The sequence below is a fragment of the Hylobates moloch genome, unplaced genomic scaffold, assembly GCF_009828535.3.
Source record: "Hylobates moloch isolate HMO894 unplaced genomic scaffold, HMol_V3 SCAFFOLD_19, whole genome shotgun sequence".
NCBI classification, from domain to species: domain Eukaryota; kingdom Metazoa; phylum Chordata; class Mammalia; order Primates; family Hylobatidae; genus Hylobates; species Hylobates moloch.
This window is the reverse complement of record NW_026652294.1, coordinates 72,340,931-72,409,358: the sequence shown is the minus strand read 5'-3', so window position 1 is coordinate 72,409,358 and position 68,428 is coordinate 72,340,931. Positions and strand designations below refer to the sequence as shown.

General features: G+C 38.3%; 1 protein-coding gene across 1 annotated transcript; it reads left to right on the top strand.

The window, feature by feature from the left end:
- Positions 1-8,294: 8,294 nt before the first annotated feature.
- On the top strand, positions 8,295-49,105 carry IL33 (interleukin 33). Its single transcript, XM_032138809.2, has 8 exons — positions 8,295-8,355; positions 32,491-32,592; positions 41,272-41,397; positions 41,939-42,064; positions 43,961-44,086; positions 44,647-44,697; positions 45,555-45,646; positions 47,086-49,105. Exons 2-8 carry the CDS (start codon positions 32,502-32,504, stop codon positions 47,284-47,286), a joined length of 813 nt encoding a protein of 270 aa, XP_031994700.1. The 5' UTR covers positions 8,295-8,355; positions 32,491-32,501; the 3' UTR covers positions 47,287-49,105.
- Positions 49,106-68,428: the final 19,323 nt, after the last annotated feature.

The following is a 68,428-nucleotide window of genomic DNA, read 5'->3' as shown; positions in this document are numbered from 1 at the left end:
GAACTAGAAATACCATTTGACCCAGCCATCCCATTACTGGGTATATACCCAAAGGACTATAAATCATGCTGCTATAAAGACACATGCACACGTATGTTTATTGAGGCACTATTCACAATAGCGAAGAGTTGGAACCAACCCAAATGTCCAACAACGATAGACTGGATTAAGAAAATGTGGCACATATACACCATGGAATACTATGCAGCCATAAAAAATGATGAGTTCGTGTCCTTTGTAGGGACATGGATGAAACTGGAAAACATCATTCTCAGTAAACTATCACAAGGACAAAAAACCAAACACCGCATGTTCTCACTCATAGGTGGGAATTGAACAATGAGAACTCATGGACACAGGAAGGGGAACATTACACTCCGGGGACTGTTGTGGGGTGGGGGGAGGGGGGAGGGACAGCATTAGGAGATACACCTAATGCTAAATGACGAGTTAATGGGTGCAGGAAATCAACATGGCACATGGATACATATGTAACAAACCTGCACATTGTGCACATGTACCCTAAAACCCTGAAGTATAATAAAAAAAAAAAAATTATGGAAAAAAAAAATGTCAGGAAACAACAGGTGCTGGAGAGGATGTGGAGAAATAGGAACACTTTTACACTGTTGGTGGGAGTGTAAATTAGTTCAACCATTGTGGTAGACAGTGTGGTGATTCCTCAAGAATCTGGAACTAGAAATATCATTTGACCCAGCAATCCCATTATTGGGTATATACCCAAAGGATTATACATCACTCTACTATAAAGGCACATGCACACATATGTTTACTGCAGCACTATTCACAATAGCAAAGACTTGGAACCAACCCAAATGCCCATCAATGATAGACTGGATAAAGAAAATGTGACACATATACACCATGGAATACTATGCAGCCGTAAAAAAGGATGAGTTCATATCCTTTGCAGGGACATGGATGAAGCTAGGAACCATCATTCTCAGCAAACTAACACAAGAACAGAAAATCACAGAAAATCAAACACCCCATGTTCTCACTCATAAGTGGGAGTTGAGCAATAAGAACACATGGACACAAGGAGGGGAACATCACACACAAGGGCCTGTCAGAGGGTGGGGGGCTAGGGGAGGGATAGCATTAGGAGAAATACCTAATGTAGATGACAAGTTGATGGGTGCAGCAAACCACCATGGCACATACATACCTATGAAACAAAACTGCACATTCTGCACATGTACCCCAGAACTTAAAAGTATACAAAAAATTTAACAAAATAAAACACTGGGCTAAAAACAAACAGACAAAAAACAAACCAAAAAAAGAAAATGGGCACTCTTGTCTAGTTTCTCATCTTAGGAGGAAAGCTTTCAGTCTTTTATCATTGAGAATAATGTCACTGTGAATTTTTCATAAATGTCCTTTATCAATTGAGAAAGTTCCCTTCTTTTTCTAGTTCATTGTTTTTATCATTAAAGGGTGACAGATTTTGTCAAAAGTTTTTTCTGCATCTATTGAGATAATTATATGGGTGGGTTTTTTTTTCTTCATTCTATGGGTGTGATTTATTACATTGATTGGTTTTTATATGTTGAGCCACTCTTGCATTTTTGGTATAAACCTCAGTTAGTTATGACATAGAACCTTCTTAGAATGTTGCTGGATTTATGCAGCAGTTCTTATAGGGCAGGCCTACTAGTGATGAACTCCCTATTTTGCCCTGTTTTTCTTTATCTGATAACATCTTAATTTCTTAATGTCTTACTTTCTCTCTCATTTTTAAAGAATAGTTTTTCCAAATATAGAATTGTTGGTTAACAATGTTTTTCTTTCAGCCTTTTAAATATGTTGTCCCACTGTCTTCTGGCCTCCATGGTTTCTGAAGAGAAACTGGCTGGTAATCTTATACATGAGTATCCCTTACACATGGTGAAAAACATCTCAGTTGCTGCTTTCAAGATTTTCTTTTTGTCTTTGGTTTTTAACCATTTGGTTATAGTGTATCTCAGTGTGAATCTTTTGAGTTATCCTGCTTGGAGTTCATTGAGTATTTTGAATGTTTAGAATCTTGGTTACTAATCAAATCTGGGATATTTTTACCATCATTTTGCCAAATATTCTCTCTGTTCCATTCTCTCTCCTTTCCCTATAGGACTCTCATTATCCACATGTTGGTATGCTTGATGATGTCCTACATGCCTTTTAGACTCTGCTCATTTTTTTCCCATTTTTTTGCTTTCTGTTCCTCAGACTGGACCATTTCAATTGACCTATCACTGGTTCTTGCTTCTGACTGCTCAAATCTGCTACTGAACCCCTCTCATGAATTTTTTATTTCAGTTATTCTACTTTTCAACTTCAGAATTTCTATTTGGTTCCTTTTTATAATTTATATCTATTATTTCTATCTATTATTGATATTCTCTATTTGCAAAGACATAATTTTCATGGTTTCCTTTAGCTCTTTAAATATATTTAAGACAGTTGATTTAAAGGCTTTGCCTAGTAAGTCATATATCTGGTCTTTCTCAAGAATGATTACTGTCACTTTTTAAAGTCCATACTTCATTGTTTCTTTGAGTGTCTCATAATTTTGTGTTGAAAAGTGGACATTTTGCACATTATAATACAGTAACTCAGGAAATTCAATTCTCCACATCCCCATGGTTTGTTATTGCTGCTTGTAGTGTGTTGTTGTTATCTGTCTGTTTAGTGACTTTTCTAAAGCATTTTTTTACAGTCTGTATTCTTTGTTATGTGTGGTCACTGAAGTCAGTGTTCCATTAGCTTAGTGGTCAGCTAGTGTTATGACAATGATTTCCTTAAACAACTGGAGCCAAAAATAGAAGCTGAAGAAAGAAAAAGAAAAATTACTCTCCTAGTGTTTTCAGATTGGCTCTGTGTTGGGACACGCCTTCAATGCATAGCAAATCCATTTACAACTCTGCTTTGGCCTTCACTTCCTGCTTGCATGGAGCCTGAAAGTCAGCCAGAGGTGAAAGCCTGGGGTCTTCTCAGGACTTTTCTGAACATGTGTACCTTCCTAGCAATGAGTGTTGTCTTCTTGATTCCCCAGTATATGTGGGAACTTTTTAAAGTCCTTATTCCCCTCATGTATCGCCTTTTCTAACCGCTTCCTTCCCTGGCTTTTTTGATACGTCTATTGCTTGTTCTGACTGTTATCCCTTGCCCCAGGCTGCTGCAGCCAATACTTTTACCTTTTAATGCTTTTGGCAAATGCCACCTGAGAAGCCATGCCAGCCCTCGAAACACTTTGAATCAGATGAAGCAAAGGCAACTCGTCACACTAGTCCTTAAGGGAGCCCCCAGATGGGCTGAAACACACAATCACAATTATTTGAGAAAAAGGTCCATTTAGTCCCTCTGGCACTAGCAGCATGCACCTGGAATATGGGCTACCATCTTGATAACTGCCATTGATCTGGCGGATGGCAGATGAGAGATAGCAAGTAGGCAATTTAAAATGCCACAGCACTCTCTTCTGCAATGTGTCAACTTCTTCTTTCTTCATTAACTTTTCCATGGCTGTCATAAGCTTTCGACTATATGCAGAGTTCTGTGAAAGTTGATTTTGACAGTTTTTGCCAGCTTATTAGTTGCTTTTGTGGAGAGATAGACCTTGAAGTTCCTTATTCTGCCATTTTTGGTGACATCAATTGAAATAATTCTACAACTGACTTGATAGATAAGAATGTTTAATTTTGCAAAAGTTCCATGTGTGCTTGAAAGGAGTATTTAAAATATTCTCCACCTGTTGTATTAAGTGTTATTTTTATATCCATGTGTCCCAGCTCATTGTGTCAACCACAATTTCTATATTTTTCCTAATGCTTTTCCTGCTTGACAACATTGCTAAGACACAACAAATTTCCCACTAGGATAATAGATATTTGTATCTCTCTCTGTAATTACTTTTATTTTCATTTTATGCAGTTAAGACTGTGTTAACAGGTGTTTGTGGGTGGGGATTTATTTCTTCTCAATGAATTTAATTTTATCATTATTCAGTAGCCTCTGTTTTGTTTTGTTTTGTTTTGTTTTTGAGATAGTGTTTCACTCTTGGTCTATGCCTAGGCTAGAGTGCAGTGGTATGTTCAAAGCTCATTGTAGCCTTAAACTCCTGGTCTGAAGCACTCCTCCTGCCTCAGCCTCCCAAGTAGCTGGGACTACATGCATGTGCCACCATGCCTAGCTAATTTTTAATTTTCTTTTGTAGAGATAAAGACTTACTATATTGCCCAGGCTGGTCTCAAACTCCTGGGCTCAAGCAATCTGTCCACCCCAGCACCCAAAACACTGGGATTACAGGAAGGAACCACCATGCCCGATATATTGGTCAGGGTTCTCTAGAGAGACAGAACTAATAGAATAGATATATAAAGGAGTTTATTAGGTATTAACTTACACAATCACAAGGTCCCACAAGAGGCTGTTTGCAAGCTTGAGGAGCAGGAGAGCCAGTCTGGATCTCGAAACTGAAGAACTTGGAGTCTGATTTTTGAGGGCAGGAAGCATCCAGGACAGGAGAAAGATGTAGGCTGGAAAGTTAGGCTAGGCTGGGAGGTTAGGTTAGTTTGCTGGAAGCTGATTAGATTGTGCCCACCATAATTAAGGGTGGCTCTGCCTTCCCCAGTCCACTGACTCAAATGTTCATCCCTTTTGGTAACACCCACACAGACACACCCAGGACTGATACTTTGCATCCTTCAATCCAATCAAGTTGACACTCAGTATTAACCATCACACCTGACCAGTAACTTCTTTGTGTCTTTAGTATATGTCTCTTTAAAACAGCATTACATGGATCTTTTCTTTTCAAGTGTATTAGCTTCTTCGACTGGTACCTTTAGTCCATGTAATGAGATTATTTATATATTTGTGTTAAATCTATCATGCTTTGTTTTTTCTCTTGGTATTACCTTTACTATGCTTTGTTGTCTCTTCTTTCTTGATTTCTGCTGGATAGACTGCTATTTTTTTCTCATTCTGTTTTTCTCCTCTAATCATTTGGAAGTTAGTTATATGTCCAATTTCTATTATCCTGAATTTTTTCTAGAAATTTAAAAATGAATACAGAGCCCAAAATTCAGCAATATTTTTACCCTCTTCCTGAGCAATACAATATACTTGAGAACTCTCATTCCTATCATCATCTCTCCAGACATATAGGCTATTTTTGTAATGTATTTAGTTCTAGTTTGTTTTTCTTAACCTTACAAGATATTATTATCAGTATTTACCATTAATATTAGTTAGAATTACCTCAATATCTATCATACTTTTCATTCTTCAATTCTGCTTATATCTCAGAACTATGATTTGGGTTTACCTTCCTCCATGTGAAGTATATCCTTTAAATTTTCATTTTTTAAGGTCTATTTTTGGCAAAACATCAATTTGAACTTTCTTCCTTTGGGAATAAAACTGTGCAACCAGATCAAGTATATGTCTATGAGTCAGCAAAATTTTAGACAGTCACCCATATACCTTGCATCTACCCTGAAAGGAGGAAGTTAATAAGGCAGATTTGGGATTTGGGAAGTAGTGCGGTAGGGGATGAAGAACTATAAAAGTCATAAAACCTGGGGTGACCATATCTCAGTGTTTTCCTATTATTCTGGTCAAATGATTAATAACATTCTTTTCATTCTCAAAAATTTATGACTCAGATGACAAATTATATGGTTACTAGAATAAAGTCTGTATGACTTAACCCTTAGTCGTCCTGCCTTCTAGAGCCATGCTATCATCTTCATTCAGCTAGCTACTTGAATAGCATGGAGTAACTTGTGGCAGTCCAATGTTACTATTGAGAATAACCAGAAAGGCAGATCAGGAGAGAGCTGCTGAAGCACGAAGGATGAGGGGCTAAGATTCCATGGAGAGATTAGCTAACAGTAGTTAGCTACTTTTCATAATAGTTACAAGAGCATTGGCCAAGGCAGGGAATCTGTATTTTACCAAGGTAGGAGGTCACTGCCAGAAGTCAGAGAAATCACTGTTGATTGGTGTTGTGGGAACGAAGAGACAAAGTTGGAAATTGGAAGGGCCAAGCCCCCAGCAAGAAGAGAGGGCTGGAGAACTGAACCTACATATAATGAGTTTCCTCTTCAAAACACTTGCCGAATTATGCAGCTGCATGGGGGTAAAGGCAAAAAAAAAAAAAAAATCAGAAAGCCTCTTAAAAGCAGAGCTGTGGTTTTAGCAGCCTTTTTGTTTTTGTTCTTGTTTCATAAAGACATAAGAATTATAGTTCTTGACTGCTGGGAGAAAATTGAATAATTTTTTAAAAATTGTTTCATCCAGGCCAGACACAGTGGCTGATGCCTGTAATCCCAGCACTTTGGGAGGCCAAGGCGGGCAGATCAGAGGTCAGGAGATTGAGACCATCCTGGCTAACACGGTGAAACCCCGCCTCTACTAAAAAATACAAAAAACTAGCCGGGCATGGTGGCGGGCGCCTGTATTCCCAGCTACTCGGGAGGCTGAGGCAGGAGAATGGCGTGAACCCGGGAGGCGGAGCTTGCAGTGAGCCGAGATCACACCACTGCACTCCAGCCTAGGTGACAGAGCAAGACTCCATCTCAAAAAAAAAAAAATTGTTTTATCCAAAAAAGGGCATAAGCCAGGGGGACAAAATAGCAGAGGAAAAAAGCAAGATAGTAGAAGCAAATTCAGGTATATCAATAATTACAATAGATGTTCCAGTTCAAAGACAAATGATTGTCAAACTGGTAAAAAAAAAAAAACAAAAAACTGTATACTATTTATATGTGACACTTCTTTAATATAAGGACACAGAAAGTTTGAAAGAAAAAAGATGAAAAGAGATACATTATGTGAATACTAACCAAAAGAATGTTTGCAGAGCTCTGCTAATGGAGAAAGCAGACAAATGGACAAAGCAGACTTTAAGGCATGAAGCATAATTAGAGATAAAAAGAGAAATTTTTGAAATAATGAAGGAGGGTTCAATATACGTCATAAAGAGACATTATTCAGCCTTTGTAATTTCCTCAGTATTTGCAAGAATTCCCAGAGTAGAGTATGCTAATATTCCCTTGGCTGTTCCTTGTCGCCCTTCCCTCCTATTTATTGCACACAGCTCAATTCCTGATTCATTCTTGTCATGCTGGCATCCTGTCTGCTTGCTTCACTGCTTTATCCAAAGGGCAGACAGCCCTCTTTCTTCATTACTCACAAACACAACACTATGGCTTGTAGCAGATGATTGCTCAGGTTTGGGGATGATTAAACGGGATTACTGCACAGAAAATGAAACAACTTTAAACAAGATAAAAGAGTTCCTTAGTTGTTTTTTCCAAAGGGGACTCCATCACGGTCACATTTTCCCAAGCCTGGTCAGCCATCTATTGCTGTCTCATTTTCTCTTTCCCCTGGATTCCAGAACCCTAACATTCTATCCCTCAATATGCCATGAGAAAAACTAAAAAATTCCTATTTCATTTTACAGTAAACTTTTTTCTGCTGCCCCTCTGTTTCAAGTTCACCCTTCTAATCTTGTAGATTGAATGGCTGTAGGGGCTTGCTAGGGTAACAGTCCATCACAGTATCCTTCTAAGTACAGCAGCAGTCTTCCTTCCAATGTGTGATCTTAGGATGTGGAATCAGTCCAAGTCTTAAAAGAGCATCACTTCACCCCTTTATTTTCTGCTACAGATGCCAAACGAGATAGAGAAAGGGCGAGTAGGAGCAAAATTTCTCATGAGGTGAGAAGAACAACGTCTCATGGGATCTACAGTACAGGATTTGCTTTTGTAAAAAGTATTATCTTCTGTGAGATTTTTGAGATAAATAGAAAAGATGAACAGTGGGGAGCAGGAAAGCACGTCAGATATGTTGGAATACAGAGTATCTGAGAGCTTGTATTTGCAGACGAGCTGCTTATTACTGATATGACAAAGGCGGTCGCAAATTTCTATTATAAAGGAATTTGGAAGAATAAACTGATCTCTTAATGAAGTTTGTAAGTTAAGAAGCCAACGGCCAAAAGTGAATATATAAATGGCAAAAGAATTTCAAAATGAACAGTGCTGAAGTTGAAGTTTAGGAGTTCAACTCCAAAGAGAGCCAAAACGTAAAGTTTAGGGGCAGAAGAAGAATCATAATTGCTGGGAGGACACAGAAAGTAAAGAGCCTTAGGCGTTGACAGAATTGTAACTCTGTTGGCTCTTTACATGAGATTTCACGCCTGCTAAAATCTCACCCGCCCAGATCTCCCTTCTAAGGCAATTTGGGTCTCTGCCAAACTTTGGTTAATAAAGAGTCTACAAACTCCTGCGAACACAGAGCTGGAGCTCTTCAGGGAAGAAATCAAAACAAGATCACAAGGTAAGACTGAATATTCTGGGAGATTTTTAGTCAGATTTTGCAAAGTAAAACTTTGGGAACCATGGAGAACTGTGTTTTTTTTTTTTTCCTGAAAAATAATTCATAAGGCCAATTTGTTATTATTGCTAATAGCAGTAAAAGTCAATGACAATAACTGTTATTAATTTATAACTCCATTTGCTTTCCTTTGGGTGATTTGTAAAGTTAATAAATTGCTAAAACAGATTGTAATAGTTTTTATAGTAAATTCTGCCCCCTCCATGAAACTTTATTTTATTTTATTTTATTTTATTTTATTTTATTTTATTTTATTTTATTTTATGTTTTTTAAGAGATGGGATCTTGCTCTGTAGCACAGGCTGGAGCACAGTGACGTGATCCTAGCTCACTGCAGCCTCCAACTCCTGAGCTCAAGCAATCATCCCATCTCGGCTTCCCAAGTAGCTGGAACTACAGGCACATGCCACTATGCCTAGGTAATTTTTTTAGTTTATGTAGAGATAGGGTCTTTGCTTTGTTGCCAGGCTGGAAACTATAAAGCAAGTTGATAATTCTACTTCTAACTCCTAATGCTTACTCAAGACAAACATGCTTGCAATTGTTTACAAGTGGTTTTCAGTAAAAGGGGGACATTGCTAAGCGTGGTGTTTCAAGCCTGTAATCCCAACACTTTGGGAGGCCGAGGTGGGTGGATCGCCTGAGGTCAGGAGTTCGCAGCCAGCCTGGCCAAGAGGGTGAAACCCTGTCTCTACTAAAAATACAAAAACAAACAAAAACAATACAAAAAAAACCCACGAGGTGGGCGTGGTGGTGGGCACCTGTAATCTCAGCTACTCGGGAGGCTAAGGCAGGAGAATCGCTTGAACCCAGGAGGTGGAGGTAGCAGTGAGCCAAGATCATGCCATTACACTCCAGCCTGGGTAACAAGAGCTAAATTTCGTCTCCGAAAAAAAAAAAAAAAAAAAAAGTTAAAGGGGAACAAACATGTAATTGTCCAATGGGCTTTTCCTGCCCACTGCACAGACAAAACCAATTAACTGAAACCATGGCATGGCAGTGAAGAGTTTAATTGACACAGGGCCAGCCAGCCATGCCACAGAGGATTCAAAGTTATTATTCAAATCTCCCCAAAAATTTGGAGGCTAGGGTTTTTCAAGGTTAGTTTGACGGGCAAAGGGCTTAGGGGAATAGGTGCTGCTGATTGGTTGGGAATAAAATCACAGGCATGTGAAAAATGGTCCTCGTGTATGCACTGAGTCTATTTCTGGGTGGGAGCCACAGAGGAGTCACTGGTCATCAGAAATGCAAAAGCCTGAACAGACATCTCTAAAGGTCAATCTTAGCTTATACAATAGTGATGTTATTTACAGTAGTCACTGGGGAAGTTGCAAATCTTGTGACCTCCAGAGTAATGGCTAGTAATCATTTTACGATGCCTACATCTTAGCAGAATTCAGTCCCCTCTCAAACTCCTAATTTGGTGGTCTTTCATTATTTTTACCAGGGTGGTTTACTTTTGGTGAAGGGTTCTTATCATTTAAACCATACAGTAAATTTCTCCCAAAGTTAGCTTGGCCCAAGCCCAGGAATGACGAAGGGCAATATGAAGGTTAAAAGCATGATGGGGGTTGGTTATGTCAGATCTCTTTCACTGTCATAATTTTCTCACTGTTATTTCTCACTGTCAGTTTCAAATACAAGAATTGAGAGGTACCATCCCCTCAAAAATAAACTTTTGTGGAAAAACAAGGAATGGATACCCTAAGTGAAGAAATTCAAAAGCTCATCAGTTTTGCTACTATTCTTCATTTACAGACTTTCCTTTGAAGGTTGTTTTCTTTTCTTTATTCCTTGCTTTCTGCCTCCTCACAATTTTCTCTGCCTTTTCTTTCCACACATGAATATATGCCTCCAGACTATTTTAATTAAGAAAATAGCACAAATCCAAAAGTATGTCCTGTGGCTGCATACAAGTCAGAGACTTGAGAGTGAAGTGTCTAGGGCGAAGACCCGTACTTCCTCCTCTGCACTGTGCTTCTCCCGCCTGAAGCATCCTTCTGTGACACATTGGGGTCCTATACTGTTTCCAACATTCTTACTTATTACTTCTCAAATTTGCCTTTTGAATACTTAATGCTCCTCTTTTGATTTCTACCCAGAAAATGTACCTCTCTGAGTTCAGAAAACTTCAGAATCCTCTATTTCCCAAAGTTTAGGGTGGTTGAACTGAATCACACAGCTCGGTAGTGTCTGAAACAGTTAAGAACTTCTAGCACAAGCATCACACTTTCCTGAGCTCAAATTTCACATTTTCTCCATTCTTCTCTGAAAGGATCCTGGACCTTCTACCAATCTTTTATTGGTTACTTCATAATTGATTTCCTAAGCAACCTAGATGTTTATCTATTTCCCATCATTGTTTAGCTTACAGTATCTACAGCCAGAAAGCACCACTTTCCCTTTCCCATTTGTAGACAGAAAAGAATCCTGAGGCAAACTTTCACTTAGGGGTTCAAATAGCCAGAACTGAAAATAAGGGAAGAGATTGAGAAACAGGAAATGTCAGTCTTGGCCAGGGTTTCCCAGTGATTAAGGAAACAGAGCTTACGACTAACTTCGGGGAAATAGACATGAAATTCAATTGTGAAAAGTTAAGCTCCATCAGGGAATTAAATCAATACAGGGAAATACTGAAGAGGGGTCAGCATTGAGAGAATATATATATTCTCCCTATATATATATATTTTCTCCCTTATGTATATGTCCCCATATATATATATATATATATATATATGTCCCCATATATATATGTCCCCATATATATACTCCATTTATATATATATACTCCATTTATATATATACTCCATTTATATATATATATATATATATATATATATATATATATGTCTACATCAGAAAATATATATGTCAGTAAATCTGATACCATAAGAGTTTTTCTGGAGATGTGAGTCAGACTGTGCCAAAATCAATGTACCTTTCATTCAAGTTGAAATTTTGGCAAACATGGTGGAAATCAAGAGGGTCACTGGAATTCACCTTCTTTGTATCTCAGTTCGTAGCAGAACATTTAGAAACATTAAGACCAAATATAAACTTCTCGAACAGCAGAAAGAAATGGACCTTAATTCTATCAACAACAAAATGATTGGGTTGGGTTCAAGAACTTCCGGAAATCATGGTAGAACCTCTAATCTCTTCGGTTTCCTGTAGGTTCTCTGGTGCTGATGTCTGCAAGCAAAAGTAACTTTTAAGGGGACACAACCTTAGTGGGCCTCAAAAAGTTCAGGCAAAGTTCAGTATGCAGGGAGTGGTAAGAGGGAGTGAGGAATTGGGGGCACTTCCTCCCTATAGCGGACTCCTGGAACATGCTGCTCATGTTATTATTGGTAGATTACAGTATACCTATGAAGGTATTTATTTTTGTCTTGTATTTTTTAAGTGAAGAGTGCAATATAGCATAATAGTAAAAACACAAATTTTTAGAGGCAGTCAGTCCTCCAGTCCATCATCCATCATTGACCAGCTGTGTAATTTTGGATCTTACTTAACTTTCCCGAACCTGAATTTTTTTCTCTTGTGTAAAATGTGAAACAAACAAGCAACAAAATCCCACTCAAGACAGGTGTTATGATGGGTAAAACATGTTAGAAGCAGTCATCAAAGGTAATTTATTAATCACTGACCATTTACTAAAAGTGAGACATTTATCTTCCACATTATCCCTCACAGCACCTCTGTGAGGTAAATATTACCTCCATTTATGAAATTAAGACAGTGGGATTTGAAAAGATTGTAGTACTAACCCAAAATCATAAAGTCAGTAAATTTCAGATCAGAGATTAAAGTCCAGGGTCAGGTCCCATTAAGAAAAAAGAACTAAAGAACAATTCCAAACTACTTCATTTAGTGCATCTCTAATCCTCTTTGGGAAGCTATTTTTTTATTCAAAGTTTCCATCATTTTTAAATATGAAAATATTAATGAAGTGACATTAAAACCTTCTATCTATTTCCTTCAGGGCTACATTCACCTGTTGCCTGAGGGAAAGAGTTCCTGCCAGCCATCGTTCTCTTCTGTAACTTTTTTTTGCCATTCCCATTGCTATTTCCAGAACTAAGGAGAAGTTCACCTACAAACTTGGCTGAGTGCTTTACTTTTAATCAGCACCCAGTTTACATCTAATTCCCCTCCACTTTGAACATTCCATAAATTAAACGATTGTCATAATTTTCCCTAGCCATATTAGTGCATCTGAGACCTTTTGCAATGGTAAGAATGTTTTGCTCATTATTTCCCACATAGTTCCTGGCAAAGATTCAGTGTTTCCTTAGAGTTTAACAGAACTTCTTAGTTTTGTGTGTCTGTTGTGCTCAAATCTCAGCCACTCTAACTTCTTAGCCTGCTGACTTACTATTGGCAATTGTTTAAGAAATGCTATTTAAGCTGTTTGTAATTTCTTTTCAGAGGACTATATGCTTTTTTCCACTGGTTCTTTTCTTTGGAGAATTGTTAGACCCAAACATGAACTTCCTCAAATCTGAATTTATTCGTTCCAAAGTTTTTCCTCCCTAAATTTTATTTTTCCATTATCTCTCATACATATATATTATTTGTCCACATTCTTTAGCAATCCTGTTTAACAATACTTGATCAGTAGTCAGCATAACTCCTTCATATTTGTAAATTATTGTTATTATTATTATTATTATTTATTTTTGAGACAGAGTCTGTCACCCAAGCTGGAGAGCAGTAGCTCAATCACAACTCACTGCAGCCTTGACATCCTGGGCTCAGGCTATCCTCCCACCTCAGCCTCCTAAGTAGCTGAGACCACAGGCGTGTGCTGCCTCACCTGGCTAATTTTTTTATGTTTTGTAGAAATGAGGTCTTACTATGTTGCCCAGGATGATCTCAAACTCCTGGGCTTAAGTAATCCTCCTGCCTCAGCCTCTCAAAGTGCTGGGATTACGGGTGTGAGCCACTGTGCCTGACCCATAATTGTTAAGTTTCCTTTAGGAATATTTCATTCTAAACTTTTGAACAAGTTTCAGGCACAGAAATAAGGATCAATATTCATTCTGATGTAATTTAGTAACTATCTCCAGCTTCCTGTTTTTTCCCCATAAGAAAAAAGGTCCATATTACCTGAATGTATGGTGGCATTATTTTTTCTTCACTGACTTATTCAAGAGCCATATGGTTTGTGGAAACTTAATCATAATTGTCAGTATGTGGTGGTCATTTAATATAAAAAATTAGATGCTATTAACTCAAAGGAGTATAAGCTGTTTTACAAAAAATGTTTGGGGGATACCATGCCTAGGACATGACAGGTAATGCTTACATCTGGCTGTCCAATTATTATTACTTTTCATTATGTCAAGTGGAAGAATTTCTGCTCAGTGCTATAAGGCCCGTGAAAGCAGATTCAACATTTAGAAGCATTAAAGTCATCTGCACTGTGATGTGACAAAAAAATATATTTTTAAGTCTTTATATTTCTTAATTCATAAAAGTATAAAACTTAGAAGTCTATTCGTTTGTCAGCATCCAATTTTTTTCTAGGCATTTATGGCAAAAGCTGGTAAAAGAGCATCTGGGCTTAGACCCATTGGTTCTCCCTACTATCTAGGTGGAAACATGCAGCAACTAGTAACCTGTAGAATGGCAGTTCACTGTACCTATTTTATGAAAAGTCTCCTGGCAAAGGAAAGGCTACAAGTTATATTTATTTCTCTGCGCATCAGTGGGTACACTCAACAAGAAGTCATATCTGTCCAGAGTGGGAAAATAATTTAGCCTTATCTATGGGGAGAAGAGAGGTGTTTAACAGAGTCTTTTCACTTTAGTAGCTTTCACACTAAGCCCAGCTACCAGCTAAGCAAGGCTGAGCCAACTAAGAATTCCACAGAGAAATAATGAAGTCAGCAATTTGGGGAATAGCTGGAGCAGCCCATGAAGGAGGCAAAGTGAAAAGCTTGTCATACCATGCTGGTCAAGCTTTCAGACCTTTGAGTTGCATTTTCAGATCACCGCGCAAGCCAGTTCTGTGAAAACTTTATGGAAATGAAATATCCAGGGTGTAGATTGTGGCTTATTTTATTCAGATAAATGACCAGGAAGTTTCATATCTATGAGAAGAAAGCCTCTGTACTCTTAAGTTTTAAATGGCTTGTAATAATCAAATTTAATTTCATCTAACAGTGTTGTGTGTTAGCAGGCAGCCATTTGATTGTACAAGAAAATCTCATGCTTTCTACCAAGTGATATTCAAAATATTTAATAGCTGGCATGGCGTTAGCAAAGACAAGTAAGAAAGGAACCAGCCTTGCAGCGTACCAGCTAAATACCAGCATTGAGAGGGACTCTCATTTTGGCTTTTGACTATGCCAGCTAAGTTGAATGGTGTGGCAGTGAAAGTGTTGGGGAATATATTACATGCTTTATAAAACTTTTAATAACCTGTTCTATAATATCAGTTATTTCTCACTATTCAATAAGCATATCTCAAACACAAGAAAAAAAGCCTGCAAAAGTTATGCTGTCTGTAACTTTAGTCCTGGCACAAGGAAAAACTTTCACATATTTTTTGTTTTAGTCAAACTGTCACAATTTAGCACATGGAATCCCCTTTATACTAGCTCACTTGTTCTTTTAAAATATAACCACAGAATTTTAAATAATGCGCTCCTGCTTTCAGACAGCAATTTCTTTTTAATTTTGAAAGTGTTGATGTTGTATTAACTGATTTTTTTTTTACTTGGTAGCTACATTTGTTCCTGGAGGATAGGGAAGTTTGCTTAACAGTTGACTTTATAAGTAGAATGTTAACTGAAGATTGATTTTCTTTCTTTCAAGCTTTTTAATTAAGAAATATATCATACACATAAACTAATATATGGAATGCATATGTAAATGTAAGTTCTGGAGAAAAATAATAAAACAAATACCAATACCTGTGTATTTATCATCCAGTTTAAAAAATATAATATTCCTTATACCTTTGAAGGCTCCTCTGTGTCACTATCTAATTGCATCTCCTTTGGTTTCCCCAAGAGGTAACAACGAAGAATTTGTGTTTATTTTTCCTTCTTTTACTTTAGGATTTTATGAAGTTTGATTTTCAAAGTCTTGGCAAGTCATTTCATTTTGTCACTATTTGTCCCACAATGACTTAAGGCATGATTTACATGTATATGATATTCATAATCATTTTATAGACAAATTTATATACACAAAAATTTTTTGTAAACAAACATAACTGATGCTTTACTGTTTTGCAAAAATAGAATAGTAAAACAGTACTATTACTGGTAATCTGCACTTTTTTTTAAAAAAAAGAGTACCTCAAAGAGTTACTTATAAGTTTTTAAAATGTTGTTCTGATACAAAAGATTTTCAGTTTATTTTTTCTATTTTTTGATATATCATGCTTTTCTATCAAATATAATATTATTTTCTTGATTTTTAGCATAGGAATTTACATACGAATGTTTTACTAAAATTTTCTTTAAAACATAACATTATTTAAACATTAAAATGTTTAAACAATTCAACCATAAAGATATTATTAAGGCAATGTCCAGAATACATTAGTTGTTTGCCATTTCTTTTAAGGATTTAGAAAAAGTCAATGCAGATTATACTTACATGAAAAATAAAGATAATTTATATCACTTGATATACTTTTAGCTGCAACTGGGGAACCCAGAACTGAACAAGGCTTAAAACTTAAGGACACTTTTTGCTCACTTAATCAGAAGTTTAGTCGGGCAGTCTCAGAGTTGGTGTCAAAAATCAAGGATATCATCAAGGACTCAGGGTCTTCCCACCCTTCTACTCTACCATCCTGAGAGCATCTATGATCTCTCTTCATGGGAAAAGATGGTTGACCCAGCTCTGAGCATCAGATACTCAGAGGAGCCAAAGGAGTAGAAGCCAAGAAGCGCTTACTCCTCACAGGCCCCTTATTTCAAGGAGAAAAATGTTCCCAGAAGTCCCAGGCCAACCCCTTCTCTTGGTTCTAAATTTTAGAGACTAAAGTCCTTCTTTCCCTATTTATATAAGCACTTAATTCATCCTTTCAGAAACTCCTCTTGTTATTCCTTGTTATTTCCTAAAGCTGCCTTCAGATGAAGGCTCCCAGAATCAATTCCAGTAGCATCTAGTAGCATATCTATGTAGTGGGAATAGAACTTAGGCACACTTTCACTGGCTTTAACCATATAACTGTAAAATCTGGAATAAATATCTTATTACTGTTTTATGTGTTTGAGAAATGTGCCATACCCAAATTAGCCTGCTTTTCTACACAGGAACTAATTTAAAGATATATATTGCATTCTGTTTTGAAGATGGGTATCAAAATCCAAAGCTTTGCCATCTGAAAATCTCATGCTTCTCTTTCAAAACAAACAGCAAATCAGCTGATAGGATTTAGAGCACTGCCCAAAGAACTATTCTTGTTAGCATCTGTAATTAAGTCATGCAAACCACTTTAGGCTTTAGAATCCGGGTACTATTCCCAGAATCAAAAGTGATTTAATAGGCAAGTTCTTATCCTTGGTTAAGCAATCTGTTTGATTGTATTGTTGCCAATTACAAATGCTCTCCTACTTTTTGGCATGTATTTGTGGTGAAATATGTATAGGAATAATTTTTCATGCATACATGCACATACATGCAATAGTATCTTTTCATGAACAAACAGGGTGATACATTTTGATATATCAGCATTACCTTGCCGATTGCTTTCCTTTGTGGATCTAAGGTATGAACTTTTCAGGAAGCAAACCAAGCCAGGTCCAAAGCAGTGAACTCCAGCAGAATAGATTTGTTTTTTACAGTTTTGTGAATTTATTTGACCTACTGACTCAGGTATATATAATACATGCTGTGGCTTAGCACCTGCCTTTCCCCTGTGTATTTCTCAGCAAAGCCTTTGTATATGCTGAGATTTGCACCCACCTCTTGTTACCCTCACCACCTTCTACAGAATGCTGTGCCAGAACTGATTTCCATGACTCAGATTTAATCACATTTTCTAAAACTTTCTCACACTACCCTCACACTGTGTTATAAGCTAGAAGGAAACAAATCAAGACTGCATGCCCTTTCCCCCATCCAAAAAATGTGAGCAGTTTCATTGGTTCCTGGTAATGGGATATTGCACTGTATAAGAATGTATTCAAACAGTTATTAAATTTTATACATGAAACATAAGGAATCACCAAAAAGTTCCATGATAAACTGAAATTCTACTTTTCTTCACATTTTGTTTTTCTTTGTTGTTGCTGAATAAAGAAATGGCAGCAGGATAGAGGGAAGAGCAGTCACAACTATTGCTCTGTGAGTTGAGAGACCTGAGTTCTGGTCCTGGCTCCACCATATACCCATTTACTAGCTGTGTGACCTTGGGGAAGACCCTTCGCCTGCTCTGAGTGGCACTTTCCTCATCTGTAAAATAAGGGGTTTTAGGCCACTTCTGCAGTTTTTAATAATGCTCAGTTGACTGCAAGATGCACCTTGGTTCTGCAAATATCAAATGTTTATTTCACAAGTTCTAGGGCTACTCTAAGACTGTAAACTTCCATCCATATTGGACAGGTGATTTTTTTCCTCCTCCAAATAGTTTTATTGTCCTCAGTGACTGACATTACAATCTTCTCTTTTCTTTTCCCTTTTAAAACAAGGTCTCACTCTGTCACCCAGGGGCTAGAGTGCAGTGATGTGATCACAGCTAACTATAGCCTGAACCTCCCTAGCTCAAGTGACCCTCCTACCTTATCCACCTGAGTAACTGGGAACGTAGGCACATACCACCATGCACAGCTAATTTTTATTTTTTATGTTTTGTAGAGATGAGGGCTCATTATGGTGCCCTGGCTGTTCTCACTTTTTTTCTTTAATATTCTGCAATTTCGTAACTAATATATCAAGATGTGGATTTTTCTTCTTTCTCTCTCTCTTTTTAGAGACAAGGTTTGGCTCTGTAACCCAGGCTGGAGTGCAGTGACGTGATCTTAACTCACTGCAGCCTCAAACTCCTGGGCTCAAGCAATCCTCCCACCTCAGCCTACCTACCAGCTGAGACTACAGGTGTGTGCCACCACACCCAGCTAATTTTTTTAATTATTATTTTTTGTAGAGATGGGGTCTCGCTATGTTGCCCAGGCTAGTCTTAATACTCCTGGTCTCAAGAGATCATCCCACCTCAGCTTCCAAAAGTGCTGGGACTATAAGGCTTGAGCCACCACCCCCAGCCCTTTCTTTCTTTCTATCTGCTTGAAACTCATTGAAACTCTTAGATCTAAGGATTAGGATCTTTCAACAATTCTGGAATGTTGTCAGCCATTATTTCTTTAAATGTTGTTCCATCTCTGTTCTAGCATCTCCTTCTACCATTCCAAATAGACATAAAACTGTCTTATTTTTCTTCCAAGTCTTTTACCGTTTTCATATTTTCCACCTCCAAGTATCTCTGGATTGTTCTCTAGGTCGCTGACTCTTTTCACTTGTGTTTAATCTTCTGTTTAATTGAACCATTGAGTTTTAATTTCAGTAATATATCTTTTATGTCTAGATATTCTATTTGGATCTTTCTCAAATATACAGGTTCACTGTTCATATTTTCAGTCTTTTAGAATACTATCTAACAATATTAAAATCAGTTTTTCTGCTACCTGTTCCTTTTGTGGGTTCTCACCATGGTGTCTAGTATTCTTGTTTGCGTTGCAAATTTTGACGACAGACTACTCATTTGTCCTGAAGGCTTTTCTGTGGGAATGCTTGGTGGTTTGTGTAGCGGCTGAGTTCTTCAAGATAAGATTTGTATTTGCCTTGGGGCACTGCCAACCTAAAACTACTTTATACTTAATTCTCTATTTCAGGCTTTCGGAAGCACACAAGTACTTTGATTTCAGACTACAAATCCATGTAGAGGCTGACTTGTCCTGAGAAGATAAATTCTTAGAGATACGTGTTTCCTTCCAGCAAGGGCTGGAGTTGAGACAGACAAGGTTTCTGGCTATTCCCTTCTGCCGAGTTTATTTATCTTGATCACCCTTCTATTGTGAATGTAGCCCTTTGAGAGTCCAGGTTTATGTAGCAGTTTCCTGTTAGACTTCCCATCTTAGACATATCCTGAGCTTTATCTCCTGGCCCTGATTCTTTATGTAATTCTTCCTCTTTGTCTCTAGGATATAGTAGACAACTTTAGAAAAAAGCCAAGGTTGCTAGCCTCCCATTCATGCCCCCTCAATGTTGTTTGAAAAGATACTTAAAAACACATCTTGCAGCATTTTTGTTGTTTTTATCAGGAGGGCTGTTCACGGTAACTAATCCATTATTATGCTGGAAACAGTATATTTCATTAAATAACTTTATAATGAGTAAATATAAATGTAAACTTATGAAGCATATTTATATTAATAAGTTAATGATTTTCTCTTCTGTTATCTATTAGGCTTTCATGCAATATTCTTTTTTCAGAAAAGGATTCTACTCTTTACAAAGTTTTGAAAACTTCTTCCAACCATTAAGTGTAATGCTTTCTCCTTATGATGCTACTAAATCTTCTCTAGCTTGACTACTACTGATAGTATATGAACTGGGCCTCAGTCTATCACCCTCCTTACAGGGTCAAATAATTCAGGTGGAATGGGCCTAATGACATATTTTCAAACTTTTAATTTTGTTTTCTTACCAGTAAAACCTCTTCTACCTAGAAAACTTTCTAGATAGGGGTTTTCTGCTCTGGATGCAGGGGCTAGGGAGGAAGATCTGGATGCAACGGATTTGGATTCCTCCACCCCTTTCCTGAAGTACCTCATGAACTCTGAAAATGTTTGCTTGGGGTTTCAGCTATGAGGCCTTGGGCATTTACTTGATCCCACTGTACCTCAGTTTCCTCATATATAAAAGAGGGATAATAATAATGCTACCCTAACAAGATTGCTGTAATAATTGAATAAGTTAAATATGTGAAGCACTTAGTACAGTTCTTGGCACATAATAAACACTATATAAGGGCTAATTGTAAAAAATACAGGAGAGCTAGACATGGTGGCTTATACCTCTAATCCCAGCACTTTGGGCGACCAAGGCAGGAGGATCGCTTGAGGCCAGGAGTTCAAGGTTGCAATCAGCTATGCACTTCAGTCCTGGTCACAGACCAAGACTCTGTCTCTAAAATAAAAAAAAAAACAAAAACAAAAAAAGGAGAATTTTTATTTAACTCTACATGCTCTTGCTAAATATTTCACACTCCTTTGAATTTTTACAAGATTCAAAATTTTTACATTACTTGTCCAATTTTATGTAAAATGCATTTTAAAAGTAAAAGAATAAAATGATCTCAACTTTAGAGTTAAACTAAAACCAAAGGTCTTTATGTTCCATGTTGTTGTTTTATTTCCATACACTGCTTTCTTCTATCAGTGAGAGCTTTCTGAATCCATTAAACAACAGCCAGCCATGGTGGCTCACAGCTGTAATCCCAGTGCTCTGGGAAGCCAAGGTGGAAGGATCACTTAAGGCCAGGAGTTCGAGACCAGCCTGGGCAACAAAGAGAGACCCTGTCTCTACAAAAATAAAAAATTAGCCAGGCGTTGTGGCACACACCTGTATTCCTAGCTACTGGAAGACTGAGGCAGGAAGATCCCTTGAACCTAGGAGTTCAGTGAGGCTATGATCATGCCACTGCGATCATGTGAGGAGGGTGCTGTCTCATTGTTCCCCAAACTTCTATCTTCCCTTCTTCCATATCACGTATTCTAATCTCCATTAAGAAAGAAATGAAACTGCTACACCCAAGGGAGTAGAGGATTGGTGTGACACCCTCCCCTGTGCTCCCACCTCCCGCTTCTCCTCCACTTCTGCCCCTTTGCAAAATCTCCCAGAATGAAGTCATATTGTGTTGGCAAACTTAGTCATAATCCCTATTTCCTCTCCCTATCAGCCAGGACCTGTCTTCTTCCACTGGTTCCACTGGTATTGCTTCCAGCACCTAGCAATACATTCCTTCATCCCACTATATCCTCACAGATCCTCTTCCCATTCAAGAGAAACCAAGCTTGACAAGGAGATGAATCAAATATAAGGTCCTGGGATTCAATTATGCCCCATTCTACCAATGTTCTCCATGAACTAAGAGAAAGAGCCAGATAGCCCTAATATCAGATTCTGGCTTTGCTACTTCTTACCTATGTGATGTTTTGCAAGAGCCACTATTTCTTCACCTCTAACAGGGAGACAATCATATCCAAACTCCAGAATCACAGTGACATTAGAGATAATATATGTAGAGCATCAGTCTTGCAGAAGACACCAAACACTGTAGCTACTACTATCATCATTATCACCATCACCACAACCACCATTATTAAGCATCTGAATTAATGCGGACTCCTGGCTGGTCTCATCCCTTCCCTCTTATTGCCCTCCATCTGTTTCTCACATGATAGTCACAGCACTAGTTTAAAAATAAAAATCAAATCATATCCCATGTTACTCAAAACCCTTCTTTGGCTTCTCAATGCACTCTGAATGAAATCCAAGCTTCTTCCTTTGGCCTCCAGGGCCCAGCCCAACCAAGCTTCTGTCCCCTTCTGTCTCCGGCCCCTTCACATTATGGTCTCCCCATTGCCAGCTCTGCTCCAGCCACACTAGCACTCTCTGTTCACTGAGCACTGCGGCTTCTGTCCATCTCAGGGCCTTTGCCCTGAGGTTTTCTCTTCCCTGTGTCTGTTCCCTTTCATATGTTCCTCACGCCCTTTGGCTGCAGTTTAAATGTCACCTTCTCTGACTACACTACCTTAGTACCGTTCTACTTTATCTTCTTTACCAGTCCAATTCTTTTTTATCACTGTTCATTAATAACATATTTGTACAACTATGTGAGTAACTTCTATCTCCCCAATAGAAAGTAAACTCCAGGAGGGCAAGACAGTTTGCTTTGTTCAGTACTGTATCCCCAGCACCTAGCCCAGTACTAGAAGTAGTATTTTATTTATTAATGTTTTTAGGCAGCACTCCATGCTATAGTAAAAACAAATGCAAATCCAGCATCATTTGTGCCCTCAGGATCTCGAGGAGGTTAGGATTTCCTTACAACGATTCCCAGTTGTGTCTCTTTTCAGAGAATTTACTCTCTACGACATCAAAGGTCGAACTTTCTCTTTTCTGTATTATCTAAATTTTCCATAAGGAGTATGCATTTTTAGTAAGAATTTCTCATAAACTCTGCATTGTAACAAGACTCATCACAGCAAATCAATCTGATTAAATGAATTTATTTTGAAAGTAAAATTCACAATAAAAGAAGAAAGGCCAACAGCCAACTTAATATTCTTAAAGGTATTAGCATTTAGAAGTGGGAAATTGCTAATCAAAGAGCATTGTCCAACATATAAGAGGTTAGTGATTCAATAAATGATTTTCCAGCTGATTAGATGTAGATAATATGACAATGTGAAATGAAAATATTCATGCAGCACCCCATGAGTTAATGCTGGTGGAATACATAGTCCTTGGCATGTAAAGGGTGCTCAATATTTGTTGAATGTAAGTTTCTGGAAGATTTCTTCAGCCAAAGACACAACTACGCAAATTTGCAACTTTGAAAATGACAATACCTCATATATTTCTCACTGTTGTTGTTGTTCAGAGGTGAATGACCAACTAATAAATTTCTATTTAAATTATTTTATTTAATTATTCTTTCTGGACGGATTAAAATCTTTCAGGTTGTTTCCCTAATTTAAATGTATGTCATTTCCTCTGGGATGTTCCCCACCCACACACAAGCATACTCCTTACTCTCTCCCTCCTTTTCCTTCAAAAGCACTATTTCCTATGATTATCTAAAATGTGACTTTCCCCTCGTGATGCCATATTCTCAAAACCCACTCCATTTTCTTGTGTGCACATTTCCCAGGGCTAGTAGAGAAAGCCTTTCTAACCCCATCCCCAACCCTGGGCCCAACTACTTATACTAATGTCTTTCCTTTCTGGTCACTAGGGACCCTGACCTTTTCTGTTCACTATTGCCTCTGCTGTTGTCACCCTTGGTGACTTCATTGCTGTTGTCACCCTTGGTGACTGCTTTGACTCTTTAACACTCCTCAGCAATTCACCGAAAAAATCTCATTCTGACCACCATCATCATCAGAACATCTTTCTCTCTAAGATAAGGCACACTGGAATTCTTCTGTTTATGAACAAACTCCCATCTTTCTACTTCTTCCACTCCCATTTTAAAAATTCCTTTTTGAACCATTTTTAAAAATTGTGGTAAAACCTACATAATATAAAATTTACCATTTTGACCATTTTTAAGTGTACGGTTCAGTGGCATTCACATTGTTGTACAACCATCACCACTCTCCATCTCCAGAACCTTTTTCATCTTCCAAAACTGAAACTCTATGCTTACTGAACAATAACACCACATTCCCAAGTTAATTCTTTTTTATATTCTCTAAGGATCTGTTTCAGATTTTTCCCACTTATCCTTAAAACTTCAAACCAATGCTTATTTCTCTTAATCTTTATCTCTTTCAGAACCTACATTACAAAGATTGAAGCCATTTTATAAGACCCTTAAGTTCACACCCCTAGACCTTAAAACTTCACATCTTCTCTCATTCTCTCACTAGTTCCTCCTCTCCTGCAGGAAGAAGTGTGCCTCCTCATTTTCAAAGCTCATCCTTCCACTCATGTTCTTTCCCCCTCTCTTCTGTGTCTCCTCTGGAAATATTATATAAGTTTTCCCCTTTTCATTGGCTACTTTCTGCATTAAGCATACTCAAGAGTCTATCACATCCCAATATAAACCTCAATATTAATGACAATAATAATAACAAACGTATTGAGTTTCTACTGTGCACCAGCTACTGTAATAAGTGCTGAAAATATATCTTCTCATTTAATTCTCACAACAACCTAATGAGTTAAATTATGAAATTATTATGGGTAATATAAGTTATTATTATGAAAATTATCATTATTATTAAGAAACTGAGGCTTCAGAGACATCAAGTAACTTATCCAAGGTCACCTAGCTAGTAAGTAGCATCTTCCTTCTCTACACTACTGTGTAAAGATACCATTCTTTCTTTCTTTGTTCCCTTTCATTACTGTATTACACTTCTTGGAAATGTCTTACTTCCTCCTTCTCCACTCTGTGCAGTCCAGTGCAGTTGTTTTGAGATTCCCACCATACTTAAATGACTCCTCTAATGTCTCTTAATCTCCAACCAGATCTCTATAGTACTCATTACCAACTGTTCCTGCTTTTTGAGACAGTGTTCTCTCTTAGCCTTCATAATATGAACTCTTCTTTTTTCTGCTTCTCTGTCTGGTCTTCTTATTAACTTCGTTTCTCCTCTTTCCCCTTACATGTTAGATATCCCAGAGTTTCATCTTCTCACAGCTTTCTCTTCCTGCTCCACACTCAGCCAAGACAATCTCATTCACTCTCACACAATAAACTATCTTGCCTTCACAAATGAAGAGCAAATCCACATGGCTAAGTTTGGCCTCTGGCCACCTAGTTCCAACTCCCTGCTGAAATGTCCATATAACTGTTCCTCAAGTACCTCAAACTCCATCTGCCCCACATCAGACTCATTCCCTGTCGCTGTCACTGAACTCCTCACCTGAGTTTCCTATTATTAACCACTGGAATTATGTTCACTTCCCTTCACCACCCTGCTTCCCCTCTTCCCCAGTCCAGAGCAGGTACACCCACATCCAGAAAGAGCCGAGGAGGCATTGTGGCAGATATGGCCCTAAACTGGGAGTGAGACTTGGGTTTTAATCCTGGCTTGGTAACTGCATGACTTAGTGGAACAGAACAGGAATCTCTGGGGCCCTTACTCACACCAACCTGCAAGGACTCTATGAAGTACTTGTAGCACTCATCATTCCATCCCCTCCTCGTCAGTCCCATTAACATTGCCCTCACTAGGTCCTCACTGCTTTTTGCCTGGGATATTTTAACTGGCCTCCTAACTATTCATTCTTTTTGCCTCCCTCTCCCTACTTTCCTTCCTTCAGATGGTGCTTCGCACAGACATAAAATTATGTTCATAAAACACACTCTAGATGATGTTTCTCATTTGCTTTAGAAACTTTCAAAAGATTCATGTTGTCCATAGGATAAAATTCAAACTCCTTATTGTAGCATTCATGGCCCTCTGCATACTGGTCCCAACATAACATGTGAAACTTCACTTTGTCTGAACTGAATCTCAAATGTAGTTGGACTATGTATTTGGAAGGAAAAAAAAATCCCAAATGTATTCTTTTTTCACTATGTTTATTTTTTTCATTTTTGGAGACAAGAGTCTCACTCTGTGGTCCAGACTGGAGTATAGTGCTATCAGAGCTTACTACAACTTTAAAATTCTGGGCTCAGGTGATCCTCCCACCTCAGTCTCCCAAGTAGCTAAGGCGGCATGTGCACACCACCAAGCCCAGCTAATTAATTTTTAAAAATTTTTTCTGTAGAGACAAGGTCTCTTTATGTTGCCTAGGCTGGTCTTGAACTCCTGGCCTCAAGTAGTCCTCTTGCTTAGGCCTCCCAATGTACTGGGATTACAGGCATGAGACACACACCCAGCCCTAACTTATTCTTTATACCAAAAGTAACACTGAGTCAATCAAAGATTTATGTATAAAATATTAAACATTAAAGTTTTTAGATAACATCATAATTAAATTTATTTATAATCTTGGAAGAGGGAAGGTATTTTGAAGCAGAACACAAAACCAGAAGTTCTCAAAGAAAACACTGATTATATTTTACCACATAATATTTGAAAACTTATGTATGGCCAAAAAATGCCATTAGCAAAATCTAAACATAAACGACACAGGGAAAAAAGTTGTAACACAAATCACAGAGAAGGCTCTAATTTCTTAGTTTAGGTAGAGTCCTTAAAAATCAATAATTTATAGAAATTGACAATACACTTTTTTTTAAAGATGCTCAATCTCACGAAATAAAGGAATAAAATTCAAAACTATCATATATTTTATACTCTTTATAAAGGCAAACATTTCAAAGGTAACGACACTCATTGTTGCTAGAAAGATGGAGAAAAGGGTACTCCCCTGGATTGTTGACAAAACTGTTAATTAATACAAGTTTTTGGAAGTCAATTCATTAATATCTGTCAAGCTATAAGATACATGTACCCTCTGATCCAGCAATTCCACTACTAGGAGTTTATGCTACCAATAAACTTATAAATATTTTCAAAGAATCACAACACACACCCACACCCATACACCCATACACACACACACACACACACACACACACACACACACACAAAACTGTCAGTTGCAACATTGGCAATATTAGAAAACAAAAACAAAAATAAAATCTGGAAACAGCCAGTGTTAATCAATAAAAGACTCATTAAGATATATTTCTATGATTGAATGCTATTTATAATGTTACTTGTAAAAGAATGTCTCTACTATGTGAAAATACTTATGATATAGTGTTAATTGGAAAATGGAAAAAACAGCTTAAAATATACTTGCAGTATGATTCTATGTTTTAAATAAAAGTGATGTGTATATTTTTTTACATAGAAAAAAGAATGTCAGGATCTACCACACATACAATTTCCTGTCATTTACATATTTTCTAAGTGCACATATATCTTTTTTATAATCAGAAAAAAATTACTTTAAATGTTTTCAACTTTCTGTTGAAAAGAGAAAGGAAATTAAACAATCTGTGTCCTTCTATATTATTATATGTTATGCAATAAACACTACCGAGAGCATATATTATAAAGATTTTATAAAAGTTAATGATTAACTAAGCGTAACTCTTTGACAGTGCTACAGCTAGGCTAGGTGCAGTGGCTCACGCCTGTAATCCCAGCACTTTGGGAGGCTGAGGCAGGAGGATCACTTGAGGTCAGGAGTTCAAGACCAACCTGGCCAACATGGTGAAACCCCATCTCTACTAAAAATACAAAAAAAATTAGCCAGGTGTGGTGGCACACACCTTGTAGTCCCAGCTACTTGGGAGGCTGAGACAGAAGAATTGCTTGAATCTGGGAGGTGGACGCTGCAGTGAGCTGAGATTGTGCCACTGCACTCCAGCCTGGGCAGCAGATGGACACTCTGTCTCAAAGAAATAAATAAACAAATAAAAAGAAAGTGCTACAGCTAAAATAATCTCTGTTTAGGATCTGATGGTAGGAAAAAGATAAGCTCCCACACGTTCTAATGCATTTAAGTAGCTCCATCTGCATTGCCTCATACATCAAATGCTGTCATCCAATGTTGCTTAATCCCTGTGTGTGTGTGTGTATCTATATAAGTAGAACTGGGATGTAACTGCCTTAAATACTACAATTGCTGACTACGGGAAACCTCATCATCTGAGACCAGCACTTTATAAATTAGGTGACTATCATAACCAGTGTGCAGGGATATTTGCTGTATATCATTGGGAATAGCAGCAAAAAAGAACAAGTTATGTTCCTATTGCCATATGTTCTGAGATATTTCTGATATAAAAATAGGAGAGTAATGAGTCAATTTTAGTCTGAAAAAAAATGGTGAAAAGAGTGATCAAGGCAAAGAATTTGCAGGTTATTTGAAGAAAATACTTTTTCAGAATAGGATTTGAAAATATTTCCTGACTATGCTTTTGACTTATCATGTGGTTCTATAAAGGGTGTTGACTTTCTCTGTGTCAATGACTCCATTGTAAATGTGGTATTTTCAGCTTGTCTATCTTGCTCAATTATGTGCAAGCCAATACTGGTTTACGGCAAAGTTCTTTCAAGTGCGTTCTCTCAAACTAGTCCATGAGGGTGATAAGAGGGGAGAAAAAGGTTATGAGATCAAATAACTACTGAAAACAATAGTTAAACAAAGGTACCCAAGAGTCTTCAATAAAGGACTATCAACACCTTTTCTATGCTAACATGAGTCTGACTCTCCTAGAGATAGAATGTAGATTGGAACATTTCCCATATTTATTTGAAAATGTAACTTTTTATTAAAATATTCTAAGATTATAAAAAAAGAAAAATAACTTCTTTTAATGACCAGGAATTGTTTTTTCTAGGATATAAGTATCCTTGGGTAGAAGAGAAAACAAACAACATCAAGGCAATGCAGTTTTTATGTTTGCAAAGTGTTACTTCATTATCTACTGTGTACAGGTTACTATTTAAACTATTTTATGTACAACTTAAAATACAACTACAATTGGGTTCCCTATCTTATTATTCCAAACGTGTGATTACAAATTAACAACCATATTCAGAAACTTACTACTTCAAAGAAGTTGGACAACTGCTTTGTGTATAAGAAAGGCTGAGTGTTTGGAGTTAAATTTCCAGTTCTGATTATTTTCTTCCTGTTTTGAGGAGGAAAGGGAGAAAGAAAGGAGGGAGACAGGATAGGGAAGTACTGGCATCAAGATGGAAGTCAGGAGGCTAGATTCTGTTCCTGGTTCTGTTTCATAATCCTGGGCAAGGCACTTAATCTTCAGAGTTTCAATCTACTCATCTGTAAAGTTAGGGGCTCAGTAAAATGATATGTAAGATCCTCTGCTTCTAAGCATTCTTGACCAACAAAGGTGGAAGAATCAGAGGAAGAAAATAAAAGTTGATGTGAAGTCTTCAAGCTGTGTGAGCACAACATTTACTCCCATGGCAAGACTGAGGGACAGAACAGATAGTCTTCAACTGGCTGACCATTGAGGATTTTGCACATGGGACTGGATGTAAATAGGAGGCATGCACATAATGTTATAGCAGCTACCTAGACAAGATCATCTGGAGTTTCAGCCTCCAGAGGTTTGTCCAGGGACAAAATAAGGATGCCTAAAGTTTACCTTCTAACGAGTCCTCTAACCCAAGAATCCAATGCTCTTCTTTTAATTGCTAGAAGAGATTATTCATATGAAGTTCACAAGAGATTTAAGTTGTAACCACTGCTGGGATAATTTTGTTTGTTAGTTTGTAGTGTGGCAAAACAAGAGGCCAACACTTAAAAAGAAGAAGCAATAATTATTGATAGAATTGCAGGCAATGTCAGAGAGTTTAAGACTGGAGAAGAAGTCCTGCTCCCTCCACAAACCACAGCACAGTGTCATACCCTGATGTTGAAGCCAGATTGCAGAACCATACTAAGAGAATATGGAATTTTCTGCAATTTATGATACAGAACTCCATATTTTTTCAGTATGATACAGTGACCCATCTTGATCATCAAGGTATCACATCGATTGATGTCCCTTGCTTGAATCAAATATTAAATTGGGGGTTGCAAGACGGTGATTTGTCTGATTATGAGAGAGAAAGAAGAAAGAAACCAGCTAGGCAAATAGGGCAAAGTCCTCGGCAGAACTTCTCTTTTAACAAAGAGCAGCCTGAGAGATCAAGCCACAAACATAGATAAGGAACCAAGCTCCAGCAAGAAAGAGTGCCTTCTGTGTAATCAGCAAATTTCAAATTTCATATACATTCAGTTGGCCTCAGTGAACACATTCCTTTCCTTCTTTGGATATATTCAAATAAGGAAGCTTGCTCAGGAGGGCATGCTTGGAACATGCCTACAGCTACACAGATAAGGGGAGTTACACTGAGCTAGGCATGTCCACAATGGAGGATTCTATCCCCAAAACGTGCACAGTAAGGGAAGTCAAACAACATGAAGTAACTTAGGCTACGAGCCCACATGGAAGGACAGCGTGGGGGTTGTCAGGAATTCATGCCTTCTGCAAATGACATACCTAGTCCTAACCAGTTTTTCACACCTTATGTAAATAAAGTACCCCCTCCCCACTAGCTCATTTATAAAAACCCTTGTATTCCACTATAGAACAGCAACCCTTTTTCAGGACCCCTCTCTGTAGCAGAGAGCTTTCTCTCCTTCTTTCATTTATTAAACTTCTACTCTAACCTCACCCTTGGTGTGTCCACCTTCCTTGATTTCCTCAGTCATGAGACTAAGAACTCCAGGTGGCACCCCAGACAACGAGGCCTATTTCAATGCTATCATTCCTTCTGTAATGACTAGACCCCTCCCTATTCATTCAGTTGCTGAGAAATGCTATGAACTTGTGGGTTTCTTTAAATGCTTTATAGTCAATTACCACCATTATTCTTTTTGATCCTCAAATTGTGTCACGTTTGGCCAGCAGGAGATTTTTCCCAGTGGCTTGTGTATATGCTTCTGACACACCCTCACTAGTTTTTTAGTGACTCCTGCTTTCTGGCACAACAGGATGTTCCATGTTCACCACTACTTTACCAGCTCCAGATCTGGAGCAGCTGTTCCTTTCAGTGGAGAAAGTATTAAGAAACTAAGATATGGGCACACTGATATTGCTGACTCAAATTTAACATTCCATAGGTTTTCTCATGACTTCTTTAATGTTTGTATCTCCTTTCCCCTACAGTCAAAACCATGTAACATAATATATCTACTTATTTCCTATATACTAAAGTATAACAAAACAGTCTCAGAACTGCAGTACCAGTATTTCCACTATCTACAAAGAGCCAAACTTTGTAAAATAGTTGAAGAGATTTATTCTGAGCCAAATATGAGTGACTATGGCCTGTGACAAAGCCCTCAGGAGATCCTGAGAACATGTGCTCAAAGTGGTTGGTGTGCAGCTTGGTTTTATGCATTTTGGGGAGACATGAGACTTCAATCAAATACATTTAAGAAATACATTCATTTGGTCCAGAAAGGTGGGATAACTTGAAGCGGCAGTGGAGGGGTTCAGCTGGGAGATGGGTAAGGGATAAAAGACTACAGTCAACTGGGATCAATAAAAAGGAATGTCTGGGTTAAAATAAAGGACTGTGGAAACCAAAGTTCTTATTTGCAGAGGAAGCCTTCAGGTTGTAGGCTTCAGAGAGAATAGATTATAAAATGTCAATTCTAACACAGTGGTATTTGTGTATCTAAACATATCTAAACACAGAAAAAGTAAAGTAAAAATATGGTACGAAGATTAAAAAATGGTACACTTGTATTGGGCAATTAACCATGAATGGAGCTTGCAGGACTGGAAAATGAGTCTAGGTGAGTCAATAAGTAGTGAGTGAATGTGAAGGCGTAGGTCATTACTGAGCACGACTATAGACTTTATGATCACTGTACACTTAGGCTACACTAAATTTATTTAAAATTGTTTCCTTTTTCCATAATAAATTAGCCTTGCTTACTATAACTTTTTTACTTTATAAACTTTTAATTTTTTAAGGTTTTGACTCTTGTAATAACACTGAGCTTAAAATAGGAACATCATACAGCTGTACAAAAATTTCTTCCTTTATATCCTTATTCTATAAGCTTTTTTCTATTTTAAAATTTTTTAATTTTAATTTTTTACTTTTTACACTTTTTCCTTAAAATCTAAGGCACAAACACACACACCCTAGTCTAGGCCTACACAGGGTCAGGATCATTAATATCACTGTCTTTCACTTCCACATCTTGTCCTACTGGAAGTTCTTCAGGGGCAATAACATGCATGGAGCTGTCATTTCCTATAACAATGTCTTCTTCTGGAATATCTTTTTGACAGAACTGCCTGAGGCTGCTTTACAATTAACTTGTTTTTTAATAAGTAGAAGGAACACTATCTACAATAATGATAAAAAGTATAGTATAGCAAATACATAAACCAGTAACATAGTCATTTGTTACCAAGTATTATATACTATACATGATTGTATGTGCTATACTTTCATACAACTGGCAGTGCAGTGGGTTTGTTTACACTACCATCACCACAAACACACAAGTAATGAATTGTTCTAGGATGTTACGATGGCTACAACAGCACTAGGTGATAAGAATTTATCAGCTCCATTATAATCTTGTGAGACCACCATTGTATATGTGCAATCCATTGACCAAAACCTCATTATGCAGTGCAGAGTACCATATCCTAGCATGAATGCATACTTAGAATACTATGTTCAAACTTTACTGAAATAATTATTTCCTCTATATGGTTATGTTACCAATTTGGTAGTGAGCTAGCCACAGTTGTTTCCGTTTGTTTTTAAGTTGAGACAGATGAACTAATATTATATTTTAATCCAACAGAATACTGAAAAATGAAGTCTAAAATGAAGTATTCAACCAACAAAATTTCCACAGCAAAGTGGAAGAACACAGCAAGCAAAGCCTTGTGTTTCAAGCTGGGAAGTAAGGACTTAAGTATCTCTGAATGTTTTTACACACTATTTTTATCTGTTATCAAATATTTACTACTCCAATGTTTATACATACTATCTTATCAAAATGTACTAAGAATACAAGAACTAAAATAAAAAGGGATGGCACATAACGGTATAATACAGCAGACTGGTTTTGAACAGACCATATATAGCCAACTTTGGCATATTTGATACATCACCGGGCAGGAATAGCTGAGATAATCTGAACCTGTGAATAGTGATAAACTTAATTATAGCCTTTTATATCAACCATTTATTGCTCCACACACCTCTTGCTGCCAAACCCCCAAAACCTTTTCCCTGACAAACTAGCAAAATTTTAAGCAGGTCCACTTCTATTCAACAAATATTCATTAAGACCTTTGGTGGTATCAGGCATGTGGTCTTAACTTGCGACTACTGATGAAGAAGAGAATAACAGATGAAGATATTTGAATAATCATCTTAGTCAATTTGTGTTGCCACAAAAATATACCTGAAGCTGGGTAATTTAACCCTTTTCCCATTTAGAAAAAAAAGTGCAGCTTGCTGCCAGTGCTTATTTAATTTTACATAAACATCTCTTTGAGGCTGAAGCAAATCTGATTTTCAATGCAAAAATAGAGTATAAAAACTGTTCTTGGAGTTATTTCTAAACAGAACTACCATCAGCATTGTCTATTTCAGAAAAAATGGGATTCACCAAATGAAACTTCAGCAAGCAACTAACTGTTCAAGAAGTGCTCAAGAATGTTAACATCACATGTAGGAATGCTACATTTTCTAGGATTTGACATTTTCAGCGATCGAGAATTACTATATTTTATAAATGAAAATACCACTACTAAAAACAGAATGCTATAAATAGAATGATGTCTTTTGTTTCCAAAGTTGATATACTAGACAGATGTAAAAATAATAATAAAAGGGAGATCTTTCGTGGCAAAGTTATCTTAAACATTGCAGTCGTAAGCGCTGCCAGTAATTACTCTCTGGGCAAATGGGAAGGGGTTAAAAACAAAAGAGACTTATTTGGCTTACAGTTCTGAAGGCTGTACAAGAAGCATGGTGCTAGCATCTGCTTCTGGTGAGGGCTTCAGGCTACTTCCACTCATGATGGAAAGGGAAGGCAAACCAGTATGTGCAGAGGTCACATAGGGGGAGAATAAGGGGAGAACAGAAGCAGGAGAAAGAGGAGAGGAGGGACCAACCTTTTTTCAACAACCATCTTGCAAACTAAGAGTAAGAATTCGCTCTTGTGAGAATGGCACCAAGCTGTTCATTAGGAGTCCGCCCCATGATCCAAATACCTCCCGCTAGGCCCCACCTCCAACAATGGGGATCAAATTTCAACAGGAGACTTGGTGGGACCAAACCAACCAAAGCCAAACCACAGAAATAAAGCAGAACCAACAAATGATGCTCAAGTCTATCTAGCTGCAAACTCAGAGTTTGTAATAAGATAGAAGGTAAGTAAAGTCAGGTGGCAGCTATAGTGCTGAGATTAAAGGGCTGTATCACTCTTTGATCCTTAAAATTATCTGTCCTAGGAAAGAAGCATGCAAATTTATTTACTTATTTATTTATTTATTTATTTATTTTCTGTTGAGACAGTCTCACTTTGTCTCCCAGGCTGAAGTGCAGTGGCGCCATCTCATCTCACTAAAACCTCTGCCTCCTGGTTCAAGCGATTCTCCTGTCTCAGCCTCCCAAGTAGCTGGAATTACAGGCACACACCACCATACCTGGATAATTTTTTGTATTTTTAGCAGAGATGGGGTTTCACCAGGTTGGCCAGGCTGGTCTTGAACTTCTGGCCTCAAGTGAACCACCTGCCTCAGCCTCCCAAAGTGCTGGGATTACAGGCATGAACCACCACACTTGGCCACGAAGCATGCAATTTTAGGATCTGTTTTTCATATGGGAGCAGTAACACAAAAGTAAGTTAATGGAGCCTTGGTGAACTGGAAAGAAAATGGAGGATAAGGAATGATGGTGGGGACTGGCATAACCTTGTCCTTCATGCTCCTTTCCATTTCTCTGTACATCTTTAAGGCTAGAAGAGAAAGCAGAGTTAATATCATTTCTGTCTCATTCTGTCTTCCCTGAGGCTCTGGCCCACCCACACTGTTCTTTGGTGACCAGGGAAAGCACTAATTTGACTGGTTTCTCAACAACCAGGAAATCACAGTTAAACTAATTCTTTTACTTGTAGCTGAGTCAAAATGCTCTCTGTAGAAACAGTGACTCAGTGACTTTGCATCCCTAAATTGCCTCTCAATAAAAAATGCATTTTTTTTGTACCTCAGGAAATATGGGCACTTTATAGACACTGGAATGAGAGAGTGGGCTAGAGTTTATGCCAGAGTTGGTGGTATTGATACAAAAGTTAAAATGTAACCCCTCCTTTAAGGGAACAGTGGCCCTAACTACTTACCTATACCATTTAGAGGACAGTGATAAAAATAATCTCAAACTCATTTGTATGGCTTTACAAATACATCACATTATTTTAATTGTCCTTTAGCAGATCTTTATTTCCAATAATATTGGCTCAGTTAAATATTGTACTCCCCTCTTATTTGCAGGGAATATGTACCAAGACACCCAACAGATGCCTAAAACAATGGATAGTAATGAACCCTATACATACTATGTTTTTTCCTACAGATACATACCCATGATAATGTTTAATTTATAAGTTAGGCACAATGAGAGATTAACAATAACTAATAAAAAAGTAGAGCAATTAGAACAACATACTGTAATGAAAATAATGTGAATGCTCTCTCTCTCAAAAAATCTTATTGTATTTCACTGTGGGTAACTGAAATCATGGAAAGTAAACCCACAGATGGAGGCAAGCAGGATAGAGCTACTGCACTAAAACTGTGATTATTTAAACAATCCTGGTGAAAAATTCGACAGATATCTTTGGGGTATGTGACAGGTGTAAACTGCTTCTCAACTCAAAATGCAAGATATGTCATATCTTGTTTTTCTAAATAAGCTTCTGCTCTAACATCCCAAGATACAAGGCAAGAAAGCACATTTAATTCCTCCTCTTCTCTTGAGCTACCAGGATCTAACACAAGCCACAGTTCACAATGCCACAAAACTTAGTAGCCAACCACTGCAGGTGTCCCCACAGTCAGTCCCACATTGTGGTCACCCCCAGGGCATTTTGCCTCTAATGCCAACAGGGTACAGGACTTCATGACCTGGAGGAAAGCCTCTCACAACCCTTCCCTTCCCAGTTTCCAGGAAGCTACTTCCCAGGGTCAGGCTTTTCTCTTCTCCTACTTTCTTTCCCCCACATCCATCAACACTTTCTCTTCCCTAAAAATCCAGCCGTCTTCATTCATGGATCTAGCCAGAGGTCACAATATGGGAGCCTTGGGATAGATCCATCCAGCAGGAGTATTTTATTAGGATTGAATAGTGTTATTGATATTTTCTAATTGAGTCAATTTTTAAAAAATAGGATATTTTTAATGAAAATCTAAATGTGTATAGTTTCTCTAAAAAAATCCAAAGATCTAGAAACACTGGGTCCATCTCTTGCATGGCAATAGTTGGCTAGAACTGAGTAGAGATCAACCCCTTTAGTTTGAGTCTATCCATAGAAGATCTGTTACAGTAAAGGAGATTTGACTTTATCCTGTAGACAGTAGGGAATCATTGAAAACGTTGAACTGAGGAATGATAAAATATTTTTACTTTACAGAGATCACATTGGTAAGTGTGATGATAGTAGTGTGATGATAAAGTGAGGAGGCAAGAGTAGAAACAGAAACTGGTTAGAGGTCTACTGCATTAATCTAAGGGACTAATGATGAAGGCGTGACCTAAGACAACAGAATAGAGAGGACGGACTCTATTTCAGATATATTCAGAAGGTGAAATCAAAAAGACTTAATGACAGATTGGATGAATTGTAAGAATGGAAAGAAGGAAAAATAAATGATTCTCAGCTTTTTGATTTAAGAATTGGGTAGAGGCCGGGCGTGGTGGCTCACGCCTGTAGTCCCAGAACTTTGGGAGGCTGAGGCGGGCAGATCATGAGGTCAAGAGATTGAGAGCATCCTGGCTAGCACAGTGAAACCCCGTCTCTACTAAAAAATACAAAAAATTAGCTGGGCGTGGTGGCGGGTGCCTGTAGTCCCAGCCACTCAGGAGGCTGAGGCAGGAGAATGGCATGAACCCCGGAGGGGGAGCTTGCAGTGAGCCGAGATCACGCCACTGCACTCCAGCCTGGGCGATAGAGCAAGACTCTGTCTCCAAAAAAAAAAAAAAAAAAAAAAAAAAAAAGAATTGGGTGGATAATGATAGATAGTTGCACTATTTCTCAAGATAGGCAGTTCAGGAGAAACATATTGGGGGTAGAAAAAGATAAACACATTTTTTATTATAAGTACTGCCATGGTTTGAATGTCCCCTCCAAAACTCATGTTGAAATTTAATTACCATTGTGATAGTATTAAGAGGTGGAACCGGCTGGGTACGGTGGCTCATGCCTGTAATCCCAGCACTTTGGGAGGCCAAGGCGGGTGGATCACAAGGTCAAGATTGAGACCATCCTTGCTGACATGGTGAAACCCCGTCTCTACTAAAAATATGAAAATTAGCTGGGCACGGTGGTGCACGACTGTAGTCCCAGCTACTCAGGAGGCTGAGGCAGGAGAATAGCTGGAACCCAGGAAGCAGAGGTTGCAGTGAGCCAAGATTGCACCACTGCACTCCAGCCTGACAACAGAGCGAGGCTCCATCTCAAAAAAATAAAAATAAAAAAAAAGAGAGGTGGGACCTTTAAGGGGTGATTAGATTATAAGGGCTCTGCCCTCATTAATAGATTAATGCCATTGTCATGGGAGTGGGTTAGTTATTGCAGGATTGGGTTTCTGATAAAAATGATGAAGTTCAGTCCCCATCCTTTCTTTGCCTCATGTGTACTCTCACCATGTGTGATGCCTTCCACCATATGATGACACAGCAAGAAGGCCCTTATCCGCTACAGCCCCTCAATCTTGGAATTCCCAACCTCCAGAACCAGACACCAAATAAAACTCTTTTCTTTATAAATTACCCAGTCCATGGTATTCTGTTATGGCAGCAGAAAAGAGACTAAGACCAGTGTATTTTAGTTTAAGGTAGCTGCAGGTCACCCAGGTAGAGATATCCAGAATTCAGAAGATATACACAGAAAGAGACAGTGATGCTTTAAAGTAGCTGGGTCAAAATGACTTGTGGAGAAAGAAAAACAGATAGAAAGCTCAGGAAAAAGACAAAAGATAGAGTTACAGTTTGGGGAGTCATCAGCCTCTAAAAAGGTGATTGAAGTCATTGGAGCAAGCATGATTGCCCAGGAAGAAAATTTAAGAGTGAGAGAAGAAGAAAAAGTCGAAATCCTGAGGAACACCAACATTTATGAGCAGACAGTAGAGGGATAACTAACAAAGAGACAAGGTGCACTAGTCAGAGAGAAACAAGAAGAACCTAAGGAAACTGGTGACATGGCATAAGGAAAGAGGGGTTCAAAGAAAGAAGTGGTCCTGAGAGTCCAATGCCACAGACAAGTCAAGGGTAGTAAGCAGTAAGAAGACATCTTGGTAAAATCAGTGCTTGGGGAAGAAACGAAAGATGCAGTGATTCACCTCTGTGGTTTCTATCAGCCATAGTCTGGTTCTCTGAGTGGCAGAATTATAGAAAGATTTCCAGGGCCCTTCCTATTTACTCACAAGAAATCCCTGAGGGATTCATGCTGCTGTTATGATTAAATTAGCTATGGGAATTTTCTTAAAATTCATACTAAGCCATTGCCCTCAGGCAGCAGGCAGGATAGCGACATGGAAAGTGGTAACAGCCCTTATATACATTTGAGCTGGCTCTTTGACCCCAGTGGAATTCTCCCTCCTGCAAAGTCTACATGTCCATGCCAGCTTTGCACTTTCCTCTCCAGAACACAACCCTCACACTTTCAGCTTCCCAAAACACCAAAGCATATGTTCTTCAAAATTCTCCTGATGCAAAGTGTTTTCAGTATTTCAAATGTAGTAACCCCCATCCTTGAACTATAACCAGTGCTTGTCCTACTAGATGCTAGCCCCCACACCTACATCTTTAACTTTCTTCTTATCTCCTAAAGACTTCTACATCTTCAGTACTTCCACAGCATTGTGACCCTCACTTTTAACTACCCAAGACTGATATCCTGTTCCCCCCAGAGTCCACACTTAGTATTAGGCATGCCTATCACGTTCCCATGTGATACTGACTAAAATATAAAGAATATAAGGAGTGAGCATTCTTTCAGTTATCATATTATGCCTTTTAGCTCTGAAAAGACAATATGGTATAGTTGCTATGGTTTGAATGTTTCCACCAAAACTCATGCTAAAATTTAATCACCATTGTAACAGTGTTGAGAGGTCGGACTTTTTTTCTTTTCTTTTTTTTTTTTTTTTTTTTTTTGAGACAGAGTCTCGCTCTTTCTCCAGGCTGGAGTGCAGTGGCACTATCTCATCTCACTGCAACCTCCGGAGAGGTTGGATCTTTAAGATGTAATTAGGTCATGAGAACTCCACCATCATGAACAGATTACTGCTGTTATCATGGGAGTGGTTTGGTTATCAAGAGACTGGGTTTGTTATAAAAGTGAGTTCTCCGGATTTCCTCTCTGACTTATGTACTCACTGCTGCCTTCCACCATCAGATGATCCTCACCAGGTGCCAGCACAATATTCTTGGATTTGCCTACCTCTAGAAGTGTAAGAAATAAATTGCTATCTTTTTTTTCTTTTTTTAGAGACAGGGTCACACTCTGTCACCCAAGCTGCAGTGCAGTGGCATGATTATAGCTCACTACAGCCTCAAACTCCCAGGCTCAAGCAATCCTTTGGTCTCAGCCTCCCAAGTTGCTGAGACTACAGGAGCAGGCCACCATGCCCAGCTATTTTTTTTTTAATTTTTTGTAGAGACGGTCTACTTACAGGCTGGTCTTGAATGTCTAGCCTCAAGCGATTTTCTTGCCTCAGCCTCCCAAAGTGCTGGGATTACAGGTGTGAGCCACAGCACCTGGCCAACAAATTTCTTTGCTTTATAAATTACCAAGTCTATGGTATTCTGTGATAATAGCAGAAAACGAATTAATACAACAGTCAGTAAAGTATTGTATTAAATTACTTGTCAGGAGAATAAGTACAATGCTGGCTCTGGCACTAGTTTTCTTTATGACTTATCTTTGTAAGTGTAAAAGCACTAAAATATAAATACAAGATACCACAGTTGATATTTCTGAATTGAGAATCAATGGTGGAGAGTTCCAGAGTGGGTGTGAATATAATTAAGTGGTCTTCCCTTATTAAATCAGTTGAAGATAGTTAAAGTTATGTACTCATCTGAATTGGAAGCAAGACGTGGATTAATTCAAAATAATAGCTAATAAAAGCTTTTCCACTTATCTTTAAAAAGCATTATTTTAGGAAGGCAAATCCTCGGAGAATTTTTTTAATCCATAAAATGAATCCCAAAGTCACAAGTAATTATTTTATTTTCTGAATTACTGTGACTAATTGAACTTTGACTTCATTGTATAAATTGCTTGATAATTCATTTACTACATAATGTTAAAAATTGAGATCCTATGACTCAGGTGTTATAATTTTCCTTTCTACCTGATTCTGAAAGACTTTTTATGATTTTCCAAGTAGCAAATTTAATTTTCTTTTTGAGACTTAGATTTTTCTTTAGCAAAATGAAATAATTACTGAATAATTAACTTTTTTACTTTGACTGATTTAATTTGAATTTGCATTTTGTTAGTCCCTGAAATTGCAGTGTAGCATTTTCTTAGATGGCGGTAAGTAGATGGTGGTGGAAAGAATAGATTTGATTTTAGACACACTTCAGTCACAACTTCTCGCCAGCCCTGTGATCTTGGGCAAGTGTCATGACTCCTGAGAGCCTCAGATTATCGTCTGTAAAATGGAGACAATAATGCCTATCTTGCAAGATTATTATGAAGAATTAAATGGTGACATATGTAAAATCATTAGTACAGTGTTTGGCCCACTGTAGACACTTAGTAAATGGTAGTTATTTTAATATCAATAACCTTTGTAGACTTCAGCAGTCGCTCCAAAATTATTAAAAGTATATTCTAGACAAAGAGAAAAGATTGCACATTTCATATGAGTAAAAGATCCCCCTCAATTAGGCAAAGGTTGATATATGTTGGATACAGGTTCACACTCCCTCATATGGAATTCAGAAAACCAAAATTTTTTTCTAAAGACTTAAAGTTTTTCAGAACTTATTTGACACCAAAATATGACCTAAACTCATTTCTTAGTTAACTCCTGATGTGAACTAACATGAGGTCTTTATTTCACTTTGTGTAAATTTTCCTATGTTTCAATATAAAATTACCTAATTTTGATTATGGGGTGCTGCCCCCATCTCTTCTGGGGTGCCACATATATACAGTATATGCTCTATATTACAATCCTGAAATCTAAAAAACTCTGAATTTTGAAACACAGCTGAGTTAAGGATTTCTGATAAGATACTGTGAACCTGTACTTGCTTTCTTGGTCTGCTACACTCAGGATTTGTAAAAGGATAAAGATGAATGGATTGAAACAGTCTCACAAGTTTTTCAATTGTTTAGAATCCCAACAGAAATCCAGAGAAGTTTGCCACATGTACTTTATGAAGCTCCGCTCTGGCCTTACGATAAAAAAGGAGGCCTGTTACTTTAGGAGAGAAACCACCAAAAGGACTTCACTGAAAACAGGTAAGGGGAACCGTACATTCTCTGGCAATAGTGATAAGTATCTATTTGCCTTCACTTACCACATCTAAATATGCAATTATTTTTCCTCACTCCAAGGTTCCGTTTGGAAAATATTAAGGATGATGAACTGGTTTTTAGCTATTTTCAAAAGGGCATACAAAGAATTTTCAACAGCATGAGAGAAATTATGCTGTAATGTTAAGTGAAAACAAAAGATACACAACTATGTGTAAATATGTTTACAATATTTTTAAGTGATTTTTTTTTAATTTAAAGGAAATAGGTTTAAGTGTTAATAGTGCTTGCCTTTTAGGTGTTGAGACTGTGGGTGACTAGTTTTCTTCCTCCTGATCTCTAATGAGTGTGCTTCTACTGGGGAATAAGTGTGCCAAGAGGTATCAATCCCTTTTGGACCATGGAGTGGCTAAAGCCCTGGAGTCAATCACTACTCTCAGCAAGCAGCCTTAACTGGGAATCCTCAAAGGGGTGTTTGTGCAGAGTGGGGATTGATCGTCCATCCCTAATCCCATCCGGTCTGCAGGTAGAAAGCACAAAAGACATCTGGTACTCACTGCCTGTCAACAGCAGTCTACAGTGGAGTGCTTTGCCTTTGGTATATCAGGGGTCCAGAAATATACTAGAGCACTTCACGATTCAAGTGTCACAGGTATGACTGGTTACAGGGGTGATGTGGGAGTGAGGAGGGAGGTATGACACAGGACCCCGGAAAGTGCTACTCCAGGTAGCAGTCCCAAGTCTGTGTCTTTAACGTGTACCAGAAACTTCTGCCCATTTGCAGCTGATGTACCCATCTAATAGTATCCAAAGTAGGCGCAAGGTAGCTGTTCTAATAATGCACATGCATTCTCTAGTTAGCACTCCATCATTATTTTAAAATACTTGCCATGGATTGGAATCCCGTGGTCATTAGTTGTGGTGAAAATATTTTATCTTTTGGGAAAAAAAAAACACATTTTCCCCCCAAATTTCAACATTTTGACCACGAAAGAAAAGAGTTATTATATTTTTTCGGCCGGGCGCGATGGCTCACGCTTGTAATCCCAGCACTTTGGGAGGCTGAGGCGGGCGGATCACAAGGTCAGGAGATCGAGACCACGGTGAAACCCCGTCTCTACTAAAAATACAAAAAAAATTAGCCGGGCGTGGTGGCGGGCGCCTGTAGTCCCAGCTACTCGGAGAGGCTGAGGCAGGAGAATGGCGGGAACCCGGGAGGCGGAGCTGGCAGTGAGCCGAGATTGCGCCACTGCACTCCAGCCTGGGTGACAGAGCAAGACTCCGTCTCAAAAAAAAAAAAAAAGAAAAAGAAAAGAAGAAAAGAGTTATTATATTTTTAAATATAATTCTAACACTTTATACATTTTAAGTAGTAGTTAAGATGGTTTTAAATTTTATCACGTCCCTGTATAAGGTTCCAAGTTGATGATGACTTCAAGAAATGAAGAGATCATCATTAAAAAAAAAAAAACTTGGCCAGGTGTGGTGGCTCACACCTGTAATCCCAGCACTTTGGGAGGCCAAGGTTGATGGATCACCTGAGGTCAGGAGTTCAACACCAGCCTGGCCAACATGGCGAAACCCTGTCTCTACTAAAAATACAAAAAATTGTCGGTTGTGGTGGTGTGCACCCGTAATCCCAGCTACTTGTGAGGCTGAGGCACAAGAATTGCTTGAACCCTGACAGAGGTTGCAGTGAGCCGAGATCATGCCAGGGCAGTCTCGCCTGGGCAACAAGAGCAGCTGTCTCAAAAAAAAAAAAAAAAAAAAAAAAAGAAAAAAACTTTATCTGGAAATTGCAGTTGCCATTTCAAGCATTATTCCTGCTATAAATGTCCTAAATTCCCAGAAGCAACACTGAAGTTTCTCATTAAGTATTTCTAAATCACTTACTTTAGAAGTTCATGTACAAATTCAGCACGTAACATTCTTCTTAATATTTTGTATACTAATTTTTTCCAGGCCCCATCTAAGTAGTCCCTAAATCTGTTCCAGTTTACCCCAGCAGGCTATAAAAATACTGTCATTTTCTATGGGTATTTTGACACTTTTTAAAAGTTGGGAGCACTGCACTAAGTGTCCCTGTTATTTAGCCAGAGGAGAGAACAGGGCTTATATTTGCATTCTCCAGGACTGTCAGAAACTTCTGGGTAACTCCACACTTTATAGATGAACATTTATTTATCCATGTCTATCAAAATACAGTCCCTTCTTTACCACGGTCTCCAGACCAAGTGGTGTCATGAAGTGAAGGTTTCCTCAAGCAATGTCTGTTGCTTTCCATTTTCTTTTTCCCCACCAAACCCTCCCATAAGCACACTCACATGGCCTCCCAGGGCCTTCATGCAGGACACTAGCACCTTTAATCCCATTCAAGAGTCACATCTCAGCCTTTTAGCTATGTAAAACTTGTATCAAAGGCTTTCATCTAGCCAACAGTGACATACAAAATGCAACTCAAATTGCGAAAATGTTTTTTGAGGGAGCATTTTTTAAAAACGTTGCCAAAAGAATTGTGCCTGACAAATTTTTGAATTCTTAACAACAGGAATTTCACCTATTACAGAATGTCTGGCTTCTCTAAGCACATACAATGATCAATCCATTACTTTTGCTTTGGAGGATGAAGGTTATGAGATATATGTTGAAGACTTGAAAAAAGATGAAAAGAAAGGTAGATTATTTTCTTTTTCTAAAATGATGTAATAATGACTAATAAAAGTAAAACATTTAAATAAATCTACCCAACTTTAAACAATGGATTAACTTAGACATGGCAAACAGATCATGCTGTGCGCTAACTCTAATGCATTGGCAGTGGATGCCTGAATCCACTTCTACGTTAAGATGGATTCAGAAGCTTTGTCAGGTTCATCAGAGAAGAATGCTGACATTGAAATGTAGTATCTGTCGTGAAAGATGGAAAGAGGGGCCACATGTATTTGCTATCTCGAAATTATCCACTAGATCTTTCTAGCCTTGTTAGTATCGCCAAAGTACAACCTTTATGCCACTGCTATGAAAAATATTTTAAATATTTTAGTAACAACTATATTGGAGAATTCATCAGAGCATATTCGTGCATTTTTGAGACCTTTCTCAAAACCACAAAAGATTTGCTTTTATTGATATATAATAAAAGGCGAGGATATTTTCTGATGTTATGTATGTGTTGGAACTGAAAACTTAACAAAATTGTATCTCACCAGAGGGATTTTATGCATTCTGTTTCAGATAAGGTGTTACTGAGTTACTATGAGTCTCAACACCCCTCAAGCGAATCAGGTAATTTGGAGGACTGGGTAGCTATAGTGCTTGAATTCTTAAGTATGGGGTAAAGGTAAATTCAAAAAAATCCTTTTTGCCCCATAGGGAAAAAGATAGTCTCACAAGGTTATCTCCAACCCAAGCTCATGGTAAAACCTTAGATTCTCAGAGGATGCATTCTCATCTATTTTACAGCTTAAATGTTAGGATAAAGTTTTGGCTACACTTAATACAGATCCAAAACAAGAGTGGTTTATGCTAGATAAAACTTTCTGTCTTAGCCAGGGCTGGAATGGCTCAACAAGTTGTCCAGGAAACCCATCTCCTTCTATCTTGTGGTTCTGCCAACATCTACATGGTTCAAGAGTACTTGGGAGCATGACAATGCCTGGTCAGCAGGACACAGAAAAACAGATGCATGCATTCTATTTCCCTTTAAGTGTACAACCTAGAAGTTGCACCTAACACTTCCTCTTATCTCACATTGGTCAGAACTCAGTTGTATTACTACACTTAGCCATAAGAAGGCAAGCTGGGGAATGTTCTATTACTATCCCAAAAGAGGAATGAATATTGGGGGACACTACGAGTGGCTTTACATGCAGACAGGAAAGCTGATGCCCAGAGAAGTACCCATTAGGGTCACAACTCTCCAGTTAAAAAGCATATAAGAAAACTAATTTCTCTCCGGTTTATAAGTACCCTCTACTTACTAGTGCCTCTTGAATTTGGGTACAAATACTTCTAAGATACCTGTTAGTGAATGAAGTAATTATTTTATGTAATCTTAGACTCTTTTCCTGGGTGTTGAATTCATTTAAATAAAGATGAGTTACAGTTCTTAACTTTATCATTTATACGTTCTTAATTGTAAGGCGATGGTGTTGATGGTAAGATGTTAATGGTAACCCTGAGTCCTACAAAAGACTTCTGGTTGCATGCCAACAACAAGGAGCACTCTGTGGAGGTAAAAAAAAAAATTTATCTATATCTATATCTGTATCTATATCTATATCTATATCTATGATTACAGAACTGTCATGAATGACTCCACCAACTTGTGTAGATTTGGGTGTTGGAGTATTTTGCAGAAGGATTTTTTTGTGTGCTATTGTATATAAAGCACAATCACTTACTACAAATGACTTGCTTCTAGTGTAAGGAAGGAAGGAAAGTGGCATGTATGGCTTTGCTATTGAAAATTGCTCTCTGCCAGCAGCAGAGCATCACCTGGGAGCTTGTTAGAAATGGAGGATTCCAAGCCCCCCAGAAACAAATCAGAATCAGTATATTTTAATAAATCTCCAGGAAATTCATATGTGCCTTAAAGTTTGAGAAGCACTGTTACATAGAATGATCTCAAATCCTTTCTATTTGGCTTTAGGAACTACTATGTTCCTCTAGGAAACATTTCTTTGTAAAATATCGTTTTCTTAAACAAATACAAAAAAAAATTTTCCATTCTGAGCCTGCTTAACGGAGAGTCATAAGTGTTTCCTTGTGCCAAGATTTATAAATAACCTAACATCTACATTCTGAACACAGAATTAATTGCATATTCTTCTTTAGTTAGCAAATGGCATTATTACGTTGGTCATGATGTGTAATTATAACTATTTTGACAAACAAGCCAAAGGTAGAGGCATGGAAGAAAACAGAAGAGAGCATAATATAGAAGATAAATTATATAAATACACAAAATTATAAAGCTAACTAACACAGCCATGTAAGGCCTTATTAACATAAACAGTGGATAGTAACCAGCATCTTCCTAACCAAAACATTCTTAAACATATATAATCTAGTGTTTGGCACGTATAACTACTCAATAATAGAGCTACTTAGACTGAGCTCTATTATATAGCAAGCACTGTGCTAAACGTTTTGCAAATATTATTTTATTTAATACTCACAGTAACTCTACAATGGAGTTGTTGTATTGGTCAACTGTTGCTATGTAACAAACCATCCCAAAACTTAGTGCCTCAAAATAATAATTGCTTATATTTACTCACATGTCTGTAGATATTTTGAGGATTGACTGATCTAGAAAACTGGTTAGACTAAAAAAATGAGGCTTGAGAAATAAAGCAACATGCCCAAGGTCTCAGAGATAGTACATGTCAAAAGAAGGGTACAAATCCGGAACTGTTGCATCCAGATCAAATCACCCTAATCCATACTGCCTCTCTATGTTGACTATCAGTGAATCAAATCAAATCCACCCCCCACCCCTCTGGCCCTCTACTCACTTCTCCCCCTCTTCCCTCCACAACTCACTAAGTAAGCTTGCTAGAAATATCAAGCCATAAATAAGTATTCCTCTTTAGTTTCCAATACAGGCAGGTAAAGTTGACTCTGAACTTCCCGTTCACATATGGATTGCTTTCTCTCTTGTTTCCTCAGCTCCATAAGTGTGAAAAACAACTGCCAGACCAGGCCTTCTTTGTCCTTCATAATAGGCCCTCCAACTGTGTTTCATTTGAATGCAAGACTGATCCTGGAGTGTTTATAGGTGTAAAGGATAATCATCTTGGTCTGATTAAAGTAGACTGTTCTGAGAATTTATGTACTGAGAATATCTTGTTTAAGCTCTCTGAAACTTAGTTGATGGAAATTTGTGGGTCTTGGGTTGAGTACCCAAATGCTACCACTGGAGAAGGAATGAGAGATAAAGAAAGAGACAGGTGACATCTAAGGGAAATGAAGAGTGCTTAGCATGCATGGAATGTTTTCCCTATTATGTATAAAAATATTTTTTCTAATCCTACAGTTTTTCTTTTATTTCCCTCTGTATAACTGCATATTCAATACAACTATCAGTATATTAAATAGGGTATTGGTAAGGAAACTGTCAACATTCTAAAGAGATACAGTCTGACCTTTACTTTTCTCTAGTTTCAGTCCAGAAAGAACTTCATATTTAGAGCTAAGGCCACTGAAGAGAGAAAGAGCCATAGCTTAAGTCTCTCTGTAGACAGGGATCCATTTTAAAGAGCTACTTAGAGAAATAATTTTCCTCAGTTCCAAACGATAGGCTCAAACACTAGAGCTGCTAGTAAAAAGAAGACCAGATGCTTCACAGAGTTATCATTTTTTCAACTGGAATAAAACACCAGGTTTGTTTGTAGATGTCTTAGGCAACACTCAGAGCAGCTCTCCCTTACTGTCCAGGGATATGGAACTTCAAAGGCCCACATGGCAAACCAGGTAACATAAATGTGTGAAAAAGTAAAGATAATTGAAATATTAAGAAAAATAAATCCAGTATTTGTAAAGTGAATAACTTCATTTCTAATTGTTTAATTTTTAAAATTCTGATTTTTATATACTGAGTTTAAGCAAGGCATTCTTACATGAGGAAGTGAAGTAAATTTTAGTTCAGACATAAAATTTCACTTATTAGGAATATGTAACATGCTAAAACTTTTTTTTTTTTTAAAGAGTACTGAGTCCCAACATGTTTTAGAGCATCCAAGTACCATATAATCCAACTACCATGGTAAGGCCAGAAATCTTCTAACCTACCAGAGCCTAGATGAGACACTGAATTAACATTAAAATTTCAGTAACTGATTGTCCCTCATGTTCATGGTCTACCATCCCTTCTGACCCTGGCTTCCAGGGACCCATGTCTTTTAATATACTCACTGTCACATTGGGCAAAGTTGCTTCTAATCCTTGTTTCCCATGTGCACAAGTCTTTTTGTATTCCAGCTTCCTGATAACACTGCTTACTGTGGAATATTCATTTGACATCTGTCTCTTTTCGTTTGTTTTAACTACCATTCCCTTGATATATCTTTTGCACCCGTTGAACTTCATTTCTGTATCACCTGACCTCTGGATGCCAAAACTTTTATTCTGCTTTGTCTGTTGTAGAATTTTAGATAAAGCTATTAATGGCAATAATTTTTTGCTAAACATCTTTGTTTTACTGTCACTAGGGCAATAAAATTTATACTCAACCATATAATAACATTTTTTAACTACTAAAGGAATAGTTTTTATTTTAAACTCTTAGCAATTTCTATTACAACTTTTCTTAGACTTAACACTTATGATAAATGACTAACATAGTAACAGAATCTTTATGAAATATGACCTTTTCTGAAAGTACACAATTTTAAATTTCTACTTTATTGAGACCTATTAGATGTAAGTGCTGGTAGAATATAAGATAAAAGAGGCTGAGAATTACCATCAAGGGTATTACAATTGTAAAACAATATATCTTTGTTTCATTGTTTTGTCAATAATTGTTACCAAAGACATAAAAATAAAAGCAGAATGTATATCATTCCATCTGAAAAACACTAATTATTGACATGTGCATCTGTACGATAAACTTAAAATGATTACTAAATAATCAAATATATCTATTACATTGTTTATAGTATTGAATAAAGTATATTTTCCAAATGTATGTGAGACTATAATGATTTTATTATATGATGACTCAATATTCTGAAATTCCTTTTTTTTAATTATACTTTAAGTTCTAGGGTACATGTGCACGACATGCAGGTTTGTTACATATGTATACACGTGCCATGTTGGTAATCTGCACTCATTAACTCCTCATTTACATTGGGTATATCTCCTAATGCTATCCCTCCCCCTTCCCCCACCCCACGACAGTCCCTGGTGTGTGATGTTCCCCTTCCAGTGTCCATGTGTTCTCATTGTTCAATTCCCACCAATGAGTGAGAACACGCGGTGTTTGGTTTTTTGTCCTTGTGATAGTTTGCTGAGAATGATGGTTTCCAGCTTCATCCATGTCCCTACAAAGGACATGAACTCATCATTTTTTATGGCTGCAAAGTATTCCATGGTGTATATGTGCCACATTTTCTTAATCCAGTCTATCATTGATGGACATCTGGGTTGGTTCCAAGTCTTTGCTATTGTGGATAGTGCCGCAATAAACATACGTGTGCATGTGTCTTTACAGCAGCATGATTTATAATCCTTTGGGTATATACCCAGTAATGGGATGGCCGGGCAAATGGTATTTCTAGTTCTAGATCCTTGAAGAATCGCCACACTGTCTTCCACAATTGTTGAATTAGCTTACAGTCCCACCAACAGTGTAAAAGTGTTCCTATTTCTCCACATCCTCTCCAGCACCTGTTTCCTGACTTTTTAATGTTCACCATTCTACCCGGTGTGAGATGGTATCTCATTGTGGTTTTGACTGGCATTTGTCTGATGGCCAGTGATGATGAGCATTTTTTCATGTGTCTGTTGGCTGCATAAATGTCTTCTTTTGAGAAGTGTCTGTTCATATCCTTTGCCCACTTTTTGATGGGGTTGTTTGAGTTTTTCTTCCAAATTTGTTTAAGTTCTTTGTAGATGCTGGATATTAGCCCTTTGTCAGATGAGTAGGTTGTAAAAATTTTCTCCCATTCTGTAGGTTGCCTGTTCACTCTGATGGTAGTTTCTTTTGCTGTGCGGAAGCTCTTCGGTTTAATTAGATCCCATTTGTCAATTTTGGCTTGTGTTGCCATTGCTTTTGGTGTTTTAGACATGAAGTCCTTGCCCATGCCTATGTCCTGAATGGTATTGCCTAGGGTTTCTTCTAGGGTTTTTATGGTTTTAGGTCTGATATTTAAGTCTTTAATCCATCTTGAATGAATTTTTGTATAAGATGTAAGGAAGGGATCCAGTTTCAGCTTTCTACATACGGCTAGCCAGTTTTCCCAGCACCATTTATTAAATAGGGAATCCTTTCCCGATTGCTTGTTTTTGTCAGGTTTGTCAAAGATCATATGGTTGTAGATGTGTGATATTATTTCTGAGGGCTCTGTTCTGTTCCATTGGTCTATAGCTCTGTTTTGGTACCAGTACCATGCTGTTTTGGTAACTGTAGTATAGTTTGAAGTCAGGTAGCGTGATGCCTCCAGCTTTGCTCTTTTGGCTTAGGACTGTGTTGCCAATGCAGGCTCTTTTTTGGTTCCATATGAACTTGAAAGTAGATTTTTTCCAATTCTGTGAAGAAAGTCATTGGTAGCTTGATAGGATGGCGTTGAATCTATAAATTACCTTGGGCAATAGGGCCATTTTCCTGATATTGATTCTTCCTATCCATGATCATGGAATGTTCTTCCATTTGTTTGTGTCCTCTTTTATTTCGTTGAGCAGTGGTTTGCAGCTCTCCTTGAAGAGGCCCTTCACATCCCTTGTAAGTTGGATTCCTAGGTATTTTATTCTCTTTGAAGCAATTGTGAATGGGAATTCACTCATGATTTGGCTCTCTGTTTGTCTGTTATTGGTGTATAAGAATGCTTGTGATTTTTGCACATTGATTTTGTATCCTGAGACTTTGCTGAAGTTGCTTATCAGCTTAAGGAGATTTGGGGCTGAGTTGATGGGGTTTTCTAAATATACAGTCATGTCATCTGCAAACAGGGACAATTTGACTTCCTTTTTCCTAATTGAATATCCTTTATTTCTTTCTCCTGCCTGATTGCCCTGGCCAGAACTTCCAACACTATGTTGAATAGGAGTGGTGAGAGAGGGCATCCCTGTCTTCTGCCAGTTTTCAAAGGGAATGCTTCCAGTTTTTGTCCATTCGGTATGATATCGTCTGTGGGTTGTCGTAAATAGCTCTTATTATTTTCAGATACGTCCCGTCAATACCTAATTTATTGAGAGTTTTTAGCATGAAGGGCTGTTGAATTTTGTCAAAGGCCTTTTCTGCATCTATTGAGATAATCATGTGGTTTTTGTCTTTGGTTCTGTTTATATGATGGATTAAATTTATGGATTTGCATATGTTGAACCAGCCTTGCATCCCGGGGATGAAGCCCACTTGATCATGGTGGATAAGCTGTTTGATGTGCTGCTGGATTCCGTTTGCCAGTATTTTATTGAGGATTTTTGCATTGATGTTCGTCAGGGATATTGGTCTAAAATTCTCTTTTTTTGTTGTGTCTCTGCCAGGCTTTGTTATCAGGATGATGCTGGCCTCATAAAATGAGTTAGGGAGGATTCCCTCTTTTTCTATTGTTTGGAATAGTTTCAGAAGGAATGGTACCAGCTCCTCTTTGTACCTCTGGTAGAATTCGGCTGTGAATCCATCTGGTCCTGGACTTTTTTTGGTTGGTAGGCTATTAATTATTGCCTCAATTTCAGAGCCTATTGTTGGTCTATTCAGGGATTCAACTTCTTCCTGGTTTAGTCTTGGGAGGGTGTATTTGTCCAGGAATTTATCCATTTCTTCTAGATTTTCTAGTTTATTTGCATAGAGGTGTTTATAGTATTTTCTGATGGTAGTTTGTATTTCTGTGGGATTGGTGGTGATATCCCCTTTATCATTTTTTATTGCACCTATTTGATTCTTCTCTCTTTTCTTCTTTATTAGTCTTGCTAGCGGTCTATCAATTTTGTTGATCTCTTCAAAAAACCAGCTCCTGGATTCATTGATTTTTTTGAAGGTTTTTTTGTGTCTCTATTTCCTTCAGTTCTGCTCTGATCTTAGTTATATCTTGCCTTCTGCTAGCTTTTTGTTTGCTCTTGCTTCTCTAGTTCTTTTAATTGTGATGTTAGGGTGTCAGTTTTAGATCTTTCCTGCTTTCTCTGGTGGGCATTTAGTGCTATAAATTTCCCTCTACACACTGCTTTAAATGTCTCCCAGAGATTCTGGTATGTTGTGTCCTTGTTCTCATTGGTTTCAAAGAACATCTTTATTTCTGCCTCCATTTTGTTATGTACCCAGTAGTCATTTAGGAGCAGGTTGTTCAATTTCCATGTAGTTGAGTGGTTTTGAGTGAGTTTCTTAATCCTGAGTTCTAGTTTGATTGCACTGTGGTCTGAGAGACAGTTTGTGATAATTTCTGCTCTTTTACATTTGCTGAAGGGTGCTTTAATTCCAACTATGTGGTTAATTTTGGAGTAAGTGCAATGTGGTACTGAGAAGAATGCACAATCTGTTGATTTGGGGTGGAGAGTTCTGTAGATGTCTATTAGGTCCGCTTGGTGCAGAGCTGAGTTCAATTCCTGGATATCCTTGTTAACTTTCTGTCTCATTGATCTGTCTAATGTTGACAGTGGGGTGTTAAAGTCTCCCATTATTATCGTGTGGGAGTCTAAGTCTCTTTGTAGGTCTCTAAGGACTTGCTTTATGAATCTGGGTGCTCCTGTATTGGGTGCATATATATTTAGGATAGTTAGCTCTTCTTGTTGAATTGATCCCTTTACCATTATGTAATGGCCTTCTTTGTCTCTTCTGATCTTTGTTGGTTTAAAGTCTGTTTTATCAGAGACTAGGATTGCAATCCCTGCTTTTTTTTTTTGTTTTCCATTTGCTTGGTAGATCTTCGTCCATCCCTTTATTTTCAGCCTATGTGTGTCTCTGCATGTGAGATGGGTCTCCTGAATACAGCACACTGATGGGTCTTGACTCTTTATCCAATTTGCCAGTCTGTGTCTTTTAACTGGAGCATTTAGCCCATTTACATTTAAGGTTAATATTGTTATGTGTGAATTGGATCCTGTCATTATGATGTTAGCTGGTTATTTTGCTTGTTAGTTGATGTCGTTTCTTCCTAGCATGGAAGGTCTTTACAATTTGGCATGTTTTTGCAGTGGCTGGTACCAGTTTTTCCTTTCCATGTGTAGTGCTTCCTTCAGGAGCTCTTGTAAGGCAGGCGTGGTGGTGACAAAATCTCTCAGCATTTGCTTGTCTGTAAAGGATTTTATTTCTCCTTCACTTATGAAGCTTAGTTTGGCTGAATATGAAATTCTGGGTTGAAAATTCTTTTCTTTAGGAATGTTGAATATTGGCCCCCACTCTCTTCTGGCTTGTAGAGTTTCTGCCAAGAGATTCGCTGCTAGTCTGATGGGCTTCCCTTTGTGGGTAACCTGACCTTTCTCTCTGGCTGCCCTTAACATTTTTTCTTTCATGTAAACTTTGGTGAATCTGACAATTATGTGTCTTGGAGTTGCTCTTCTTGAGGAGTATCTCTGTGGCATTCTCTGTATTTCCTGAATTTGAATGTTGGCCTCCCTTGCTAGGTTGAGGAAGTTCTCCTGGATAATATCCTGCAGAGTGTTTTCCAACTTTTTTCCATTCTCCCCGTCACTTTCAGGTACAACAATCAGACGTAGATTTGGTCTTTTCACATAGTCCCATATTTCTTGGAGGCTTTGTTTGTTTCTTTTTACTCTTTTTTCTCTAAACTTCTCTTCTCGCTTCATTTCATTCATTTGATCTTCTATCACTGATACCCTTTCTTCCAGTTGATCGAATCGGCTACTGAAGCTTGTGAATGTGTCACATAGTTCTTGTGCCATGATTTTCAGCTCCACCACGTCATTTAAGGTCTTCTCTGCGCTGTTTATTCTAGTTAGCCATTCATCTAATCTTTTCTCAAGGTTTTTAGCTTCTTTGCAATGGGTTCAAACATCCTCCTTTAGCTCGGAGAAGTTTGTTATTACCGATCTTCTGAAGCCTTCTTCTCTCAACTCGTCAAAGTCATTCTCCATCCAGCTCTGTTCCATTGCTGGCAAGGAGCTGCATTCCTTTGGAGGAGAAGAAGTGCTCTGATTTTTAGAATTTTCAGCTATTCTGCTCTTTTTTCTCCCCATCTTTGTGGTTTTGTATACCTTTGGTCTTTGATGATGGTGACGTACAGATGGGGTTTTGGTGTGGATGTCCTTTCTGTTTGTTAGTTTTCCTTCTAACAGTCAGGACCCTCAGCTGCAGGTCTCTCAGAGTTTGCTGGAGGTCCACTCCAGACCCTGTTTGCCTGGGTATCACCAGTGGAGGCTGCAGAACCACAAATGTTGCAGAATGGCAAGTGTTGCTGCCTAATCATTCCTCTGGAAGCTTCATCTCAGAGGGGCACCTGGCTGTATGAGGTGTCAGTCGGCCCCTACTGGAAGGTGCCTCCCAGTTAGGCTACTCAGGGCTCAGGGACCCACTTGAGGAGGCAGTCTGTCAGTTCTCAGATCTCAGACTCGGTGCTGGGAGAACCACTACTCTCTTCAAAGCTGTCAGACAGGGATGTCTAAGTCTGCAGAAGTTTCTGCTGCCTTTCGTTCAGCTATGCCCTGCCCCCAGAGGTGGGGTCTACAGAGGCAGGCAGGCCTCCTTGAGCTGCGGTGGGCTCCACCCAGTTAGAGCTTCCTGGCCACTTTGTTTACCTACTCAAGCCTCAGCAATGGCGTGCACCCCTCCCCCAGCCTCGCTGCCATCTTGCAGTTCCATCTCTGACGCTGTGCTAGCAGTGAGCAAGGCTCCATGGGCATGGGACCCTCTCAGCGAGGCACGGGATATAATCTCCTGGTGTGCCATTTGCTAAGACCATTGGAAAAGCTCAGTATTAGGATGGGAGTGACCCGATTTTCCAGGTGCCATCTGTTATGGCTTCCCTTAGCTAGGAAAGGGAATTCCCCGGCCCCTTGTGCTTCCCGGGTGAGGCAATGCCTCACCCTGCTTCAGCTCACGGTCCGTGGGCTGCACCCACTGTCCTGCACCCACTGTCCAACTAGCCCCAGTGAGATGAACCTGGTACCTCAGGTGGAAATGCAGAAATCACTGTCTTCTATTTCGCTCACGCTGAGAGCTGTAGACTGGAGCTGTTCCTATTCAGCCATCTTGGAACCAAGACCCCAATATTCTGAAATTCTTAAGTGAAAGTAAGCATATTCTAATCTACCAGTGTTGGTATCCGAAGTAGGTCATTACCTGATAATTTTGATTATTCAAAACTAAGTAATATTTTCAAGAGAAGAGATTGTGTCTTTTTCACCTTTGTACTGTCAGTGCCCATACTGGTGGGTGGCACAAAGGTGTTCAGTGACTTTTACTCAGAATCAAACTGCTAACAGGTACCTGCACCAGAACCTTGATCTGATCATTCTGACTCCTTATATAGGTAACTTTCAACTCAGCTCACTTATTTTCTGTGTTTAATTTTCCTTTTTTAAAAAAAAAAAGTTTCCACCATCATTATAGTCAGTATAATATGACTAAAATATCCAAATGTGGGGTGACATTTTTGTCACTTACCTGTATGTGTTTTCAGGGTCCAAATACACATTACTGGAAAGAATTTGTTCATTTCATTGTATCAGTAAGGATAATTGTGTCAAAACTTACTTTTTCCTCATTTTATTTGTATTCTTTACGTTTTTATGTATTTACTATCTTGAAATACTGTCAAGAAAATTTTATTTGAATGAGTAAAATGACTTAGAATTGAGAAGAAATAAGTAAGAGTTGAGATTCAGAGGGAATTTGGAAAGAAACTTGCCAATCTAATTTGAAAACAGCAACTTGATTTAAAACTAAAACAATTTATTCATAATCCCCACTTCTGCAGAACAAAATAAGCCAAAAAATAATCTCAATCCTTGTGCCTCATGCTGAAAAATTTCATGATGGATAGAAATCTTCAGCTGCAATCCCATTACTGGGTATATACCCAGAGGAATAGGAATACAAATCATTCTACCATAAATATACATGCACACAAATGTTCGTTGCAGCACTATTCACAATAGCAAAGACACGGAATCAACTTAAATGTCCATCAGTGACAGACTGGATAAAGAAAGTGTGGTACATATACACACTAGAATACTATGCAGTCATGAAAAAGAATGAGATCATGTCTTTTGTGGGAATATGGATGGAGCTGGAGGTCATTATGAATTTATAAACACAAGTAGACTGGGGTCTACTTGAGGGTGGAGGGTGGGAGGAGGGAGATGAACAGAAAAGTTAACTATTGGGGACTGGGCTTAATTCCTGGGTGATGCAATAATCTGTACAACAAACTCCCATGACATGAATTTACTTATGTAACAAACCTTCACATGTACCCTCAAATCTATAACAAATTTAAAAAAAATTAATTTTAAAAAAAGAAATCTTCAGCTGTGGTATGCCAGTGGGTGGTTGGAGTAGTAGGCTTGTCCCAAAACTCCTTCTCCCTTCAAGTATAAGCCTATACAGCCCTGAAATCTCATCTTCTAGCAGTTATACATCAAATAGGTGCCATATGTACTGTGACTTTGCTAGGCACAACAGCACAAAAGAAACCTAAGCCATGCTCCTTGTTCACATGGAAATTAAAACATGTACCATATGTATTATTATTATTATTATTATTATTAAACAGAGTCTCACTCTGTCACCCAGGCTGGAGTGCAGTGATCTCAGCTGACTGCAACCTCTGCCTCTCGGGTTCAAGCAATTCTCCTGCCTCAGCCTCCCTAGTAGTTGAGACTACAGGTGCCTGCCAGCACACCCAGCTAATTTTTGTATTTTTTTAGTAGAGATGGAGTTTCACCATATTGGCCAGGTGGGTCTCGAACTCCTGACCTTGGTATCCGCCTGCCTCGGCCTCCCAAAGTTCTGGGATTACAGGTGTAAGCCACCATGCCCGGCCCCCTAAAACATGTACCGTATGTATTATAAGTCCAACTCTGCAGTACAGTTGTACAAAGGTGAGAAAGATCAGTGTGGATTTGTCATTAGGGAAAGAAATATAACTGAATTGTCTGTCCCCATACCCTAACACCCATCCCGATCTACTCTTATATCCATTCTCAAGGTCTTGTTAAGCAGATTCCTCATGTAGGTCTTAGGTAAAAGGGGTAAATTCAGTTGTTTTAACCCCTTTAGTGGTCAGGATTGGGTATGGGGACTTAGGAATCTGAGGAAATAAATCAAGAGATGAAAGTGAATGCAAGTTGGTAGAGGGAGAATCGATGAATTATTTTCTGCTGAAGTGACAAGATGACTGTGATGGTTAATATTAGGTGTCAACTTGACTGGATTGAGGGATGCCTACATGGCTGGTAAAGTATTATTTCTGGGTGTGTCTGTGAAGGTGTTGCCAAAGGAGAGTGACATTTTTGTGTGTTTTTGAGACAGGGTCTCACTCTGTCACCTAGGCTGGAGTGCAGTGGAGCAATCTCAGCTCACTGCAACCTCAGCCTCTCAGGCTCAAGCGATCCTCCCACCTCAGCCTCCTAGGTAGCTAGGACTACAGGCACGTGCTACCACATCCACCTAATATTTGCATTTTTTTGTAAAGCCAGGGTTTCACTATGTTGTCCAGGCTGGTCTCAAACTCCCGGGCTCAAGCGATTTGCCTACCTCAGCCTCCCAAAGTGCTGGGATTATAGGCTGAGCCACCACATCCTGCCAAGATTGACTTTTGAGTCAGTAGACTGAAAAAGGAAGAACCACCCTCAATGTGGGTAGGCACCATTCAATCAGCCACCAGCACAACTAGAACCAAGGAGGTGGAAGAAGGGTGATAAACTCACTAACTTAGTCTTCTCACTCTCTTCCCTTGCCGGGCACTTGCTTCCTTTCCTCCTATCCTCGGACATGAGACTCTAGGTTCTTCAGCTTTTGGACTCTGAGATTTGCACTAGTGGCCTCCCAGGGGCTCTTGGGCCCTCGGCCTCAGACTGAAGGCCACACTTTCAGCCTTCCTGGAATTGAGGCTTTCTGTCTTGGACTAAACCGCTCTACCAGCTTCTCTTTCTCCCCAACTTGTAGATGGCCTATTTTGGGACTTCACCTTTTAATCGTGTGAGCCAATTATCCTTAATAAACTCAGATAGATAGATAGATAGATAGATAGATAGATAGATAGATAGATAGATAGATAGATAGATAGATAGATAGATAGATAGATAGATAGATAGATAGATAGATAGATAGACAGACAGAGTGTATATACACATTATGTGTGTGTGTGTATATATATATATAGTGTGTGTGTGTGTGTGTGTATATATATATAGTGTGTGTGCGTGTGTGTGTGTGTGTGTGTCCTACTGGTTCTATCCCTCTGGAGAACCCTGACTCATACAAAGATGAAATACTTGTTCAAGTTTAATTACAGTCCCTAGCACAGAGGATGCTCCCACAAAGAGATCACGTGAGTCAGTTTCCAGTGGATTAAGAGCAGGGTTGGTTTGCTGCTTATAGGCTGTGCAACTTTGGTAAGGTAAGTAACCTCTCTCAATACCTATTTCTCCTCTGTAAATAAGGAGTACCAAATACTGTAATTGTCTACCTAATATCCACAACCACCACCCCTACTGCTTTACCAACAGACCCTCATTTTTTTTTTTTTTACCAGACAACACTGCACACAACTAAAAATACACCCTTTCCCAGATTCCCATGCAGCGAGATGGGGTAACCATTTGGCATAGTTCTGGACAATAAAATATAAGCAGGATAATGGTTTAAGAAAAACTTCTTTTAAAATGACATATTTGACTAGCATGTCCTTTTTCAGTCTTTTACCCCTTCTTCTCTTCCTGCCTGAGCCATAGATAGGATGCTGAATGCAGAGCAGCCAACTTCTGACCACAAGGTGATGAGCATGGGGACAAAGGCCTACACATTAGAAGTGGCAGGAGGGGCCCGGCCGGGCTCACACCTGTAATCTCAGCACTTTGGGATGCCAAGGTAGGCAGATCACTTGAGATCAGGAGTTCAAGACCAGCCTGGCCAACATGATGAAACCCCATCTCTACTAAAAATACAAAAATTATCTGGGTATGGTGGCACACTCCTCTAATCCCAGATACTCGGGAGGCTGAGGCAGGAGAATCGCTTCAACCTGGGAGGCAGAGGCTGCAGTTAGCCGAGATCACGCCACTGTACTCTAGCCTGGGTGACAAAGCAAGAGTCTATCTCAAAAAAAAAAAAAAAAAAAGGCAGGAGGGAAAGATGAAGGAAACCTGGTGTAGTAGACAATATTGGTGCTCTGCCCAGATTCCTGTGGATTTCTTTATATTGGATTATTTGATACTATTTCCATATGTGCCACACACCCATACCACCACCATCTTCCATGTTCTTTCAATATCCAGCACTTGCATCTCTTATAAGGATTGCCTTTGTGGTATTGATGCTGCTTTGCCCCCTCGCATGGAGAGATGAAAATGTCTATGAGTTTGCATTACTCCCACCAGCCTCACAAGGCTTTTGAAAGCCCAGCTCCCCAGTTCTTGGGGGGAATACCTCTGTCTTAAATTTCACTCAAAAATTCTCCTATGGGGCTCATGCTGAATCTGCCCTGTGCTGCACTTTAGCATGAGATCACATTCTTAGATTCGTGCTCGTCCCTCCCCTGTCTTGCCCTGCCCTGACCTAACTGCCTTATCAGTATTTCTTGGGAATACTTCCTTAGTAAATCACATGATCATAATCCTTAACTCAGGATCTGCTCCTGGGGAACCTAATGTAAGATACCAGGTTGCATGTGACATTGGAGAGCTGTCATATCAATCTTGTAGTACTAACTGCAAACTTTATGTTGAAAGAAAAATAAACCCATGTTTGCTTAAGCTACTGTTGGGTTTTCTGTTGAATATGCCTTAAAGCAAAGTTAACACATAGAAGACATGACGGTAACACCTGCTTCTCAGGCCACTGATAAGAATTGCCTGGCACATAGCAAGTACTCAGTGAAAGTTAGCTCAGAAAAACAAACCAACCCGACTGATAAGAACAATTTTTCTTAGGTACAATTAGAACACAATCAAATGACTCCACAACTTTAACAGAATTTATTTTCTGAGAGATAAAGTAGGAGGCAGAAATCAGAAAGATGAAATCTGACAGGTATTAATCTACAAAACAAATCCACGAAACAAATAGGTATTTATTTATACTTCTCAACCTACAAATAGGTTTCATAAATTCTTCCATATATGTCTTATTTCATTCAGGCCATGATAACAAAATTAAGTGGGTAGCTTATAAACAACATAAACTTGTTTCTCACAGTTCTGGAGGCTGGGAAATGCAAGATCAAGGCACTGGCAGATTCATTGTCTTGCAAGGGCCTTTTCAACCTAGACAGCATCTTTTGGTTATAACCTCACATGGCCAGAGTGGCTACCTAACTCTCTGGAGTCTCTTTTATAAGGCACAAATCCTACTCATGAGGGCTCCACCTTCATGACCTAATAACTTCCCAAAGGTCTCGCCTCCTAATACCATCACCTTGGGGGTTAGGATTTCACCACATGGGGGGACAGAACCATTCGGACCACAGCAATATGCATAGAATATTACATTATAAATATAAAAAACATAATAGTAAAAATCCTTCAAAAGATCATTGCATAAAAGTGCAGATGTTCCAAGACACAGGAATTGGATAACTAAAAATTTGTATAATAATTTATTAATATTAAATAGGTCAAAAAAACAGAGAAATCAAAAGCTATATATTGAAAAAAAGTTGATAAACCTTCATCTAGACTTATCAGGAATAAAAAAAAGAAAGAGGACACAAATTACCATTATCTATAATAAGAGAGTTGACATAAGTAGAGATTCTAAAGATATTAAAAATAATAAGGTGGAAATATTATAGGCATCACTACATCAATAAATTTGACAACCCTAATGAAAACAGACAAATTCCTTGAGAGGCACAGACTACCAAGATTCACTCAAGAAGAAACAGGAAAAGTTAATAGCCCTCTATCTATTAAGGAAATTAAATGTAAAGCTCAAAATATCATAAGAAAACTTCAACCTTCATTAGTGAATTCTTCCAAACATTTAAGGAAGAAATAATATGAAATATATACAAACTCTTTCAGAAAAAACTGAAGAGGAGGAAGTTTTATTGAATTTTTCTATGAGGCAAAATACACTGATATCAAAAACAACAATACAAGGAAACTACAGACCAATGTTTTTCATCAACATAGACACAAGAATTCTACAGAATTCCATAAAAATTTCAGCAGCCAGTCATGCTGGCTCACACCTATTATCCCAGCACTTTGGGAGGCTGAGGCAGGAGTATCACTTGAGAAAATGATGCTGTCAGAAACAGAAATGAGGAGGTGGGAAACAGAAATTAGTACGAAGGAAGAGAATGAGTTTGTTAGGACAGGTTGAGGGTGAACTGACAATGGGATTATTAAATAGAAATACAGTTGGAAATATAATTGGTACATTCAAAAATCTTGAAGCACAATTGGTAATCAAAACATTAGTTGTCTTCACCATCCCTTTATTCAGCTCCTCCCTCTTATACTTTTCCATTCATTCTTAAGTAATGGACAGTCCTACTGTCATATTAAGTTGCAGATACAGTCTCAATTCAATAATTAGAATGTCCAGTTCCATGAATAGACAAACCTCTGAACTCAGTTTAGCCTCCCAAAGCCTCTGCTGGTTCACTCTGCTCTATGTGGCCCCTCATGGCATGTGGGGGTGCTCTTTCCCCACCCTGTGTGTATATGTGACTAATAAACCACTGCCAATCTCATGTGACCAGTATTGGTATTGGCTGTTGTGTGTTCAGCCACCTCAAGATCCTCCCTTTCCTTAACTAACAGAGTGCATAGGAAGTGTTCAGAATAGCTGGAAGCCTGCTGCAGGTTGAGGAAGGAGTAGTTAACAGACATCAAGGACTCTCAGACCCCTGACCCTCTTCATTCCTCACTCCACATTGCCCTCCACACTCCCCTGCCCAAGATCATCAGCTCCCAGGGTTTTAGCTGCCCCTTTATTGACTGATAACTCTCCAGACCAGATATCTTTCCTGAGCTGCAAGCCAGCTGTGCTTCCAATTTCCTATGGGACAGCACCATTTAGATATGATGCATGGTCACTGATCACCTGGACTTTAGGTTACTTCTTTGCATGATCTTCTCTCTCACAGCAAGACCTTTTGGGTCTGTAATATCTGAGACCCAAAAGGACTTGTTTTATCCTGAATTCTGACACCTGGAGTTGCCTGCCTGCCTGTAAGCTTTCTCTTTATCAATCTTTGGACTTTCCTAGTACTCCCTTCTTGCCTAGCCTGAGGCCCTAAGCTGCTGCTCACTATTCAATCCTGACATTCAGCCTAATATTTGCAAAGGCTGGAGTCCAAAGAGATGTCAGTATTGTACAATGTCAAATTTATCTAAGACAAAAATAGTCAGGTTCTGCTTAAGGTACATGACATGATCAAAGCTTCCCTAACACACTAAACCTAAAGAGAAATGTGGCATTTTTATGGACTCAACTGCCAATCACATTTGAGTAGGACCATTCCAGAAACCACAGAACTAATCAATAAAGCAGCCACAGATTGTGGGTTACTTTTGTGTTGAGCCTCCATATTAATAGAAGCATGATGGACAACAAAGAACATGAACTTTGGTACTAGAGAGATCCTGGTTCTAATTTCAATTTCTTCCAGCTATGGGACTTCATTCCACTCTGAACCTCAGTCTCTTTGCCTATAAAATGGGGCTAATATATCACTTAGACAGGGATCTTGAGAAGACGGGATAAGGACATGGCCGTAAGCACTTAGCACAATGTCTAGCATAGATTAGGTCAACCAATGTTAATCCTATTTCTCCTCCTCCACATTCATTTATAATTTAAAACCCAATCAGCCTTTTTCTTTCCCCTCAAAAGAGGCCTACTTGTCAAAGAGCCACACTCAAGGAAAACAAACAAAAATGACTAAGTTTCCTGTTGCTTAGGCTCAGAGGAACTGGCCAGATGCTCCCTTAGGTCAGAACGTTGCAGCTGTATGAGTCCTCAAACAGACTGTTTTGTAGTTAAACACAGCCAAGAGAGCTATGTTTCTACTTGTTGGTGCTGATAATATGATATCGTGCAATAATGGCCTTTGCTTCTGTTAAAAGAATTATTTTATTCTATGACATTAAACAAACAGTTTGGAATTTTGGAATGAGCCTTAGCTGGGACACTACCAGTTTGGCCTAAACGGTATCTACTCAGTGAGCATTCTTAAGTAATTATGGTAAAGCATTTTAAGGAGAACAGGATGAACTGATTTAGTAATTCAGTTTCATGCAACTACAACTTATTTAATAGAATTTTTCCTATTTTTCCCTGGAACTATGACCAAGACCCCATTGCTAGAAACAAAAACAGGAAAGTACCCAATATTTGAAATTCAGCTATTTGGGGCAGCAGTCTCTCCCTTGACACATCCTTCCCCTTCCGTGTAAAAGAGGACTAGGAGGTGATAGAAAAGTCATCTTACTTTTTTTTTTTTTTTTAGCAGGGTCTCTCTCTGTTGCCCAGGCTGGAGTGCAAAGAGGTAATCACGGCTCACTGCAGCCTCAACCTCCCTCCTTATTAAGTGATCCTCCTGCCTCAACCTCCTGAGTTGCTGGCACTACAAGCATGTGCCACCACACCTGGTTAATTTTTTTCTTATTTCTTGTAGAAATGAGGTCTCACTATGTTGCCCAGCCTAGTCTTGAACTTCTGGCCTCAAGTGATCCTCCCACCTTACCCTCCCAAATTCCTGGGATTACAGGTGTGAGCCACTGCACCTGGCCAAAAAGTCATCTTTTTTTTTTTTTTTTTGGTAGACGGAGTCTCGCTCTGTCACCCAGGCTGGAGTGCAGTGGCGCAATCTCGGCTCACTGCAAGCTCCGCCTCCCGGGTTCACGCCATTCTCCTGCCTCAGCCTCTCCGAGTAGCTGGGACTACAGGCACCGGCCACCACGCCGGGCTAATTTTTTGTATTTTTAGTAGAGACGGGGTTTCACTGTGGTTTCGATCTCCTGACCTCGTGATCCGCCCGCCTCGGCCTCCCAAAGTGCTGGGATTACAAGCGTGAGCCACCGTGCCCGGCCCCAAAAAGTCATCTTTTTGAGGAACACTAAGTTTGTAAAGAGGAAAAAAAAAACCCTTCCCTTTATTTATTGGAAACCAAAAGTGAACATTTCCCATAAAATCAAAAAATATGGCTAAATTTGGGGAGCCAACCAAAGGATACTAATATTTGATTACTTGGCTGGTGCCTGCTCTACTACAGGCCCTGCCCAAGTACTACTGAGCCAGGGAAGGCATGTTTAGGAAAGAATATGGAATGGTCCAACAACAGTTTGAGAAACTTTATAAGACTGTTCTTTCAGCATTTGACAGAATAATTATACCAAAAAAAATCATTAATGATATAGAAGACTGACAACACTATCAACTAAATTGACCTAGTGGACATTTACAGAACATTCTGCCTAACAACAGCAGAATATACATTATTTTCAAGGCACCTAGAACATTCACCAAGAAACACAAAACAACTGAAATAATATTAAGTATGTTCTCAGGCTGGGCGCAGTGGCTCACACCTGTAATCCCAGCACTTTGGGAGGCTGAAGAAGGTGGATCGCTTGAGGCCAGGAGTTCAAGACCAACCTGGCCAACATGGCTAAACTCCAACTCTACTAAAATACAGAAAAAATAGCTGGGCATGGTAGTCCCCACAACTGTAGTCCTAGCTACTCCGGAGGCTGAGGCATGAGAATCTCTTGATCCTGGGAGGTAGGGGTTGCAGTGAGCCGAGATCATGCCACTGCACTCCAACCTGGGCAACAGAGTAAGTTTCTGTCCAAAAAAAAAAAATTATCTGACCACATTGGAATTAAATTAGAAGTCAATAAGAGAAAGATATTTGGAAGATCTCCAAGTATTTGGAAATTAAGCAACACTTTTCCATAACTATATACCCAAAAAAAACACAACGAAAATTAGAAAATATTTTATTTAAATGAAAATAAATGTAATATGTCAGAATGAGTGAGACACAGCTAGAGTAATGTTTAAAGGGAAATTTACAACATTAAATGCTTATTTTAGTAAAGTCTCAAATCAGTGCTATAAACCTCCACCTTAAAAACTAGCAAAAGAAAAGCAAATTAAATCCAAAGCAAGAAGAAAAGATATAATAAATGGGAGAAATCAGTGAAATAGAAAACAAACAAAAAAACAAATAAATAAGCCCTGGTTCTTTGGATAGCTCAGAAAAACTGATAAACCTACAACTAGACTGATCAACGACAACAAAAAGATATAAATTATCAATATCAGGAATGAAAGAGGAGGCATCACTGTCAATCCCATAGGACAAGAAGAGAATACTTTTAAAATATTTTTGTTAATATATTTGAAAGCTTAGATGAAATGGACAAATTCTTTGAAATCATTACTAACACTCACTGAAGAAGAAATAGATAGCTTGAATAGACATGTTTATTGAAGAAATTGAAATCATAGTTAAAACTTTGCCAAAAAGTGAACTCCAGGCCTAAATGACTTCACAGGTGAATTCTAGCCAACAATTAAGGAAGAAATTATACCAATTTTATGGAAACTTTTCAAGAAAAATAGAAAGGAGGGAAACAACTCATTTTATGACAGCATTATCCCCAATAGCAAAACCAAATATGTTTCAAGAAACTAAAACAGAACAACCAATATCCTTCCTGAATATCAACTCAAAAATATTTAACAAAATATTGATAAATTGAAACCAGTAATATATAAAATGTAATACATCATTAAATGTGATTTATTCCAGGTACGCAGAGTTGGTTCCACATTCAAAAATCAATCATAATCAAATTCATTATATCAACAAATTCAAAACCAAAATGATATCTTAATAAATACAGAAAAGGATTTGCAAAATTCAACATCCATTTGGGATTAAAAACTATCAGCAAACTGCAGCTATAAGGGAACTTCCTCAACATGATAAAAATCATCTACACAAAACATAAATTTAACTGCATCTTCAATTCTGAAAGGCTGAATGCTTTCCCTCTGTAACAATCAGCAAGGATGTCTGTTCTCACTATGTCTATTTTAATATTGTACTGGAGATACTAACCAGCACAATCAGGCAAGAAGAAGAAATAAAAAGCAATAGATTAAAAAAAAGCAAAACTATCTTTATTTGCAGATGACATGATAGTATACATTGAAAATTCTAAAGAAGCAATGAAAAAAGTTATTAGAACTTACAAGTAAATTTAGTAAGGTCACAAGACATAGGGCCAATATACAAAAATGTATACAGTATACATTTCTTACATACTATCAAAAAATAATTATAAACTAAAATGTGAAAAAATATATACAATAGAATCAAAACAAAAAATACATAGGAATACACTTAACAAAATATTTCAAGGCCTATACCACAAAAACCATAAAATATTACTGAGAAAAGTTCTTAAAGATGTAAATCAATGAAGAGCTATACCACGTGTATGCATAGAAATAATCAATATTAATATGTTAATTCTTCCAAATTTATCTATAGATTTAGTGCTATCCCTGTCAATGCCACAGCAAGTTTTTTCAATAGAAATTGATAAGCTGATTATAAAATTTAAATGATAATCTCAAGGACCTAGAAGAGACCTCTAAAAAAAGTTTAAAAGAGCATTTGAAGTCTCACAGTACCTGATTTCGAGACCAGCTATGAAGCTACAGTAATGAAGACAATGTGACCTAAAGATAGACATATAAATCAGTGGAACAGAAGAGTGTAGAAATTGCTCCAACCATATATGCTCAATTGCCTTTCAACAAACATGTAAATCAGTGGAGAAAGGATGGTTTTTCAACAAATGGTGCTTGGATAATTGGACAGCTGTAAGAAAGAAGAGCGGGGGAGAAAGGGAGGGAAGGAAGTAAAAAGCAGGGAGGGAGGTAAGGGAAGGAAAAAAAGGAAGGGAAGGAAAGGAAAGAAGGTTAAGGAAGCGAGGGAAAAAATGAACATCTGTCTTTATTTCATGTTGTACACAAAAATTAATTTAAAAAGACACAGACCTAAATATAAGAGCTAAAACAATAAAACTTCCCTAAAAAAACGCAGGAAAAAATCTGTAAGAAAGAAGACATCTGTAAGAATCTATAAGGGCATCTGTAAGAAAGAAGAGGGAGGGAGAGAAAGAGGTAAGGAGGAAAAAAGCATGGAGGGAGGGAAGGGAAGGAAGGGAAGGAGAGGAAAGAAGAAAAGGTAAGGAAGCGAGGGGTAAAATGAATATCTGTCTTTATTTCACATTATACACAAAAATTAATTTAAAAAGACACAGACCTAAATATAAGAGCTAAAACTATAAAACTTCCCTAAGAAAACGCAGGAAAAAATCGGCACCTGACACTGAGCAGCCGAGCATGGGACATGGCCCGCATCTTGCACAGGGCCTAGGAACCTGTAGCCGCCTTGAGGGCTGAGGGCGGGCACTGCCGACGCTGCCACGGCCAGGTTCAGCCCTTGTTGCATAAATTCACCAAAAAAAAAAAAGAAAAATGAATGCATAAGAGAAAATGGTATTGGAACAGTGGGAATCAGCAATTTTTCACAGGAAGCTTTTTAGGAGATGTTTACTGTAGTCTGCCTGAAATTGGGACAAAATCGAACAAACAAGACTAGTTTAGTGCTTTGGAAAGTATGAAAGCTGCTACTGAACTTTATTCTCCTCTATCAGAAGAAGTTACCAAAATTAATGAAGCTCTTGCAGAAAATCCAGGACTTGTCAATAAATCTTGTTATGAAGATGGTGGGCTGATCAAGATGATGCTGAGTAACGCTTCAGAACTAGATGAACTAATAAATGCAGAGGCATATGAGAAATATGTAAAATCTACTGAGAGGTGAAAATTGAACCCCTAGAAAAACTAGCATGAAACAAAATTATTTAAAAAGAGTACACACTCTATGATTCTATTTAAACAGCATTCTAAAAAGCCAAACACTATATAGACAGTAGTGGTTGCCTAGGGCAGGGATGGATTACAAAAGGACAACCTTTTGCAGTGACGGAAATGTCCCGTGTCTTCATTGTGGTGGTGGTTATACATCCGTATACTGCTAAAACTCATCAAATTATATACTTTAAAATGATGAGTTTTACTGTATTAAAACTATCCCTAATAAACCTGACTAAAAAGTAAAGTAGAATGGCA

What these genes read in the sequence shown, in the direction of transcription:
- IL33 (XM_032138809.2), top strand. Translation starts at nt 32,502, where the DNA reads ATGAAGTCTAAAATGAAGTATTCAACCAACAAAATTTCCACAGCAAAG. An exon ending in AAGGACTTCACTGAAAACAG is followed by an intron (nt 41,398 to 41,938) that starts GTAAGGGGAACC and finishes TCCGGTCTGCAG; the next exon opens with GTAGAAAGCACAAAAGACAT. An exon ending in GAAAAAAGATGAAAAGAAAG is followed by an intron (nt 44,087 to 44,646) that starts GTAGATTATTTT and finishes ATTCTGTTTCAG; the next exon opens with ATAAGGTGTTACTGAGTTAC.